A 72,089-nucleotide genomic window follows, 5' to 3' on the forward strand; every position below is an offset into this window, starting at 1 on the left:
CAACTTGAGGTATACAAGTCACCTTAGTCATAGAGGCTTATACTTTGACATTTTAAGCAAGCATCTTATTAAGGTATAGACCCGGGATGATTGGGTATAAGTCAAAGTGCTCGAAAGTGTTTGGATAGCCCATAGAGGATTCACCACTCCTTGAGAGGAGACGTATACCCTGAGGCCACTCGTTAGGATTATTACTCAAAGTTTTTAGCCAAAGCATCACATGTTAAGAGTATAAGAATTTTAGCACATGTCGGAGTAATTTGAATCCGCAGAACGAGGAAGTATTACTTGGTCTAGGTGTGACATAGTCATCCTAGTTGGAACTGACACATAGACCATGTTCTGAACTAAGTGGGTATATGACGAGTGAAAGGAACATGACATGTTTTACTGTAGCTACTGAAGGGTTTGGAAGTGGTTCCAAGATCAACCTATGATTTTTTGGTTAATTGGGGATTATGATGTACTAATAGGTGCCACTCATGATTGTTCCATAATTAATAATTAATTATGGGCGGCCAGCATAACCAGGAATCTATAAGGTCACACGCACTATGAGTTTATCTAAGAGACATAAAACGAGTTTGAGAATTGGATTCTCAGATCGAGAGAGATTAAGTCTGGTTGGACCAGACAAAGGGCAAATATGGCATCAAAATGGTGCAACAGAAGCGCGGTTGACTCACGTCTTTGAAGATGAATTGGACTCTCTTTGGTTTAATTTTGAATCAAATTAGTTTGGTTTAATTAAAAGGGGTTCTTGATTTTGAACCAAGATAGTTTGGTCTTGAACCAAACCTAAGGCTATTGGTATGGATTGCGGATTAAAGGATATGGATTTGGATTTGGATTTGGATTTGATCCAAACCCAATAAGATATATATATATATATATATATATATACACACACACACATACAGAAACTCTCTCCTGCAGTGCGTTTGCTGCGGTTTAGTGCAGTGCAGGTGAGTTGGATTCCACGACATCGTGAGAATAAGCTTCAAAGCCTTAAAAAAAATGCCCCCGCTTTCTCTTCTCCTTCCTGCCTCTATGCCAACCATAGTGCCGCTCTCCCGAGAATCCCTAGTTGCAATCAGCCAGCCGCACCTCCTTCTCTCGTCACCTCTCTCGCCGCAGTTCCTCGCCGCGGCTCAGTTCCTCTCCGTCGCCTCCCTCTAGCTGCGATCAGCCAACTACACCTCCCCCTCTTACGCACGAACGTCGCGACCTCCTTCTCTCATCGCCTCTCTCGCGGTAGCTCAGTTCCCCTTCTTCTCTCTCCCCATGTCTCGATTCCTGGCTGCCACGAAGCCTCACAGGCACACCCTTCCCTCCTTGATTGGTTGTCGGTACTTTGTTTGCTCTGATTCTGTGTTCATCGATATGAAAATTAGGGTTTAGTACCAACAAGTTGTTTTTGACACTTGTTCCTGATTCTTGGTTGTAGTTGTTTACCTTAGAAATTGTTCATGATTCTTGGTTGTAGTTGTTTACTAGTTAATCTTCTAGTTAAAAATTGGAGCAGGTGATTGGAATAGTTAATTGGAACAATTGTTTACCTTAGTTGTTATCTAATCTCCATTTTCAAATAACATCATGCGCTAGGATGTTATAATTATCTATGGATGGTATTCATCTATTTTCTTTTTTTGTATATTTGATTGATTTAGTGCATTTCTTGTATTGAGGTGTTTGTTATTTGGTTTAGTGCTTTCTAGTCTAGTTTGTTCATCTAACTTCAATTGCCAAGTGCTAATCCTCCTTTTGCAATTTGGCTTAGGAGTTGTCTTTCGATGAAGGTTGGTAATTCTTAATTCTTCGACTAATAAACATTTAGGAATAACTTTTAAATGATGCAGTGTGCGCCAATCAGAATCAGATTTACTTGGTCTTTCATGATTGAAACTTCCTGAAATTATTCTACCATTTTCATTTTGTAGATATACAGTCAGGGGCAAAGAAATATTGCCCCAAATAAAAATAGGAGATATTATCAAATCAACTAAGTTGGCATCACAACTCTGCATATGGCAGCACTAAATGGGCAAGCAGAGACCGCGCATTTACTACTAGACTTGGGTGCTAGTGTTTCTGAAGTCACTGAAAGATAGGTCAACAATTGATCTTATTGGTGATGTCAAATCTGGAGACATTTTCAACTATGCTATAATGGGATACTGATTTTATTCTTATTTAAGGCATAATTGTATTTTACTTGGTGTAAGAAAGATGTACAATGTTGGCATGTTTGACTTATTCTTTATTACTTGCAGGAGACTTGTCGAATGGATTCAATGCGCCATCTGTATTTACCTTTTGCGATAGCTCTTGTTTAGTTGAAAAGATTACTCCAACCGAGAAATGATATGCTATGGGAATGAAAGGCATGCAAGGAGTGAGTCATCCCATTCCTACGTGGAAAAAAAACGCGAACCAAACCCTGCGTAGCTCCTCCTTACGTAGGGCCTGAAATATTAGTCCCTGCGTAGAGCCTGAAATATCAATCCCTGCTTAGGGCCCCTACGTATGGCCTGATATATTAGGCCCTATGTGCATAGGGCCTGATATATCAAGCCCTACGTGCATAGGGCATGATATATCAGACCCTACGTGCATAAGGTCTGAAATATCAGGCCCTACGTGCGGAAGGCGTGATATTTCAGTCAGGCCCTACACAGGGCCTGAAATATCAGGCCTTACATGCACAGGCATGATATTTCAGGCCCTACGCGGGGAGGAGCTACGCAAGGTTCAGAAATTAAACCTACACAGGTAGGGTTCACAATAAAATGGTGGTTCTTGGTGTTGTTGTAAATTTAATAGATCTCAAACCATGAATTACATAGTATATAGTCGGGAAAAAAGATCTCAAATGTTACAGGATTCACTTAAATACCAACAATTTCATTTCCTTCCATACCAAAACAAAATTAGCCAACTCCATGATAATTGACTACAAATAAGAATTTGACTAAATAGCATAACAATAATCAAGATGTTTCAGCTCAGATAAATTTTATCTTTAACACAAACAACATCATTATCATACCACAATTACAACACAAACATTATTCAATAGTGATTAACGTTTCCAACACCAACTAACAAATTAATTTTGGTCCAGAATTACAAACATTTAGCATGTTATATTACACCACCAACATTACTTAACACTAACTAACAAGATGAACTAACAACACAATCAAGATTACAGCTAAGAGAATCAAGTTCACCATCACTGATATCCAAATGAATTTTGATACATGATTATTCCCGGATTATGTCCATGAGAAGTATTGTGTTCACTTTCAATATTGTCAGATGAACTAGTATCGGCGTCACCCACTTTTTCCATCCATGTTGCCCACATCTGTAATACTGTCTTTTAAGATTCTTGGTTGATCTAGAAACATAAATCATTGTTCTTTATCCGCAGCCCCTACATGTTACAGCTTGAAATCTCGTATTGTCAATACTGTTATAACTTGATGATGTCATAAAATAGTAACCTAACAATCAAATTTTCATTACTTAGATTTAAAAAAATACAACATTCTACAAAAGGAATACTGAAAGTAAATGAAAATGACACAAAATTAAGAAACATAACAATGATTTCACACTAGCAAGCCTTCCAATAGTCACTCTAACTATTATTTCCATAGAAGTCCAAAAAACATGCTAAATTACTTTTTCTCAGAGACAATATATGCAACGAATGTAAACACCACAATCAGCAACGTATCCATAAGTCCTGCATATAATGTTGCCATCTGAATTCCTAGTGCATGTTTGATTGTTAATTTGTGTTTTTTATAGAAAGTTTCAATAGGAATATGATGCAATCAAACTATCAGAGATAGGAGGGGACAAAAAATGATACCCTACTCTCCTCTTCTATGTCTCTTCATAAAATAGATACAGCATCAAGTCATAGATATGATATAGATACATTAAGCACGACCCATAAGACTCATATAATATACCTATCCTCACCATTTATTTCCTAATTAAATTAAGAATTCAAATGAAATTTTTAATCCATAAAAAACCTAGGTCACATGATTACCAATCACCGACATTAACTTGAAGTTCACATTAGCAATCCTAAATATTTAATTTGAACTAGGCATCACGCGAAGAAAAAAAGTCAACTATATACTTTAAAATCTTACAAACAATCGGTTGTGATGAATTACAATTTTCTACCTTAGAAACAACATGTCACAAATCGCTGCATGAGTTATCTTAGAGTTAGGAGAAAACAATAGGATTTTTCATCTTCCATTCAAGTTTTCCATTTCTTAGATGAAATTAGACGATAGATCCCATGAGTCTTTTCTTTTTAAAAAAAAAAAAATTAGTAGATACCAATTGCTACTTTTGGATGTTGGGCACACATATATCTTGTCCTAACAGAACATCAGCTAAGTTAAACATGGACTTGAATATACACGAAATTTCTCAAGTTATACACCTTGCATTGTTTCTATAGGACTTTCAACTTAGAATTTTCTTATTATTTCAATTTCCAGAGCACATTCTCATATAAATAAGGATATATCAATATTGGAGCAGAAAAATATAGTACTATTCAAGAAAAAAAGATAGTCATAAAGTTCGACAATTTAGTAAGAGAAATCATAAATTATAATGTATAATTTAATTTTTATATCGATGAATACAAAATCACAGCAAACAAAAGTACCGGTAATCGATTAAGGAGGGAAGGGCGCACCTATGAGGCTTCGTGGCGGCTAGGAACTGAGGCGCGGGGAGAGAGAAGGAGGGGAACTGAGCTGCGGCGAGAGAGGTGATGAGAGAAGGAGGTCACGACGTTCGTATGCGAGAGAGGGAGGTGCAGTTGGCTGATCGCGGCTAGAGGGAGGTGACGGAGAGGAACTCAGTCGCAGTAAGGAACTGCGGCGAGAGAGGCGATGAGAGAAGGAAGTGCGGCTGGCTGATTGCGGCTAGGGATCTTCGGGAGAGCGACGCTAGGGTTGACGTAGAGACAGGAAGGAGAGAGAAAGTGGGAGCATTTTTTTAAGTCTTTGAAACTTATTCTCATGATGTTGTGGAATCCAACTCACATGCACCGCACCAAACCGCAACAAACACATTGCAGGAGAGCGTTTCTATATATATATATATATATAAACCGAGAGTTTTTCTTTCTTCTCCTCATTCTCTCTCGGTTTTCTCTCTCCTCTTGCATAGCCGACCAAGAGAGAATTCTCGCCCTTCTTCGTGTGTGCCGACGCCAACGAGAAGCGCTGCCCAAGAAGAATCCGCCGTGGGTGGACGCCAACGCCGTCGACCAAGAAGTTGCTCCCTTCGGTGAGTACTCTAATGTAAACAGTTGGTTCCCAATTGCTTTGCTCTATATGCTACCGGGTGTTGAGTTGCCAGCGTATCAAGCAACACGCTTTGCTGTAAGTAACATGTTGCTTTGAGTCAACATGAGAAGCAATTCATGTTGCTTTGTTGTCAACATGAGAAGCAACTCACGTTGGAAATGGCCGTGCGTTTGTGAGTTGATCTCACATGAACGGCAACTCAAGCAATATATGTTCAAAATAGGGAGCTTTCCGATCTCCGAACAGTGCCAACAAAAGTTGTTGTTACTGGTTGATTTATGCCGCTTGGTTGTAATTATTGTCGGGTATAACTCAGACTGTGATCATTCTCTCGGATCAAATCGTTTCCCACCTTTGGCTAGTACAGAAGCGGAGATACGATTTGGACTTCAGAAGTCGTCTCGAAGATAGCTCGGCGTGGATACAAGTAGAGACGAGATTTTAAAATGTCGCTTGGTTGATCTCCTTCCCACTTCGGATCATCGGATAGAATCTTCTACACATCATTCGATAGGTATACCTAGCGTAAATTTACTTTCCATAAAATTTTTATTATGTGATTATGTCTGACATGTTATATCTTTGTATGCATGTGGTGTGTGTAATGTAATAATTAGGAATTATTATTATTTTTATTTTCCTCTACACATGTTTACGAAACGTGTTCTAGCACCTTGAGGAAGTATAGAGTTAAGCTCAACCCTAGCAAATGATTATTTGGGGACAGAAGCGGGTGGTTCCTCGGCTACATTGTGACCCAGTGGGGGATTGAAATTAACTCCAGCAAGATGAAAGCGCTCTAAGACATGCCCCCGTCATGTAATTTAAAGGGGGTTCAATGGCTGACCGAAAGAATTATAGCCTTATCAAAAAAAAAAGGTAGATCCGCTATCTTATATAGCGGATACCCTAGTGACGACCCCATGGATATGGAGGGAGGCTCATGCAGGTACACAGGCCATAGACGCATAGCGGGGTAAACCCCAGTCATTAGTTCCTGAGAATCGACCCTTGGCCATTACGCCAGAGATACCATGCGCCCACCGTCTGCGCTATGCCTTGGGATCCATCTCAAAGTCGTCCGATTGGAGCCTTCCGTTTTTCAAAATTTTGCATGGAGCCATCAAGTTTCAATGGGACACTGAATGTGACAAGGCACTGGAGAAACTCAAAAATTATTTTTCTTCTTTACCTGTACTTGCAACGCCCATCATCGACGAATCGCTCTGGATCTACTTGTCTTCTACAGAGCGGGTAGTCGGATCGGTGTTGGTGCCACAGGACGACAATGAACAACAGCACGTTTACTTCTTGAGTCATTTATTGAAAGATGTTGAATGTCGTTATACCTGTCTCGAGAAGTTGGCGTACGAACTAGTTTTGGTCGCTCGGAGGTCAAGTCCTTATTTTCTATCGCATCTTATAATTATGTTAACTAACAGTATGATAGCCCGAGTTCTCCTCAACCCAGAGGTGTCAAGACGGCTAATCAAGTGGACCACGGAGTTAAGTGAATTTGATATATAATACTAACCCAGATCGGCCATCAAAGCATAAGTCTTAGTCGATTTTGTGACAGAAATACAGAATCCCGAGCCAAAGGAAACCTGGAAAGTCTATGTGGATGGATTATCTACTCGGTTGGGCAGTGAAGTGGGGATCTTCTTAATATCGCCGCTCAAATATAAAATACAATTATTAGTTCGGCTAGATTATAGGGCTACCAATAATGAAGCAGAGTATGAAACTTTGATCGCTAGTTTGCAGGCAGCCAAGCACGTGAGAACCGCATAAGTTTTTATTTATTTGAATTCACAACTGGCGGCCCAACAACTCTCAAACAATTTTGAAATAAATAATGCTAGGTTGAAATTATATGTTGAGGCTTTTGAAAGATTAAAGGTAGGATTCCAAGAAATAACAGTGCAAAAAATCTCTCAAGTGGACAATCAATATGCAGACAAGATGACCAAGTTAACTAGTTCTTTAAGTCTGTTAGCACTATACAAGCCAATCTAGCAAACATTATTAGTGGCTCATATTGAAAGACTAGTTGAAGAAGCATTGCTGAGTGATTGGAGAACGCTAATGACAGAGTTTCTCTGATTAGGAACCATACCCGTCGACCGAGAGCAAGCTTGCTTAATAAAGAAGAGAGTCGGTCGGTTCACATTAATCGGAGATCATCTATACAAGACAACCTTTTCAAGGCCCCTTGCTTAAATACATCAGGGCAGAGGGCATTAAATACATTTTACAAGAAGTGCAACAAGATTCATGTGGAAGTCACCCGTGCAGCTGATCGCTCGCCTGGAAAATCCTACTCGCTAGATTTTTTTGCCTACTCTGTAGACAGAAGCAGCCCGGATCTTTGCTACTTGCCTGCCATGCCAGAGACACGAAAATATACTGCACTGCCCCACAAAAGAATTGAAGACATCGATTATTTCATGTCCGTTAGACCAATGGGGTATGAATATCGTAAGACCTTTCCCCATGGCGACTGGTCAGAGAAAATTCTTACTCATGGCGGTAGAGTACTACTTCTCTAAATGTGTGGAAGACAAGACGCTTGCCAAAATAACGAAATATATGATATTAAATTTCTATAGTAAAATATTGTATGCCAGTTTGACATCCCTCACAAGCTTTTTCTAATAATGAGAGACAATTTCAAAGGCGGATGATTAAAGAGTGATGTGTAAGCTAAGGCATCCTACAACTCTTCACTTATATGCCTTATCCTCAAAGCAACTACCAAGCGGAAGTTACCAATAGAGAAATTATCAGAGGACTCAAGACTCAGCTCGACCACCTTAGAGAAAGCTAGGTCGATGAGCTACCAAGTGTGTTATGGGCTTATCACACCATACCTTGAGAAGCCATCGGCTTGATCCCGTTCCACTTAGTGTATGGGGAAGAAGCTATGGTGCCGATCAAGGTCAGCGTTGACTCCGATTGGAGATAATTATATGATGAGGAAGAATTCTGATTGGACTTAGTAGAAGAAATCCTATTAGACTTAGTAGAAGAAATCATAGATAAAGCAGTTGCTTGGATGATGGCATACTGACAAAGGATGATAAAGTAGAATTATAACAAGAGGGTTATCCCAAGATCTTTTCAAGTCAGTAACCTAGTGTTAGAGTGTATACTAAAAGCCTAGCTTTTTGTATAAACATTTATTTAGAAATAAGAATCATATTGGTCAATTATTTACATTTATATATACTAAGTGTAGACGTTCAATTAATTTATATTGTAGATAACACGGTGTGTGGTGTCACACACAGGAGATCATGTTATCAGTTCTTTATAAATTATAAACAGTAGCTCACGACTTAGATGGAAAGAAATAAACCATTGAAATAGTCGTAGTGTAATTAGGTATTAGTTTGTCTTGACTAATAAATTACACTAGTACACTCTAAGTGTATTGAGCAAGACCATTTAAGGAAAGTTCTTTTTATACTGACTTAATAAAAGAACAAGTCCTTAGTTATTATGGAAGTGTGTGCTCTTAATCCTAATATAATAACAAGCACATATATTTAATATTTATTTCTTTAACTTATCAAATGGTGAGATTTAGCTTGATAAATCAACAAGTCCGATAAGTTGGGAAATGATATTACTTATAGTGTGTGTTGTTGATTATAGAAGGAAACTGTGTCATAGTAATCTAGGTTGATAATGTCCCCAAGAGGAACTCATAAGATTTGTCATGTTAAACCCTGTAGGTGGACTTAGTCTGACATGACGATAAGGTTGAGTGGTACTACTCTTGAACTGAGATATTAATTAAAATGAGTTGTCAGTAACTCAATTAATTAGTAGACATCCGACATCTTAAACACAGGGAGACTAACACACTCATAATAAGTAGGAGCCCAAAATGTAATTTGGGACTGGTGCGGTAGTTCAATAATAATTCTTTAGTGGTATGAATTATTATTGATAAAGTTAAGTTGTGTGTTCGGGGTGAACACGGAAAGCTTAATTTCATCGGGAGACCAAAACCAATTCTTCCTCTCGGTCCCTATCATAGCTTCTTGTATATAGAGAATTATATCCACCTATACCCACCTTTCTACCCACCTTAAGGTGGTCGGTCAAGCTAGCTTGGAGTCCAAGCTAGGGTCGACCCAAGCTAATGGTGGAGCCAATTATAAGTGGTCGACCAAAGCTTGGGTCCCAAGCTTAGGTGGCCAGCCACTAGATAATAAAAAAGGATTTTTATTAAAATTATTTCTTATGTGGATATCATGGTTTTAAAAGAGAGTTTAAAATTTAAATCATCCCTTTTATAACTTTCTACAAAAGATTAAGAAAAGATTTAAAATCTTTCCTTATTTATAGATTAAAAGGTGGATTTTAATTTTAAGAAAAATTTCCTTTTTTAACCATGTTCATGATTTAAAAGAGAGTTTAAAAAATTAAATATTTCTTTTATAAGTTTCTACAAAAGATTAAGAAAAGATTTGATATCTTTCCTTATTTGTAGATTGAAAGGAGATTTTAATTTTTAGAGATAACTTTCCTTTTTGGAAATCATCCACATGTTTAAAAGAAAGATTTTAATTTATAAAGTTTCCTTTTTACAAACCAAAGGGAAAAATTATTGGAGAAATTTTTTATAAATTTCTGAAAATAAATTAGGAAGTTTTTATTCTTGTGAATAAAAATTAAAAAAAAAAACTTCCTTGATGGAGAATAAAAGTGGTCGGCCATGATATTTAAGAAAAGAAAATTTGTTTTTTAAATTAATTAATTTATCTTTTCATGGCAAAAGAATTAAGGAAGTTTTTATTTAAATTTCCTTATTTGCCAAGACCAAGGATTATAAAAGAGGGGGTAGAGGTGCCTTCATGGGTAACGACTCTATTCTATTCTTCCTCTCTTTTCCTCCTTGGTGGCCGGCTCTAGCTTCTCCCTCTTCTCTTCTTCTTATGGTCGGCGGCAACTTCTCTAGGAGCTTGGTTGGTGGCCGGATTTTACTTGAGGAAGAAGAAGAAGAAGAAGGATTTGTTTCCTAACATCCCTTGGAGATTGGTTGGTGGTCTAAGTTCTTCATCCTTTGAAGAAAAGAAGGTGGCCAAAACTTGGAAGAAAGGTGAAGGCTTGGGTGGTTCTCATCTCGGTAGATCGTTGCCCACACAACGTCCGGGATAAGAAGAGGAATACGGTAGAAGATCAAGAGGTTATTTGCTTACAAAGAAAGGTATAACTAGTAATTGTTTTCCGCATCATACTAGTTTTCTTTGTATAGTTATTTTTGGAAATACCAAACACAAGAGGCATATGATTCTAGAGGTTTCGGATTTGTTTCAAATTTGTGTTTCTTTTGTTTTATTTTTCAAATTTGTAATTCGATTGTTCTTTTTGGTTAACCTAGAGTTATTTAAGGAAATTAAATATTAACTTTCCTTAAAAGGTTTTGTCGAGGCGGTGGTGGTTGCTCCCATATCCAAGAAGGCCATGTGCCTCGCCATGCAGTCTTGGAAGCCAATTTTGGAAATTAATACTTAATGAAATTAATAACATAGGTGGATTTGGATCAATAGTGTTAAGTTCCGCTTGCGATCCAAATCTAAACCATTAAGAACAGATAAGTTAAATTTGGAATCAATGATGTTAAGTTCCGTCTACGATTTCTAATTTAACTTCTAAAGAACACAATAGGTTATTTAAGGAAATGTTCGACACTTATACAAAATTTTTGTATAGTGGAACCGGTACGATTTTCCTAGGACTAACTAACAATTGGTATCAGAGCTAGAGTTTGCCTCTGTGTGTTTGGTTTTCAAATAGATTATGCACATGTCATACATAATTTAGGAAGGATAATAGTAGGATGTGCTCACTTTGTGGTTGTAGGCTCCAACTATTATAACATATAGATATTGTGTGTGATTGGACCCTTGGACATGTCAAGGGCATTATTTTGTGTGTGCATGATTGTATATATCAAATACAGCAGGAGCTGTATTAGTTTTAGAATTTTATTTTTTTTGTTCTATTTAGAATACATGTACATTCCTTTATGGAATATAGGATCGATATATGTAAAATTCTATTTTTGTCGCGGATCATATCCTTGCGAAGCGTGGTGCTTTTGGAGGACTAGAGGCGCAGCAAAAAAGGAAGCTCGATGGACCCGATAACATGGACCCGGTGGCAGTGGCTAAAGATGGCAGTAGCTAGGGTTGGAGCACATGGAGGACAGTGATAGAAGAAGCCATAATAGTTGGAAAATTAATTTCCATATTTATTACTTTTATTTACTGTGATGTGTGTGTGCATGTGATGTATGCTAGCATAGGTTAAAATTCCTCACCTTAAATAACTAAGTGGGAGAGGGATTAGTATATAAATCTCACGGTCTCCATTACTAGTTTGTAAGTGATGCAACAAGCTTGCGTGTTGGCTCTGAGTGCCTCCCTCCACAACGGATGAGTTTGCTTGTGGATCACTAGATCAAACTTCCTTTATGGATGGTTATAGGAAATTATTTAGGATGTGTGTGATCTTCTCCAACTGAAGGGGCACAATTCTATTTAATGGACTAAGTATCAAGTAATGGTATACACTTAGACACATTTAATAGTATCCTCCCCAACGGAATCACTGCTATTACTTGTGTGACCAAAGGGAAATCAACTATTAATTTGTCATAAAACTAGGGTGACAAGATAATAAAATTAATGGGTTAAAACCTCTCTTACAAATGATTGATTTTGTATACGTCCACACTAATGTGGCATACAAAATTAAAGGTGTTTGAGATAATTTTATTTGTCATAAAGTTAGGTTGAAAAGATAGTTAATGGGTAAAACCCTCCTCTTACAAATGTTGATTTTGTATACGTCCACACTAACGTGGCATGCAAAATTCACGGTGTTTTGAGGTGTTGGTAAATTTAAATAGTATTGTTTGAGGAATCAATATTATTTTAAATTTAGAGTCTTGATTAAATATTTGATCAAAGACATACCAACTATTAATTTTAGTTGTCGTAGGTTGACAAGATAATAGAAATTAATGGATAAAATCTCCTTTTAGAATTTGTATACGTCCACACTATCGTGGCATACAAAATTCACGGGGATTTTGAGATGTTGGTCTTGACCAAATATTTTTGTGATTCTTAGGTTTTCAAATGTTAGTCAATCTCCTAGTTGTTATACTATAGAATAGACTTAGTTGTCCCAATTATAATGATTGAAATAAGACTTGGACATTAAGGTAGACTGTCCTCTCAGAACTGAGAACAATAACGGTGTATTTTATTAGTTGTTGAAACATATTTAGTGGTGTTATCTACCGGTACATGGTGTGTAGATACAGGAACCACTGATTATGTCTGCAATTCATTGCAGGAGTTCCAGGAAACCCGACAACTATATAAATCACCGTCCACATGGGCACTGCTGTAAAAGTAGCAGCTATTGCAGTGGGAGATGTTTATCCTCTGATAGGAATAAAATATGGATTTTCAGAAATTATCTTTACGTACTAAGTTTAGAAAGAACCTGATTTCAGTTTCTAAACTATTAAAGAATAGATATTGTGTCTATTTTGATAATAAAGTTGTTATCGAGAAAATAGGAAAGATATCTGTTCTGGTACGTTGGTAAGTTGATAAAAAAATTTTTTAGACTCTGTATAGGTGTCTTATAATTTAAGATATGTGTTGGCATCTTATTAATTAGATAACTTGTTGTTAGAATTGTATCCCTCTATAAATATTTTAAAATATATATAGAAAATACGGGCAACTTCAAGTAAATGTTGATTTTTTTTCCAACTAATTCATTTTGTTGAGGAGTAACTTGACAAGTAGATTGGTGTTCAATGCCTTTCCTTTTTTAAACGGTCCCAAAACATTTGTTAACGTATTTAGTACCATTATCAGTTCGAAGAATGCTTATTTTGATTTGAAACTTATTTTCAACCATAGTATGGAAATCTTTGAATAATTTTTCAACTTCAGATTTTTCACTTATCAAATAAATCCAACAAAGTCAAGTATGATCACCAATAAAAGTGACAAACTATTTTTTTCCAGTTGAAATAGTAATTTTTAGGGACCCCAAACATCACTTTGAATCGGATAAATTGGTCTTGATGCATGATAAGGCCTTGACTTATATGAAACTCGATGACTTTTTTGATAAATGACAAACATCACAATTAAAGGAATTGCAAACCAACTTCTTAAATAATTTAGGAAACAAATGTTTTAAATACGGAAAACTTGGATGTCCTAGTCTATGATACCAAAGTGTAATTTTTCACAAATAGAGGTAGAATTAGAACTACCAGTCCCCTTTTTGCCCAACTTGATATTCTGACGACTTTCCTCGTGCTATACTTTAGAAAATACCTTTCCAATGGATGGAAGGGGTTGTTTGCAAATATTCTACCCCTTCATCAAAGACAACATTCAATCCTACCAAAACTTTATAAATCCTATTATTCTTCACCATTTTCCAATGATGAATATAATCTTCAATGCTTTTCCATTCATAATCATCAATAAACAGATCCAAGTCTTGCCATAGGTCTTTTAGGATATTGAAGTATCTCATCACACTATCTTCCTTTGCCAAATCTTTCTAAGATGCAATTGCAACTCATAAACTTGTGATTGATTGCCAAGATCTGAATACATCTGACATATATTATCCCAAAGCTTTTTAGCAGTGAAGTAATGTATGTAGTTGACACTAGTATCTTCCTCCATAGAATTAACCAATCAAGTCATTACCTTACCACCATGAAATTCTCTACATCCCACGTTGCAAAGGCCGAACTTATTTTTGTAGGTGCTTTGGTTTCACCAGTGAGATATCCAATATTTCCCCTCCCTTGAATGGATATCCTAACTGATTGAGACCACCTCAAAAAATTATCTTCATTGAGTCGGATTGTGGTGATTTGAACATGATGAGACTTAACATAGGAATTCTTGATTTCAGTGGTTTTAGAAGTCATAATAAGAGAAGAACCGAGAATTTCAAGCATGGTGAAAGAAAGAAAATAAATTGACTGCTAGGATTTTAAAAGAAGATGGGAAGTAGCTCTGATACTAAAAAGATTATTGTATCTTTTTATTTATTCAAATTATTTTATATGTCTTGCATTTAAAGATATACAAAGGAACTAAAAAAGAAAATAGAAAATTACAATTAATAAACTTATCTAAAAGCTATTCGTACCATTAATATTCCAAGATTATATCAATATCTTGACTACTGATTAATTTTATTTTCAACCCTTTCCAACAATGTTGGATGTCTTCCATTGCTAATATCTAGAAGTTGATTTATATATAAATTTACACATTCAAAATTAAAAAATTTGATTATTATATAATTTTTAGACATGGCAAATAAAATTTCAATATTTTTTTATAATTAGAAAAACGTATTTTGATAAGACTTCAACTGTAAGTTGATTTATAGATTCAAAATTAGAGGTTTTTTTTAATAAAAGATGATTAATGGGATTTCCCCTTAAGAATGACCATTTAGGAAATTGCCATAGTCAAGAAAAAAAAACAATAATATTTGTATAAAATTGTCATATTTTATTTATTTATAATATTTAATATTTCTTTAGCCCCAAACAATTGTACTCTCTTTAAAAAGGCGGTAGACTTACCCGAAACCGCTGCGCTGGTTCAACCGAGTTTCGACATCGTTTTCTATTCCACGCTGCTCCTCCTCCTCCTGGACCTCCACCGCGGACCCTGTCCCCATCGTTCCCTCCCCCCGTTGCCTCTCATGTGGTTTCCCCGGAGATGCTTCGCTTTCAATGATTTCTCTTCCGCTGGAGCCGGCTTCCGGCATTGACGCCAGTTCGTCTTCAATTGATCCGTCTCAGGGCTTAATCTTGAAGTTATCATCTGCATCTTTTGGGGCCCTTCTTGCCTTGGCGGTTGAATTCTTGTCTATTAGTCGCATCGGCGACCATGGAAGGAAGGAGAGGGGAAAGAGGGTGTTTGTGGAGTGTGGCGGTGCTCGTGGTGTTGCTTGGTCTGGTTAGACCCTTGATGGCTCTGAGGCCTCTGAAACAAAGGGATTTTGTGTCTGATGGAGATTGGGGCGAAGAGGTTTGTTTTTTTTATTTCCCTTTTTCTCGACTTTTTTTTTCTTTTTTAATTTTTTGCTTGGCGTTGGAACTTTAAATTGGGTTTTGTGTGCGGGATAACGGGAGGAGAAGGTCTTTTGAATGGGGAGCTGAGACTTGTGTCGAAATGCCGTGGCTTGAAGGTGGATTAGTAGTCAAGCCATTACGTGATAATGGAGCAATTATGCTGATATTTTTTGTTTGTTTTGTACTAGAATATAGAAAGTCACATAAAAGGTAGTCAAATCAATTGGTCAAAGATTTTCCCTATTTGTGATAGTAAAAGTTCATATTTGCATTGTGTGTTTATATGATCTGGCCTGAAGTGACAGGCAAAACATCAATTATTGACAAGAATGTTGTTATTATATTCGTGAGATAAAAGTTGAGTGGTTAAAATTAAAGGTTTTTGGAATAAGTATCGCCACTTAAGGTTAAAAGATGATTTATAAGATCGCAATACGAAGAACCATTCACTTTAGTTTGAATCTTGGGTGGTTAGGAAGTGACAATGTAGAGAGTACTAAATCAAGAGAGGGATTTGATGCCCAAGCCCATCTCATATTTCTAAATGAAAGATACACAATTACAAATTTGGGTAACTATCTTTTAATGGCATACCTTTGCAGACGTGTGAATGACAATAATGTTTCTAAGGTTCTCCATAAGCTCAGTCATGTCCATGAGCCTTCTAGATAACATCATGACATGCATCATTGCATCCGAATGGCTTTCACAAGGAACATCTTGGAATTAGGTCACTTCACTTACTGCAAACTTAATGTCTATCCTTGATGAGGAACTCTTAGTCAATAAATTGATATGTGAGTCTTCTGAATCATTTTTGAACAAGCACTTAATGTACTTCTGTGTTCTGCATACTTGGTTTTGTTGACATTCCTATTTTATTATCATTTGGATTAACATTTAACCTTTTTATATTTATGATTTTTCAATATAGCAGCTTTTCCTTAAGAGAGATGACAGCTACAGTCCGTTTTCTCAGTGGAATATTACAGGGACATATACAGGTTAGTTCATGTTCTTAGTTTTCACTCTGTAGTTTCTTTCTGATTGGGCGTCTTAAGGAGAAGTACCAAATCATATTGAAATATCAAATTTTATTTCTCAGTAGAGTATTCAGCTCAACATCTTCAATTGTCATTTTTCTGCTGAATTCTCTTATTTGGATTAATTTAATGGTAAATATTTAATAGTATAAATAATCAGAATATGTGATTTTTCTTTATTTATCTTGTTTCCTCTCTGGTGATATAGCTTTCAATGATGGATAAAATTCATGTAGTTGACTCCTACTAATTGAGACAATCACGGCATGTCATTTTTTTTTCTCTAGATGACGATGCTGATGATGTCATTTTTTTTCTCTAGAACTACTAATGTTTTGAGTTTGCATTCCTTCTCCATTTCTTAGGGCGGCTTTCCTACTTCTTTTTTTTTTTTTTTTAACAAGAATATGGTGGTCTATAGTTTATTACTCATAATAGTTTTCACTATGTAACTTGTGTGTGAAGAAGGCTAAGATGTGGTTTTTTTAGAAGAGTGAAGGTATAGATTAAGTACACGCATAATAAAATATGGACTTAGAATTATCTTTTAGTCTGTGTTTGCTAGCTGGTCATACCTTCATCATGGTTTAAAGGTTCTTTCTATGTCGGTCTTCGGGCGAAACATGTCATTCCACTTGCTGATTGACACACAAAACAATCTGACATTCATGAATTGTCAGCACCTTCGCACGCATGACATGTGACTCCTCTACTCCCTCTTCTCCTCCTTTGAACACTGACTTCAACTCATTGTCTTCCTCCTTCTCCATGCATGCACCTTTGAAACGTTCCTTGTTATGTGAATATTGTCGGCATCGCGTTGCAATCTATGGAATTGCTACCTCACTAGCACGTGTGTTGGCTCCTCTTCCGCCCTCCATGCGCCAACTCTGCGTTGAAATCATGCAAAACTCTAGCTGGACATGATAAGAGAGTAACCATAGGCAATTTTGTAGTATATGCTTTAATTGAACAAATAATGCAAGACAATCCTTACTGAAATATGTTGCACCAGACTAAATATTTCATTCTTGTGACGTGTTTAACTTTTTGGGATGCAGGACACTGGAGCTTTTTAGATGTAACAAATGGTTCTTCTAGGTTCCTAGATTTTGGGAAATCTAGCGGTGTATCAGTTCTAGAGTTGGTGACTACTCAAACCAAGATTCGTGGAGTACACAATGTTCAGGTGTGAAAGAAGTTCCTTCTCCAAGCCTGCATAAATTACAATCAATTTTTTTCTTCATTAATAAAGTTTTTTATTTTAATTTCTGTACAATATTAACATTTTCAATCAAATATTAGATTCCAAGTAAATTTATATGCATTTCTCAAGCTCATTTTACTTTTTGTTGAAGTGCTCAGTGTTATTTCATGCATATGGTTTTACTATTTGTCCAGTAGATTTAAAGTGAAAATTTCAACACAATGGATACATGGATTTAGAGAACAACCTGGAACAAATTCTACAGATATTACTATTTTTTTTAATATTCTGAGGAATAGGGCTGCATAGAGAAGGAAGCGATACTGTTTTGGTTATTTTCAAAGAATTGATTTCAAGACAATAAATCAGAGTACTTACCATGGAAAACCATTTTACCGATTATGAGATCGTGTTGTTGTTCAAAAAGAAAAATCCACTTCTCATTTTGTTTTACTTTACGTGGTACACACTACACAATGTATTAGCACTCGAGAGAAGTTTTAACAGATGATGAAATAATGGGAAATAAAGAAAAGATGATTTGATTATGTTGAAAGATAACCCACAAATTCTATAGTCAGCTATATAATTATACAAGTTGAATAAGTACAATTTAATGTTGTTGAATGTGATTTAGAGCTACAAATTATTATAATGCAATCCAGAAATCAAATTACATTATCTAGTAATCTACTTTTGAACAACCAACCATCCCTACTGTGCATAACTTATCCATTGACGATGTAGAATCTACATGTAATTCATCAAATCATGGATTAAAATCTTGTGCTATACCGGGTGAAATTTTTCGTTTTGTCTGCCGACCGACACGCCCGATAGGCTTTGCGTGAGCCTGACCACGACACTAAAGCGACGTGCACGGAGGTCAGATATGCTTGTGAGACATGGGGGAAGTCGTGATCCGCTTGCATGATGTCGGGGAAGTTGCGATTCGCCTACGCAACTCAAGGGAGGTCGCGATTCGCCTGCGCGATGCTGGGGAGGTTTAATTTATTAAATTTATTAAACTTATATTAATAATTTTAATTAACTCCTTGTTATAGTAGGAATAATCTTAATAGGCTTAATTAAACCCTAATAAAAATATCTTATTAATTATATATTTTATTAATTTTAATTCTAAAAATATATAATAACATTTTTATTTATTTATTTACTTAACATATGGGGGTGCCGCGTAGACCCGACCCCAGTTCGGAATTGAGGATTCGACGGTTCCTGGGGTCGACCCTTAACCTTAACTGTCCAAGACGGTTATGGTTTGGAATCCTTGGTTCACGGTTCACCATAATTTGCCACTGTTCACGGTTCGCCACAATTCAAGATTATTATATTAAAAAAATTAAAATTATAAAAAATAAAGACAGCCGGGTGCACGAAGCTCCCGCCATGCGGGGTCCTGGGGAAGGATCCATTGTATGTAGCCTTACCCTGCTTTTTGCAAGAGGCTGTTTCCAGGATTCGAACCCGTGACCTTTTGGTCACATGGCAACAACTTTACCGTTGCGCCAAGGCTCCCAAAAAATTAAAATTGTAAATTTATAAAAAAAGGCTTGCACTTATTTAAGTTGTCTACGTATCCCGGGTATAGGGAATCAAAGCCCATATAGTTTTCTTACCTTTTTACCCTTTTACGTTTTTACTCTTTTTACCTTATGAAGTCGTGTTGTTACTCAGTTCCATTTTCACTTCCGGTAGTATTTGTTCCTTTGGTATCAAATTCTTCGACTTTGTTATCTGAAAGTTACATTCCTTGGATTATGTTTTTGGCTCTTGTCTAATCGTCAGGTAATGCTTGGGCTTCCAATGAGTCGGGAGATAAAGTCGATCATTGTTCATCCAATATGTTACCGCTGACACTGAACGTCTGTTTCACAGCAATTGACACTGAACATGCTAAAATTTCTTTGGCGATCATGGAGAGGACGGGAAAATTTTGAGGCTTATGTGACCTTCATTTCATCAAAATCTACTTCGTTATCTGTTCCATTAAAATCAAAAGAAGTCATAAAATAATTCTTAACTTCTTGTGTGGAACTTGAGGATTCTCGTGGACGTTTAATCCATTCTTTTAATAAAATTTATATTTTTGTAAGTTTTAAATTACGACTAGTATTTTGTGTTTTAAAAATATTATGTTTTATTCCAGATTTTATACCATATTCTTTATAAATATCATATAAGTAATTTCTAATATTATAATATTATTTGGATTAGGAGAAGAAGAATTTTTAAATAGAATTAAAGCGTCATAATACAAATCTAACATTTTTTGTAAAACTTCTAATTTATATCTAGGGTCTAAAGCAAATGCAACTAAATAAATTTTAGGAATATGAAAAAAATATTTTTCACATTTTTTTTTTCATTACTAATACACAAGAAGATAAAAATTCATTTGTACTATTTTCATTTAAAACTAATACTATATTAGAAAAATTTCCTTGAAGTAGGATAATAAAAATTAGAAAGTTATTCAGTTACATCATTAAATACTTTTAAAATTTCACAAATACTACCACAAATATTACATTGTTGTGAAAATAAATATATATTAGCATTATTAATATTTTGTGCAAAAAATAAACATAATAATTCTCTATATTGAAATGAATCTTGTAATAATTAGTATGTTGAATTTCAACGTGTTGGTACATCACGTGGATATTTTTTAGGTCTTATTTCATTATTTTTATAAAATTTATCTTATTTTTTCATTATAGATGAATACGATCATAAATAGGAAATAACATTTCTAATTTGTTCAATATGATTTGTTAAAGTTCTTAATGCATATTCAATACATAAATTTAAAATATGACAAACACACCGAATATGAATAAATAAATCACCAATAATAGGTTGACATATAAATTTTAGTTCTTCGATACTAGCAATATTATAACTAGCATTATCAAAAGATATTGAAAATATTTTGAATTAATCCATATTTTTTTAAAATTAAATATAATAATTGTGAGATGTTGTGCGCCATGCTATTTACAAAAACTCAATAAGCTAACAATCTTTTTTGGATATTCCAGGAGTTATCGATCCAATGACAAGTCACACCCATATATGAATGTGTCTGCTAATGATCACTCCAAATATCGGAACATAAAGAAACTTTAGCTTTTTACCGAACCACGTAGGCGAGTCTCTGAAATTACCAAATCGCATAGGGTAGCTTTAAAATTATCAAATCATGTATCCATTTCTCGTTTTACCCCATTAACTTGACTGATTTTTTTGATCAATCGAATCGATTTTGCAACGTCAAATTTTGAGCAAATCAGTAAATCAGTCGACTGATTTTTTTTTTTTTTTTTTATCAAAGTCAATTTTAGGTAAAATCGGTTGATGGACCAAACGATTTCAGATTGACATGAAACTAATTCTTATATGTTTGACTACCTCTTCTAATTATATTCATGCCTTCAAACGTCAATTAACCCAATATATTAAGAGTAGTGATTTTTTGAACACGAATGTGTTTGAAAAATTCAATTTGTGTTCAAAAATCATTGTTCTCAGTATATTGAGTCAAATTGACATTTGAGGTCATGAATATAATCAGGAGAGAGGCAAAATCGACCGATGGACCAAATGACCTTGGATTGACTGGAAACTAGTCCTATGTGTTCGTCTACCTCTCCTGATTATATTTATGCACTCAAATGTCAATTTGACTCAATATATTGAGAGCAATAATTTTTTAAACACGTATTGAATTTTTCAAACGCATTCGTATTCAAAAAATCACTATTCTTAATGTATTGAGTCAAATTGACGTTTGAGGGCATGAATATAATCAAGAGAGGTAGCTGAATACATAGGAACTAATTTCATGTCAATCCGAGGTAATTTGATCCATCAATCAGTTTTGGGCAAAATCGACTGATGGACCAAATAACCTCGGCTTGACATGAAACTAGTTCTTATGCGTTCGTTTATCTCTCCTGATTATATCCATACCCTCAGATACCAATTTGACTTAATATATTGAGAGCAATGATTTTTTGAACAAGAATTGCATTTTTCAAACATATTCATGTTTAAAAAATCACTGCTCTTAATATATTTAGTCAAATTGACGTTTGAGGGCATAAATATAATCAAGAGAAATAGCTGAAAATATAAAAATTAGTTTTATGTCAATCCGAGATCATTTGGTCTATCAACCGATTTTACCTAAAATCGACTTTGATAAAAAAAAGTAAATTAGTCAACTGATTTAAAAAAATTAGTCGACTGGTTTGTTCAAAATTTTGACGTTTTAGCATAGAGCAAAATCGATTCAATTGATAAAAAAATCAGTATAAGGGTAAAATGGGAATTGAGTACGTGATTTGGTAATTTTGAAACAACCCTACGCAATTTGGTAATTTCGGAAACTTACCTACATGGTTCTGAAGAAACTTTATTATTTAATTTACTAAATTCTTCAATTATTTTTTTTTCTTTTGTTTTACTATTTTTTTTTAATTTTACGAATAATTGTAGTTCTAAAAACACGTTTAGTAGATGAATTAAGAGATTCTTTACAAAAATCTTCAAAAGTGCATTTATATCTAAAACTAAATGAAAGATATTCTATGAAAACAAATCCAGCTAATGATTCTTTTAATTTATTATCAGAATATAAAAATAAACTAGAATCACTACTTCCACTAGTGGAAAATCTATATAATTGTGCTTGAGGATGGTTCATTCCATATTCTGTCGGTTGCTTTACTTCTACATGTCGTTTCAACGACCCACCGTTGGTTTGGAATTTGTAGGAAGTATTGCAGTGCTTATATTTTGCATGCAATTCTCCCGACGGAAGAGTGACCTTATCAAAATGTTTAGTTAAAATAGATGATTTTAAAGGAGGAACTTCCTGAATCTTAGAAGTAATTGTATCGATACTTCCTTGTGTTTTGAGTGTCGCAGTCGGATTCGGAATTTGCTCGGTCTCATCATCGGTGGATTGAATGTTTAGATTCGCTATTTCCTTGCCCCTCCGAGATCGAGATGATGAAGATGAACCTCTTCTCGCTTGGAGTCGGAACTCGGAAGAGGAAGTTGTGTAGAATTGGAGTCAAAAGCGTGTAGAGATTACGGAATTGAGAATAGAATAAATAGAGAAGATGTGAGTTAAAATAATGAAATGAGGTATATATTTATAGAGTTTGGAAAGTAACGAACAATAAATCGTAGTTATTGATAAAAAAATGGTCAAATGATCTTAACTGTTGAAAAAAATAAAAAAACCCTCTTTTTCATCCTAATGGCCAGAATTGGCAGTTCCAACAGTCATAAACGATCAAATACAAAAAGAAAAAAAATACGATTGAACCAGTAGTTAACCACCGATTGACGATTTTTGGAGAGGTGGAACTGTAACTTGCTTGACACTTGATCAAGCTGATTACAGTTTTTGAACCAGAACTGGGTCAACGGGTACTCGGTCCATTGACCGGGTCCCGGTCCGTCGATCGGGTCCCGGTCTGTTGTCAATGTTTTGATCTCCAATTGGTTTAGCCAAGACAAACTAGTTTTCTAGTTCAACCCAATTTAATATCTTTAGGAATAGGTTGGATATGAGAACAACGAATTTTGTAGTTTATTTTTAAGGCAACACAATATAATCAATTAAAAGAAATGATAAGCGAAGAGATTCCTTCTGTGTCCATTGACCGGGTCCTGGTCCGTTGTCGATGTTTTGATCTCCAATTGGTTTAACCAAGACAAACTAGTTTTTGAGTTCAACCCAACTTAATATCTTTAGGAATAGGTTGGATACGAGAACAACGAATTTTGTAGTTTATTTTTAAGGCAACACAATATAATCAATTAAAAGAAATGATAAGCAAAGAGATTCCTTTTGTGAAAAAATGAATGTTGTGTGCTGGTTGACTTTACTATAAATCAGGTTGTACATGGACCCAATTCGTTGACATTTTGTCAGAAAGTTTTGAGATCTAAGCAGCTATATCAAATAGGGAACTTTGTATTCATTAATAGCTGTAGTATAATCAAAGTTAATCTTGTTCTGGTGTTGGATTTCAGTGGCCAGCCATAACAAAGTTGATTTGATGCTGATTGGTGCAGTGTGTGTCAGTACTGGATAGAAGAAGACATAAGAGGAATGACTTACGTGCTGTCATCTGTTATGACCCATAAACCTTAAGCCATTATTTTCAAAGTAGATGGTACCGACCCTGCCCCCATCCTGAGCTCACACACCAAATCTTCTTTGGTGCTTGCTCATTTGGATTGTTGTCCATCAAATGCCTTCCAACATGGTTCCAACTATGGTTCCGATCTATGTATGCTTCAGTGGGCTTTTGATGCAAACTTGTGTAAAATCTTGTCTTGTCCATATTGGTCCAGTGTTGTAAATGGCGGCAGGAGGTGGCGGGGCAGTCAGTGACCACCTACCGCCTCAGGCAGTTGAATATTTTTTTACTTTTTTATACATAATATTATAAATAATTATTATTCTTTATTATATTTACTTTTAATCAAATATATTAACTAAAAATTAAATATTTAATCTAAATATTTTAAAATAAAAAATACAATTATATATATATATATAGGATAATTTTATTAGGTTTTAATTAAGTCTATTTAAATTATCCCAATCGTAGGAGTTGATTAAAATTATTAATATAAAGTAGTTTAATTAAACCTTAACTTACAACTTACTCGTGTAAGCGACGAGTTTGACACGTCGTCTGGACCGCGCGACGAGTTCGGACGCATCACTAGCCTGAGCAACGTGTCAAGGCCTATCATTGGGCCCGAGCGACGATTTTGGGCCTGTCGCCAAGCTCAGGCGACATGTCCGGGCTTTCACGACGCGTCCGGACGCGTTGCAAGGCCCAGACACCTCACGCGACGCATCCGAACTCATCGTTAGGTCCAAGCCATGCATTCGGACGTGTCACGGTGGCAAAATGATAGCAGCGGCGACTTGAGGCATTGTGGTGTTGGTGGCGGAAGAAGGTGAGTTATCGCCTAAAGCACTGCCTCAGCCTAAGGCGGTGCGGTTAATTCCCGCCTCTCGCCTAGGCGGTGCCTAGGCGACCACCTCGACTGCCATTTAGAACAACTGTATTGGTCAAATTGAAATTGGATTTAAAACCTTGGAAAGATCTATGGTTTGAAATCTCATACCGTGCCGGGCAAAACGGTCAAACGTATTGTTCCAATAAGTTACCGAAACTCAACTATTCGGCATAGATAAGTTCTCCTTTTCTCCTTCCCCCTTCAACCTCCAATTCACCACTGACACCATGCATTAGAATATCGACATGATACTAAAACAATATCATTCCTGTCAAATATTAAAACTTTGGTACGGCTTGAGATTTTGAACCTTGGTATGAATGAATAAATCACTTGGTCCCAATAAGAGAATAAAGAGGATGAATGTGGTGAGTTAAGAAAATGATGATTATGTGAAAAGTTTTGGGCATATAATTAATTTCATCGATATATAATATTACTAATATTGTGTAACAAATTTTGAAGCCTTTTTATATGCATTGCTTGTTTTGCCTGCTGATCAGTCTGATAAATTAAGTTTTTTTTTTTTTTTTTTTGCGTTCTGTCATCTATTTTGCAGTAGGAATAAACTATGATTTTACAGATTGCAGACAATTTTTTAGTTGTATTTTTATGATAATTTGATACAATTAATATTAGATGATTTCTTAATAATATTTAAGGACTGCTTTTGCATCTGTATTTTGCATGCCTTGTGTGCTGATTCTACTACATGAGGAAGCAGTGTGGTGATTCTACCACTTATCGCCTCCATACTATGTGGTAATTCTACCACTTTCAGCTTCCATATGTTTATGAAATTTTGATTACTGTGCACCTTACATGTGGTAGTGGTAAAAAAAGAGGACATTTAAAATTAGAAAATTGGTTGAGAAGATCTTTTTGGTTAGGATAAAGTCTGAGACTTGACAGTTCCAGAACTATTGTTGCTTTAGAAACCTGGTGTAAAATTTAGAAAATCGACTTTTTTTGGAGAATAATTTTGACCATTTTGTAATAGCTTAGTCTTATTTTGTAGTTCTACTTAACAATCACATTATTGCTGTAGAAACCTGGTGTAAAATTTAGAAAATGGACTTTTTTGGGGAGAATGATTTTGATCATTTTTTAACAACTTATTCTTATTTTGTAGATAGAATTAAATTATTGCAAGCAATAGCAAATATCAATTATCTGATTACAAGCCTGCAATAAGTCTGTGTATTTCTAAAGCTGTGCTATTAGTTAAGCTTGAGGAATTATTTCCACTGTCACTGTTTTAGTGCATAAGTCTGCGAGGAAGTTCAAACTTCAAATTGATATGTTACCACTTGATGCTATTTGCTGACTTATTTCAGATTCTTAATAAATATTGACAACTTATGTCTGGACAGGGATCCATTACTTTCCATGATGTTTTTGACAATGAACATGATCATGAAATTGCTCAAATGAGACTAGAAGGAGTGTATATTTGGCCTTTCCAAAAACTTCGGATGGTAGCAAACAGGTAACAATTCTTACTAGCTCCCTTACTTTATTTATCCAAGCATGTTATTTTTCTTTGTATATTTTAATGTCATTCAATATATTGGTTTATTTATGATGATAATTGATCTGTATGTGTGACAGGGATTAGGATAATAGAAAAATATGTATATTCACAATTGTTGTTGTTATTGTCTATTTTATTTACTGATTTTACTTTTATAGAAATAACTGAACAGTCTTCTGTGATGAAAATTTGTTAAAACATGTGTTTCTGGAACTGTTATGTTTCAGTATCTTTGTCCTCATGCGCACTTGTTTCTAAGGTTGTAACCTCACCTTGGGTGGTTTCACTTTCAGGCATTTTTTCTCAAACTCAGGATAATGCACTATCAATACTAGAAAGAAAAAAAGAGAGCAAAAACAAATATGATAAAAGATAGTGCTTGACACTGCATGAGTTACAAACTCTGTCAAAAGTGTTGGAATTTGGTTCTTTCCCTTGTTATCATGTATGAAGTGATAACAATCTGCTAGCATTTATAAGAATTATGTTCATGACTTCATGGTAACGACTAGCCAACATAGTGTTAATTTGCCTTTAGCATTGATGGAGGTTTAAATTTTCATTTTGTGTTGGTGTTTCATTGGCTGGTCTAAATGAGATGATACTAGCGACTACCACCATAATGCATTGGCACGACGTGGTGCCTCTTGTCACTGATTAAGATGAGAGGGAGAGAGTGGAAGAAGAGGGGGAATATAACAAGAAGAAGCAGAGGAGAAAGAAGAGATTGCAATTTATGACTCTATTATGTCTAGAGAAGGTCACTTGACTGACCTTCCAGCTTCTTTTGTTGCTTTCTTGATCCCACTGAGATCCAAACTCTTGGGTCCTTTTCTGGTGCAGCAATGGTGTGTTTGACTGGTGCAGTTGTCTCAATGCTGGTTTTGGTCTGATGTGCTAATGGGATGGTACTTGCTATCCGAGCATTTTCAAACCATCTCATGCAAACTGATTAGAGTGCCACTAAATGGCACAGGCTTCCACTTGAGTCAATGTGTAAATGCTATGGAGATACAGAAAGATGTTTGCATTTAGAGAAATCCAAAACATACCAGTGCCGCATTTCCTTATGTGTATTACCTCTGCTGACATTACCAGATTTCATATATAGTTCCATGGATATATGATTAACTGTCTTAAATTTTGTTAAGGATATCAAGAATAACTTCTTTTATTTATTCATATCTCTAATCTTTTCTGTGGTTAACATGGAATATGATTAATATTGAGTTGTTTGAACTTTACCACTTGTTGATTCTTGGATTCAAGGGTTGTCAAACTTGCCAATGAAAATAAACTTTCTAAAACCTTAAAATTTGATTCACAAATGAGATTAGTGCTGCCAACCAAAAGATACATGATGTGATTTTTTTTCTCAACTTGTCATTTTGTGATTCGCGAGCAGCAATTATTCAACAGACTTATGTCTGTGTATGCATAATTCAGTTATATTAAGTTAGATACATACCCTGCCAAGTTGTTCCAGGCTTTAACTTCCTGTTTTCTTCTGTATGTTTCATGGATTATCATGGTAACATATGTGTATGTTAGTTAATTCATATTTGTTTTTATTCCCATTCCTGTGTGAATGTAAGTGATGATCACTGTTTTACCTTATCCAATTGTAGTGTTCTGAATGATGAGCCACTTCAACAAGAGTATTTCTCCAATCCTTATCATTTGGTAAGTGGTTAGAAATGTAAATAGGTAACCTTGGTCTGACTTCTTTTAATTAAGTTGTTTTGTATTCCTTAAATTGATTTCTATATTTCCATTTGTATATTCCATGCTTTATCAAAGACTGATTTCCTCTTGTCAATGGCCTAATTGTATTCAAGGTAAAAAATTCCTTCCATGAAAAGTATGAAACTACCAATCTAACATTCTTTATGTCGATGTAAATTATGACCTCTTTTCATGATGTTTAATGGAGTGATGATATACATAACTTGGAGACCTGAGATATGTTTCTTAGTTCTTACTCAAGACTCTATTTAGAATTGTAATACTGGCCTTTCAATCAAAAATTGCTGCAAGTGTTGGCATCCCTCATATACCTGTAGGTTTCTCTTTCGGATTACGTGTCTAATGTATATTAGAAATTTAGAAAAGTTTATCTGGCAGACACTTGTTTAGGAGTTTAGGTGGGTAGTTTTCAAATTAGTAATTATCTTATCAGGAATGTAGGATGATTCTGGTGGAAATTTGATTTAATTTGTATATTTCTTGATTGCGATTTGGATTATTTCCCATTGTGATTGAGCCATTTTAGGTATAAGATTATTCTTTCCTAGAATATTAGTTTCAGTGCTTTGATTGTAGTGTTTAAAAGATTACATAATTTTGATTTATTTCATATAATAATTTACATTAATCTAATTTATGTGCAATTATTGCATAATTTTAATTTATTTACAGTTATGATAATTATGTAATTGCCATAATTCATGTGATTATGACAATTTCATTATTTTCTAGCATTAATTGATAGATTCAGTTTTAAGTTTAGGCAAGTTAAATTAATTAGAGATTAAAGAAAGCTTCACTTAACATAATTTAAAAGGTCTAAATAACCATGATTAAGCATTTTGGCAAGCGATTGGTCCTAAAAAGTTTATGGGCCACATCTCTCATTGGATGGGTTGTTACAATTATTAGACCTCGTTGAAATCCTAAGCATGATGAGATGATTGGACTTCATATGTTGCCGATTGATTGAATAACTCAGTTTCTAGCTGGACTTTCTGCCTTAATTGGGCATCAAATCTTAAATGGGGAGAGTTGGACACCTTATTTTAATTTGACATGGAGAGTTGTGATCTAATGGAGTTTTATAGGCTGATAGTGGTTTGACATGTGTCTGACAAGTTAATGGATAACTCTCTTTTACGGTCTCTTTGGGAGGAGGTGAGGGAAGGGTAAGTAAAGGGAAGCTAACTTTTAACCTTGTTTGGGAAGGAGGGTGAGGGAGGGGGTGAGGGGAGGGAATGGGGAACTTTTACCCTCCTTTATCCCTCAAATGGCTTATTTCCTTACACCAGGATTCGGAGTGTAAGGAAGTTACCCTCCCTTCCCTTTCCTTCCCTTCGCTTTCCATCAATGAACCTCCCCTCACCATCCAAATAGAGGGTTAGAGAAGTACATGTAAACCTATATATCCCAATAACAACAAGACGTGAAAATCCTATAGAAAAAAGTAAGGTGATTCTTTTAATCATATTACTTGCATTCTTGGTAGTGGGAGTATACAACACGCTTCTCATATTATTTTTTTTCTTTTGTATCTGTTTTTTGAGTTTTTCTTCAACTTCTAAACATCGTTGCATTTTAATGAGGTGTAGTCTTGCATGCTTCCCGGTAGCATATGTACGCTCTGCAGGCAAGGTAAAAATAATTCTCCGTAGAAAAGAAAATAATTCTACAACCAGAACAGATTTTTTTCAAACTCTGTATTTTTAGGATTACCTTGCTAAGTATTATAATATTTGTTATCATATTATCTCTATATATTAGGTAATATATATAGGTCAATTAGGCAAATTTGTCAATTAACCTAATTATAATTTTCTAAGATAGATTTTAGTTTATATATAAATATGTCTACTCTTCAATAAAATATAGACACTTATTCTCTCAATTAACATGGTATCAAAGCCATTAGAAATTTAAAATTAGAGTTATCTTTTGCTATTCTCCTTTTTAACGCCGCCGCTCTCTATTCGTGTATAGCCTTCCTCTAGTAGCACTTCGCACTCGTGTGTTCTCAACCACGACTTCGTCCCACTGCCTTCCTCCAGCAGCGCGCGTGTGACTCTGAGGTCCTCCAGTAGGGCATACCTTCCTCCAGCACGCGCGTCCTCACGGTTCCTCACTGGCACAGCTCCGAAGGAGCCTTCCGAGGCACACAATAGTGCGAGACATTTTCCACCCTTGCGATCTAGGTTAGCCCCTTCATCTCTTCCCTCAGATCGCGATTTGCACATAGATCTAACTCAATATCGTGGATTAGGGTTTGTGAACAAGGCGAGCATAACATCCCTTTGCTTCTCAAACCCTAGTTTTGGTTTTAGATTGGGTGCTTCGACGCCCAACTCCAGCTTCAATTTGTTTTCGTTACATTGTGGTTGTTTGCTTTGCCAGCCCGTGTGGGACCTCTGTGCAGCCAATGCCTGTCACGGCCCAGGTAGTCTCTGCCAGAAGAAATTTCGGCAGCATCTCCTCTATACGGGTGACAATCTGAATCATTACTACATACAAAATATACATCAGCCACACACGACTGGAATATATACACAACCACGCAGTTTATATCATCAGCCCACTCGGCTGGAACAAAATAAACACAACCACGCAGTTATATATTTATTTAACAACCACTCGGCTGTACTAAAAACCAACACAGCGGAAAAATGATAAAGAAAAACCATACAAACTAAAAACAACAACTGCTAGCCGGCTAGGTTTTACACAACAACTATAACAACACAAAACACAATAACAACACTAAATACCAAATACACGGAAAGCGTAAACAAAACTCGATGCGGTCTTCGGATGTGACGTAGGAACCGGCAGACAGGATACTCCAAGCGACTCCAAAAATCTACCTGCTACCTGAAATAGAAATAGCTCAACGGTGTGAGTTCAAAGAACTCAGCGGATATCAAGCTGACATGCTTAGTAAGATATAACTAACAGAAATAATCATGTAGTACAGTTTCTGAACAAGGTAGGAAATGCAGACTGCAAAGGCTGAAGAAACTGTACTCACCAGGGCTTCTTATCCGAAACATACGATCGTCAGACCCAATACCTCATGTCTCCTGGATGCATGTCAATCATATGCAACCACCAAAATGCAGCAAACAAAGTGCAACAATCACAAACCATAAATGCAATCAATGCATATGATGCAAAAATGACATGTGTCACCCCTGACGCCAGTCAACCATCTCACACGCGATGGTGAGACCGAGTGGGTAGAGCTATGACAGCCGTGCACTCTGCCATCACTGCTCCTGAGTGACCGAGTGGATAGGATACTGTCGGAGTACACCTATCCTCTTACCCCAAACAGAGTGGGGGAGCTCAATGTTCTCATCTCCATGAGTCAGACCAGAGGAGGGATCCTTGCCCGCTGCACACTGCAGTCATCGCTACCTATGAGCGGACCAGCGGAGCTCTGACAAAGCAAACTGCAACACACACCTGCCTGAAATACCACTAACCCATGAGTGGTTGTGTGTGCGCAGGTCATGTAACTGATGATGTGCTCAACAATAACGGAGCCGACAATCACACAGCATACAATCATGCAAGATGATGCATCATATATACTCAAACAGGAAAATAACAGGCAACAAACATAGGTATCACAGATCTGATGATGTGCTCCACATAATATATAGCAAACAGGAAAATAAATCAAACCATGACCTAGGTATCACAGATCTAAGTACACATAACAAAATTCAGAAAACTAGTCCTATACTCAATGAAGCCTAGTATGTCACTTACTCTAGGAACTAATGTACACATGGAAATAGTCAAGAGATATAAACATGGATACATAACAGGCAACAAACAGAACAAATTATAGGTATCGAATAGTGACATACCAAGGGCAAATCTAAGCATGATCATTGCTACTAGCTATAAATTACTATGCATATCAAAGTGACAATAGCATAAAAGATAAGTCAAGAGATACTCGCCTCCAAAAAGAAGATCGTATCAACCCATCCGACGTCGAGACGCTCGTCTCGAATCAGAGTACTGCATCAATCAATACATTTATTTTATTTAGCTAAATTCATATGAATTAAACAGCTAAATAAAATACCCAAACCTAATTAGGGAAAGCCCTAATCGATCGTAGACATTAACCCTAACTATATTTAATCCACGGGTCAACTAGGGTTAGCTCTATTATCCCTAACCATCCACTGTTCAATTTGATAAAGATCTATACATAATCATCTTAATACAAACTAACCAACTTGTACAATTCGTTACCACTAATGCAATCCAATGTAAGAATGGAATCAGCTCTAAAACTCACCTGAGTTGAATGCCTCAACCGATAACTCACTGTCGGAGAAGATATGCTGTTGGAGCAAAGTAGCTGGCCCTAGGAGAAGTTGCTGCCAGAGACAACTACCCCAATTAGCACAACCAGTGTTCTAAAACGCGGGCTAGGCGGCCGCCTAGTCGCTGTGCGGCAGCAAGCCGCGCCGGAAAACCCCCAGGCGGGTGACCTCGGCGGCCCAGCCGCCTAGGCGGCTCTCGGCGGCCCTAGGCGGGCCTCGGCGGGCCTCGGCGGGCCTCGTCGGGCCTCCGCGACACGTTATTTAGGTTTCACTGTTTTGGTATTTTGTTCGAAATTTCCTGTTTACGCCTTCGTCGTCTCTCAGCGCCGCTTCGTCTTCTCATCGTTGCTGCGTAGCTGCATCGTTGCGTCGAAGGCTTCGTCGCTCCGGTAAGTTTTTACGTTTTTAAGTTTTTACGTTTAGACTTGATACATCAACAAAAGAACAGTGTTGAGTCATCATCGCGGCACGTCTCCGGCGACGCCGGACGCGTCCGCAGCCGCCGGACGCGTCGTAGGACGCGTCCGACAGCATCGCGTGATGCTTCCAGCGGCGCTGGAAGCTTTCCGCGACGCTTCCGGCGCCGCTGGAAGCAACGGCGGACTTCGCCGGACGCGCCGGACACGTCCAGCGGAGCTTCCGGCGGCGCCGGAGGCCTCCCGCGAGGCGCCGGTGGTGTCTGCGCTGTCTCGCGACAGTGTCGCGTCGCGAGACGGCGTTTTTTGTTTTTTTTTTTTAATTTAATAAATTCAAACAATTCCTTTAAAATTTAAATATATTTAAAATTTATTTTTTTAATAAATTTTATTAATTTATATAAAACAAATTTAAATATATAAAATTCCATTATTAATTTTATAATTTATTATTTATATAATCACTAATCAGATTTTAATATATAAATAATATATTTAACTTTTTTAATAAATAATATTAAATATTAATTTATATATTAACAGATTTAAAAATTATAATAAATATTATCATTTATCAGATATTCAGATTTAAATAATAAAAAATATTTAAATTTTTAAAAAATATAATACATATTATTAATTTATATAAATCATATTTATAAATTTTATATATTATTAATTTATATTAATCGAATTTATAAATATTAAAATTATATTAAAATTATAATAAATATTATTAATTTATATAAATCAGTTTTAAAAATATGAAAATTAAATTAAAATTTTAAAAATTCCAATAAATAATAAATATTATTAATTTATAATTATATTATATATAACAGTATAAAACAGATTTAAAAATATAAAAAAAATATATTTAAAATTTAATTTATTTAAACACATATCTAATAAATTTTATTAATTAGATTAAGATATATAAAAAAATATTCTCAGACTGGTTAATGACTTAATGTTATTAAAATATTTTGTATTGTATGCCTGTATCTATATAGTATAATTAAATATTTAAATTTTATTATCATGTTATGTCTTGTTAGTTATTAATATATATAATTTTTTCAGATTATATCTGTTATCAATGGCAAGTAATCCATCTTCGACAGCATCTGTCACTCAACCCGAATCCGGGATTCTTAGAAGAAAGTCAAATGACATCGGATGGGAGTTTGGGATATTGATTGATCCTAAGAACCTCGACAAAATTAAATGTAAGTTATGTGGAAAAGCAATGTCAGGGGGAGTGTATAGGATAAAGGAGCACATTGGAAATATACCTGGAAATGTATCTGGTTGTCGAAAAGCATCTCAAGAAGACAAAAATAAGTGCAAACAGGCTATTTTAGAAGGGAGGAACAGAAAGAAGAACAAAATAATAGAAGAACAAAGTTGTAGAGCAGAGGTGGCTATTTCCGTAGATGAAGAAGAAGGTCTTGAAATTGAAGGGATGGATGGAGTTAAAAAACCTCTTCCACTTGGCCCCATGGATAGATATGCATCGGCAATTGCTCCAGAAAATGCAGGCTCCAGTGGAAGTACTTCGCCAAAAAAATATAAATGAGGCTCTTTTCAAAGAGAGAACTCAACAAGTTCAACAATATGTTGGGAGATGGGTTTATGAAAATGGAATCTCATTCAATGCTGTTGATAATGATAGCTTCAAGCAACTAATGGAGGCAGTGGGTCAATTTGGACCAGGATTTAAGCCTCCAACTCAATATCAACTTAGGGAGCCACTATTGAAAGCCGAAATTGAAAGAACAAAACAATTGCTGAAGAAACATGAAGAAGAATGGGCAAAGAATGGGTGCTCAATTATGACAGATGCATGGAGTGATAGAAAAAGAAGCATCTTAAATTTATGTGTTAATTGCAAGGAGGGTACTACATTTTTAGAGTCTAAGGAGTCTTCAGAGGAGGCGCATACAGCTGAACTTATTTTTGAGTATGTTGACAAGTGTGTTGAACAAGTAGGAGCTCAGAATATTGTTCAGATTGTAACAGACAATGCCACCAACAATATGGTTGCAGCTAAATTGATGAGAGAAAAACGACCCGGGATCTTTTGGAGTTCATGTGCAACTCACACTATTAATCTCATGCTTGAAAGTATTGACAAACTTCCACGATATAAAAAGGTGATTGAGCAATCCAAGGCTTTTACCATTTTCATCTATGCTCACCATAAGACTTTATCATTGATGAGAAGTTTCACGAAGAAGAGAGACATAGTCTGACCAGGAGTTACCAGGTTTGCATCAAATTTCCTCACATTGCAAAGTTTGATTGAAAAAAAAGCTAGTTTAAGAGCCATGTTTACAAGTGATATGTGGGAGAAATGTAAATGGTAAAAAACAAACAAAGGAAAATTGGCTTACTCTACCGTGATGAGCATGAGTTTTTGGAATGGTGTGACACTTTGTTTGAAAATATTTGCTCCTTTGGTAAGAGTTCTTCGATTGGTAGATGGAGATAGAAAGCCATCGATGGGGTTTCTATATGGGGAGCTTCTTCAAGCTAAAGAAGATATCAAGGTGGCTCTGAATAACGTGGAATCAAATTATCAGCCTATCATAGTCATTATTGAGTCAAAAATGAAGGATAAACTTGATACATCATTGCATACCACTGCTTTTTTGTTGAATCCTTATTTTTACTACAAAGATAGTTCTATTGCTCTTTATGAGGAGGTCATGACGGGGATTTTTGAATGCATGGAAACTTTGCATGCCAATGAGTTAGATCTACAAGATACAATTATTAACAAGGAATTTCCAAAATATAGAAATAAGACTGGGTTGTTTGGAAAAACATTGGCAGCAAAAGCATGTGAAAAAAATGATGATACATTTGATCCATGGGCATGGTGGAGTACATACGGTGCTCACACACCTAACTTGCTAAGGGTGGCATTGAGGATACTTTCATTAACTACAAGTTCATCTAGGTGTGAAAGAAATTGGAGTACATTTGAAGGAGTAAGTTTTAAACTTTCACTCTTTAATTAAATTAGTTATAATTTTTAATGTCTATATTCATGGTACTAACTATAATATTTACTTTCTCTTTTTTTAGATTCATACAAAGAAAAAAAAATAGCTAGTATTTGTCCAATTTAATGCTAGATTGTTGAACAAACAAAAAAGAAAAAAAGAAAGGAATGTCACAAGGTTGGATTGTGGATAGCGGGGAAGATGATGAAGTTGAACTAGGTTCCGGGCTCACTTGGCAAATGGTTGATGAAGCAAGTGGAGCGGATGAAAATCTACAACCCGAAGAAGCTCTAGTGTGAGAGAACTTCATGAAGATGATTTTGAATCCGAAGAAGAGGAGGATCACAATAATGATATTGAGTTTGTGTCCGATGAAGAACAAGTTATTGAAAATTATGGAGAAGAGGTAAAATAAATATGAGATATTATTAGTTGTGTAATTTTGAACTCATTTTGTTAAGACATGATTTACGTTATTTAACAATTATATTTTGCTTAGTGGTTACTGATTCACAATGCATTGTAATCTTGAATTGAACTATTGCTACTATTTTCCAATGTTCTACTGTTTGCTATATGATTATGATAACTTACTGCATGTTCTATTGTTTAACTGTTTTTTTTAACTCATATTTACTAAGTCTAGTATATTTCCTTTGCACAAAACTATTAATTTTCTTTTATAGTTTTTCATTTTTTGGTATTGGAAAGTATGTATTTATTTTAGCATACATAGTTAGATCTCCATTGCTATGAAATTATTTAAGACAACATTTAGATTTGTATGACATTATCCACAGTCCACATGAAACAAGGAATACCGAGGAATCCGCCTAGCGCCGCCTAGTCCCCGCCTAGGCGGCCTAGGCGCTAGGCGCTGGTTCGCCGCCCGACTAGCGTCTAGCGAATTTTAGAACCTTGAGCACAACATCCCATATCAAAATCAAAACCTAGACATATATAAAACCACCAAAAGCCCAAAATACCTTATCCTACCTTAGTGTCGGTCGTCCCCTCCCAACAGAACCACAACCAACGGCTGTTGGGTTTTGAGAAGAGGAATCCGACAGTGGAATTCTAGGGCACGGAAAGAACACTATGAGCTTGGATCCCTGCTCCTGGCCGAAGCCCTAATTGTGCATAGAATGGCGCCTCAGACTGGGAAGATGAGCTCTCGATCGGCGGTGGATCGGAAACTAGGGCAAAGGAGGCGGTCGACACTAGGGCAAGGGGAAAAAGACGACCGATGCTAGGGCTGAGGAGGAGGAAACGAGTGGAGACCTTACTGGTGGTAGCCTCGCCCCCTTGCGCTAGCTCCTTCCTCTCCAGCAATGCTGCCGCCGAGCTGTGGTGGTGGCGATCGACGGTGCGCAAGTGCCGGCGATGGAGAGACAATAGGGGTCGGCAGCGCTAGCTCAACGAAGAAGAAGAGAAGATCGGGCGACGATGAGTTGAGGAGGAAGAATTGGGGCGGCGTGGGGCTCGGGAGAGAAGAAGATCGCGGGATGAAGAGGAGAAGAGAAGAGGCAGCGACGAGGGAAGAAAATAAGGCACGGGAGAAAATTAAAAGGAAAATAAATTAATTTAGGAAACTTAGATTTTAGTTTAATCAAACCCTAAGTACTTTCCTAAATCAACTCCTACTTTTGAGTATTTCTAAACAGGCTTTTCCCTAGCCCAATAATTTATCTCCTTAACGTACGCCATACGAGCTCCGAAAAATTCTCAGAAAATTTTTAAAAATTTCTAAAAGTTCCGTTAAGGTTAACCGTCTCTTAAACCTTATTATTTTATTATCCTTTTGTTCGATATTTTACAATGCCTGTTCTAGCTCCATCCTTTATTTCTCCAGTTTTTGTGTTATCTTGTGGTCTGAGCAACATCTTATTTCATTTTCAGTGTTATCTCTGTTTGCTTTGGTTTGCCAGCCGTAGCCACATCTTGGTCTTCCTTCGGCCTTAGCTCCTTCCTTTGGCTCTTATTTCACAAACTTTGGGATAAAATCTTATGGCTGAAAATAAGTCTTCTATTGTGACGGATGTTGTGCCATTGATATCTAAAATCGCGGACTATAAGCTAAATGGTTCGAACTATTTGGATTGGAATAAGACTGTTCGTCTTTATCTACGAAGTATTGACAAAGATGGTCATTTGACTGATGACCCTCCTTAAGATGATTCAAAGCAGACATGGCTTAGAGAGGATGCTCGCTTGTTCCTTCAGATTCGGAATTGTATTGATAGTGAGGTAATTGGTTTAATTAATCACTGTGAAGTTGTTAAAGAACTAATAAATTACTTAGAATTTCTATACTGGAAAAGGGAATCTCTCTTGCATGTATGAAGTTTGCAAAACATTTTACCATGTGGAAAAATAAGATCAACCTCTGATTAATTATTTTATGGCATTCAAGAAGACATATGAGGAACTTAATATGTTGTTGCCCTTTAGCCCTGATGTGAAGGTTCAACAACACCAATGAGAGTAGATGACTATCATGAGCTTCCTCGCTAGCCTATCTCTTGACTTTGAGTCTGCTAAGTCACAGTTCCCTCTGGATCTGAGGTCTCCTCTTACATGATGTATTTAGTCGTATTCTCTGTTTAGAAAATACTACATCTGTTCCGCTTAATGGTGCTTTGGTAAGTCGCAAGACAAATTATGAGTTTGGAAGATCAATTAGTCACAATGGAAACAAAGGAGGTAGCTCACAAGACTTTGGAACTTGAACATCGAATTCGGATGGTATTATGTTCAACTACCGTCATAAGCCAGGCCATACGAAGTTTGAATGTAGAAAACTTCAGTATAAAAATTAACAAAAACACTTGACCCATATTGCATCCACTAATGATGCCTCTGATAAAATGACCCTTATCTCTATAGATAAATTTGCCAAATTCTCAAAATATTAGGAATCACTCAAGCTTTCATCTCCCTCTATTACTGCTGTCGTTGATTCAGGTAAATAAAATGTATGTCTTCTTTTCTCATCCTCCAAATGGGCCAATGATTTTGGTGCCACAGATCATATGACAAGTAATTTCTAGTATTTTTCGTACTTTTCAATCCAAAACTAACACGTCTACGGTTACTTTAGTTGATGGTTCTCTATCTTGTGTTCGTGGGTCTGGCACAATTAATCTTACTCCTTTTCTTCCTCTATCCTTTGTCTTACATTTACCAAATTTGTCCTTTAATTTGCTCTCTGTCAGTCAACTAACTCGTAATCTCAATTATTGCATCTCATTTTTTTTTGATCATTACTTATTTTAGGATCTTTTGACGAAGAAGATTATTGGTAAAGGACATGAGGCTAGAAGCCTCTATATTCTTGATACATCGCTCCCAAATTCTTTTGCTTGCTTGAGTGTCACTTCTCCTTTTGCGGCTCATTGTAGGTTGGGACATCCATCTCTTCCTTTACTCAAAAAGCTTTGTCCATAATATGGTAAGGTATCTTCATTAGAGTCATGTCAGTTTGCAAAACATCACCATCTTAGTTCGAGTCCTAGAATAAATAAACGAACTATTCTTTTTGAATTAGTTCATTCTGATATTTAGGATCCTTCTATTTTGTCTAAAACTGGTTTTAGGTATTTTGTTACTTTTGTCGATGATTATTTCCGTGTAACTTGGTTAAATTTAATGAAAAATTGTTTTGAGTTGTTTTCTTTGTTTTGTATCTTTGCGAAGTGATAATTCCAAGGAATATACATCTGGTTCATTCGAGTCTTATATGAGTCAGAATGACATGCTTCATGAAACCTCGTGTTGATACTCTATCCCAAAATGGTGTGGCTAAATGTAACAACAGACATCTTCTTGAAATTGCATGAGCCCTCGGTTAATATTTTCTCATTAACCGCATGCCATTCTCTGTTATTCATGGTGAAATCCCTTACAAAATCCTTTTTCCCAATAATTCGTTTCATATTAACCCTAGGATATTTGGTAGCACTTGTTTTGTTTGAGACATCAACTTGATATCAAGAATGGCTTTCTTCATGGAGCAACCTCCTGGGTTTTTTGCTAGGGGGAGTTAGGGCGAGTTTGTCGTCTTCGGAAAGCTTTGTATGGTTTGAAACAAAGTCCATGCTTGGTTTGGAAAATTTAGTTTCTAACCATTCTGTGTTCTATAACAATTTAGTTAGGATATTGTTATTACTGGAAGTGATACTATGAGAATCTCATATCTTAAATATTTCATTCATACTCAATTTCATTCATACTCAATTTCATTCAAAAGACCTAGGGGTACTGAAGTATTTCTTAGGTGTTAAGGTTATGAAAGGTAAAAAAGGTATATTCCTATCTCAGAGAAAATATGCTCTTGACGTATTAACTGAGATCTTGTAGTGCTCCAATGATTGAGAACACGCATCTCACAGGAGAAGGTGAACTATTTGAACATCTTGAGAGATATCGAAGATTGGTTGGAAAGTTGAATTATCTGACCGTAACTCGTCCGGATATTACATATTCGGTTAGTGTTGATAGTCAATTTATGTCATCTCCAACCATTCATCATTGGACAGTGTTAGAACAAATTCTATATTACCTGAAGGGAGCACTCGGACGAGGTATCATATATAGAAATCATGGGCACACTCATATTGAATGTTTTTCGGATGTAGATTGTGCAAGTTCCAAAATGGATAGAAAATCTACTTCAGGTTATTGTATTTTTTTTTTGGGAGGAAATTTAATCTCATGGAAGAGTAAGAGGTAAAACGTTTTACGATCTAGTGCAGAGTTAGGATACAGGGCTATGACATAGTTTGTGTGTGAGATAATGCGGATATATCAGTGCCGATAAAATTGTGGTATGATAACCAAGCTTCTCTTCATATTGTATCGAATTCTGTGTATCATGAGCGAACTAAGCACATTGAAATTGATTGTCACTTTATTCATGAGAAAATTCAACAAAATTTGATTTCTACAGGATATGTGAAGACTGAAGAACAACTCGGAGACATCTTCGCAAAAGCTTTAAGTGGGGTTTGGGTTGATTATCTTTGTAACAAGTTGGGTATGATTAATATCTATGCTGCAACTTGAGGGGAGTATTATATATAATAGTTACCATATTTGTATCTAGGGGTGCCAATTTTTTACCCGACATGAAAACATGACCCTAATCGAACACGAAAGAATCAGGTTAGGGTCAGATAGTTTTGGGTTCGGGTCAAAATCGAGTCGATCCAATTAACTCGATTAATAAGCAGGTCAGTTTCAGATCAACCTGAAGCGACTCAATTACAATCCATAAACCGGTTTGTAAATAATTATAAATTTAAACCCATATTGCAAATTTTAAAAAGTTAAAAACCCTACCCCTATATATAGTATTTTACTAATTTTCACATCAAGTCCTTAGGAAATTGGAACTCCTCATCTTCCAATCGGCGGCCGATGCTCCTCCAGTGGGAATTCGGGTCAGGTTTGGGTTTAGGTCAGGTTGGGTTCGAGTCAAATGGGTCAAACGGGTCGGTTTGGATCAACTGCAAATAAACATATCAGGTTCAGGTTGAATAATTCGACTCGAGTTAATAATCAGGTGGGTTCAGGTTGTCGTTCGCCAACCTGCTAATCCGAATCCGCCAACCCGAATCTGGACTAAATTGCCACCCCTATTTGTATACAATATTTGTTACCATATTATCTCTATATATTAGGTAATATATATAGGTCAATTAGGTAAATTTGTCAATTAGCCTAATTATAGTATTCTAAGATAGATTCTAATTTGTATATAAATATGTCTACTTTTTAATAAAGTATAGATATTTTTTCTCTCAATTAACACTAATCTTTATTAAACAATGAGTTAATCAACTTCACCTTTAAAATTTGATCACATTATCCACTCTCAGTCTGCTACAGTGGATTTCTGCACATTTCGAAATAATTAATTGGATTATTTTTCTGGGTAAATCTTAGCATTGTAGTTGTAGCAATTCTTTTAATATTTATCTTTTTTCTGTATGATCAATGTTTTTCTTTTTGTCGCTTTATGCTGTCTGGAAAAGGAAAAATGTGACTATTCCATGAGATGATGACTTCTAGCCCACAACATAGGAGCGTGGAAATGAAACGTAGATTATAATTATTGTATACTTTCTTGCTGAAAGTATGGAAATCGAATTAAATTTAATGTGTTTTCTTGCATCACTGAATATTGTTGATAGTTGTATATGTCAGTTATCTGAGATAAAAACTGGACTATTTATTGTTTTTTTCCTAACAGATTAGACTTTTCTCCTCCCAAGTTCTTCAAGAATCAATTCAAGATCGACTACCAAGAAAAAAATGTAGGACCTTCTTTCCTGTTTGGATTCTAATTTTGGATTCATGTTTCTTTCTCACTCTGTTAATGTATATTGTCAGCTGTGACTTACGACATCGATAAACATTGCCACATAGAGATTGCTGCTCAAGTTTTGCGAGTTCCATCTAGACAAAATGGTACTTGACTTCGTAGATTTCTTCTTACTAGCAATTATATAGTAGCTGATGACGTCTTGCCTAATTATTTCCTGTGAAGTTAATATTCCAGATTTATTTGTGAGCATAAAGTTATTTTCTAATGCTTATCCACTAAATTATAATTCATATGTTTTAGTACCTCTTTTGTCTTTGGAATGGATGAAGCATACTGTGCAGAGCATACTTAGAAGTGGAGAGTTAACCATAAGGGAAATTAAAAATTGTTAGGAATCCGAATCATTCATGAAAAAAATGCTCTTGGTAATCAGGAAGTCACCTAATGATTTCAGTTGAATTTTTCTATGCAACCTTGATTGAGCAAAATCACTTGAAACATTTCAAGCAGCATGCACTAACAGAGAATATGGGCATTGTCTAATAATTAGTGGTTGGGTCATTTTAAATTTTTTATTTTGCTTATTTGCTAGATTATATCATCCTAAGGACTCTCAATCCAATAATAAACAGTGTCTTCAAATTTTTGAAGTAGACTAACTGTTTCCATGTCCTTTAAGAAACTCCCTTTGATGTACTAAAAGAAAATTGAGGCATGGTATTCTCATCATAACCAATTTATGATTTTCAAGAAACTACAGTTTCTATGTCCTTCTGAAGCATGTGCTTCTCCCAGTCATTGCCACTGCAACTAGGACTCTACCTCCTACTATATTAGTTGAATGACAATGCTTTCTTTTCTCTTATCATCCAATAATACTAAAGAGGTATACCAGCTTCCATTTTCTAATATATCTTTTTATTAATAGATGGAAATCATGAGCTTTACCATTTAGAGGGGTTAATGGAGGGTCCAGCAATCGATAGCGATGGAGAGTGCTTTTCCTCAATCTCGTTGAATGCAACTTCTTTGAATACTGAAGCCTATTACAACAAAGCAGTTAACTATACATTGATGGTCACTTTTGTATCCTTCATCAAATAGTGACTCGCATCTTTTAAATCTTCTGTTGCACTGTTTGGAATCCTTCATTTGTTATTATAGATATCGTTTCTTCAAGTTCTTCTGTTGATTAGACAAATGGAACATAGCAATACTCAATCTGTGAGTAATTTGTTTTGTCCATATTTTGTAGCTGTCTTATTGCAACTAAAGATATAGGAACTACAATTCATATAATCGTGTGTTTTTATTCTAGTTATTTTGGTTTCTTCTACTTGATAGGGTGCTGCTAAGGTTTCTATTCTGATGATTGGTCAACAAGCTCTTATGGATGCATATGTGTGCCTCTTGAATTTGACTTCTGGAATTTTAGTAGGTATGTAGATCTTCTTATTATTTGGTTTTTCATTTATTATTTGGAAGAACAAGGGGCAGCACTTCTGTGGCACAGTTCTCATGCTTCAAGTTAGATTGAATCATGACCGGCACCATTCTCTGTAATTCTTTAAAAACCCTATGCTGTTAATTTCTTTTTCCATCTGACATCGATGAGGTTGAGGGGAAGAGCCGCTAAGCCTTAGTTGATTTTTTCACTTGCTTAGGGTAGTCTTACCTCAAAAAACTAAAGATGTAATGGCCTATTTGTTGACTTATTGTTAAACAACCCTTATGGTTAAGCCAAACTAAGTTGAATCGCACAGCAATTGATCGCACAATAGGAGAATAGGTAAATGACACATAAGAAAAGAGTCGGATGAATTTATGTCTTAATGGTCTTTTAGATGTTATAGTTTTCTTGTTTACTGGTCTTGAATGCTAAGGGACCCCCCATCTACTGGGAAGCATTTTAAGATCCACATGGAATTGAGTGTCATTCACAGTCTGATACAACAAACTCTTATCAGCGGTGTCCATGTATTGGTCCCATGCTAGAATAGAAAGACAATGTTTTCTCATGAACACATAAGACTTGCTTATTTTTGAAATTTAGATGATACTTGCTTAGCTGGATGGGTAGTGGATGCTTATTAATTATTTGAATAGTTGATGACTTCGGAACAGAGTAGTAGAGGATTAATTATCCGCCCATTATGTTCTCAGTTAGTTGATATTTATGGTTTTCTCATTACTCTCTTCCTTCCACCAATAGCATGCCTGAATTTTCTGAAGCTATTACTATAATGCCACAGACTGATTTGGGAAACTGTGTTGATTTTTGATTGCAGAGTCCCTATTCAATGCTTTTGCAACAGCAGCTTTCTTCAAGTTTGTTGTTTTTTCAATTTTCGAGATGAGATATCTTCTTTCTATATGGAAAGCAAGAAGACCTTTGCAAAATGGTGAAAGCTGGGAAACTATGAGGCGCGAATTATCTGTTCTGTATAGCTGTTTCTGTGAGTAGTTATTCCTGCTAAAGAAACTATACTTCAGATTTCATTGTGTTCACAAGATGCTTGCCTATAAAGGCATATCAATTAATTTCTCCTCTTGTTGTACGCACTAAAATTTGTTAGGATTAATTTAATCAGCATGTACTACTGTTTCACCTCATATTAATTTCTCTCTTGTACATACAGAAGATTGTTGGAGAAATAATTTAATTAGCATGTACTAAGGTTTCACCTCATCTTATTATAGAAAAATTTGATCTGTAACTCATTGGGAATGCCTGCAATCACTTGAGTTGAAATTAAACGTTTCTTGTACTAATCAGCAATGAGATTCCACCCATGTGTTTATAATACCCAAGCCTGATATATCAGAAACATGTTATAACTAGGGAAATAAGAAACTATGGAACATAACAAACTTTGTCTAAGATTAACTGTGTGTGAAGAACCTTTTCATTTAACAGAGATATGTGATCCATCAATTATGGAAGATAGGAGGCACAAAACAAAGATGAATAATGTAGAACAACTCATGGTAGCCTGCCATATAAGAAAACACACCCAAATCAATCCATCATGGAGCCTTGGACTTTACCCTAAAACAAACCAGAAGTGAAGCAGCTAATGGAATTACTGTAGTAAAAGCTTAAACTATTTAAATAGGTTAACTAACAGTAATAGTAGAAAATGCAGGAGCATAATTAGGATGATGAAATCAATAGGGTGTATAAACAGTCTTTCAATACAAGTTTGCTATGATGGATGGTTGGTGATGTCAAAGTGAACCCATGATGGAGATGAACTATGACAACACCCACAACCTCCAAGACCTCATCCACTAGCATGAACAATAATTTCAGATGGAGTTGTGGAGGCTGTAGCTGCATGAACAATACAATCACAAAATTCAAAGCTTTCGTTGGAGAAAGATGGTATTATGCCATCTGCACATAGGCATCACTGAGATTCATCACAATTAATAAAAAAATTTTGCCACATGAAATTCTTCATTCTTGCAGCCTAGAACTTTGACACTAGGTCAGATGACTTTTGTGGCTATTAGTTTTTGATGCAAGGAATTGCTGGTACAGCAGTGGCAGTCAATGGAGGTGAATTAGCTTCAGTTGGAGTCCAAGCTAAAAGTAGGATTTTCTTGTACTGATCAGTATTGAGATAATGTATATATAATATCTGAAACTCAAAATTTGTTAAAAACTAATACTGTAGGGACTAAACTCATTTATTCCGATTGTCTTTCAAAATTATTCAGACTACTCAATTTGAACTTCATGGAAATATTATGACACTAATTACTTCCTCCTGGATGGCACCTGAACAATTATTGTGATATTTTAGATAGATTGATTACTTAAATGATACAATAGTGTATGACATATGCATTTCTTGTACGTACACCTGGGCTAACCTTGTTGCTACAAGAGTGGCTTAACTTATTTTTTTCTCAATCTAGTGTATTTTTAATATGAAGATGCCAATTACTTGGTTTTGACACAAATTCAAAAGTTTGTGTCTTTATTCTTAAACTAAAATTTTAGCTGCATTCTTTTAGTTAATTACATTTTGTAATTTTGATCCCTAGGTTTTCCATTGTTCCAGATATTTTCTATTTACTCAACTTAACTTTTGTATCTTACTAAATCGAGTTATGCTACTTTGCAGATGGGATTTTGTTAGGTGGTATCCTGCTAATATATCATCTACAGAATTTCTTGCGCTCTGTTATTTTCATTATGTACTCATTTTGGATACCCCAGATAGTGACTAATGCCATTTGGGATACAAGAAAACCCCTGCACCCGTATTATATAATCGGGATGTCTGTTAGTCGCCTCGCCATACCATTTTACATATTTGGCTGTCCAAGCAACTTTTTGCGTATAGAAGTGGATAACTATTGGTGCATATATTTGGGAGTATTTATGGGATTGCAAGTAATGGTTCTCTTACTTCAGCATTATCTTGGATCCCGATGGTTCATTCCTCATCAGGTTTGAGTTCTTTATTCATATAGTCAGGAAACCATGGTAACACATTTTTTTTCCTGCAACAATAGTGTAGATATTCTGACAATTTGAATTTGTCTATTCCTGTCCAAAGAAATCCCAATATCATGTTCGATACTATTAGCCAGTTGAAATCAGTCAGTATAATCTGGAACCTCCTGGAATCAGCACTGACTGTCTTCTTGCTCATCTCTAAATGTAATCTAAAAAGCTTTTCTTATCCTGTCTTTTTGCTGATTTTGCTCTAGCGCTTGGGGAATGAGTAAGTTACATGCCTCGTGCATAATTTGATGTTTGGATATTCTCCTAGAGTTCAAGGATTTGAGAATGACATAAACTAGTATGCCTAGAATTCATGTTGGATGATGGCACAAATACAACTATCTTAATCTTCATAAGAACATTATGAGCCTCAAGATGGGTGGTTACATATCTCAGGTTTTAACGGTTGTGGTTATTGGCAGATGCTTCCTGAAAAGTACTGCTATTACCGGAAGTTTGAAAGTTATGCATCTCAAGCAGCAGATTGTGTCATTTGCATGGCTACCATTGACTTTTCGGAAAACTCAAATCGCTATATGGTAAAATAAGTCTTCCAACAAGAATTTAGCTTTGTGCATCATTCTTATCTACTCCCTTGCTGATCGAGAATATATATCAATCATGTTTTGGGCATGCAGGTGACACCTTGTGATCATTGCTTCCACTCTGAATGCTTACAGAGATGGATGGATATTAAGATGGAATGCCCGACATGCAGGCGTGCTCTTTCCCCAGCATAGATCACCGTGACCTTGCTCTTTATCATATGGTTGCTTTGTACAGGCAGTGAACAAGCCAGGTTTCGTTGTTCTAAACATTAGACCGGAAAATTTCACTATTGCTTGAAAGAAAACAGCTTGTAACTCTCAAGTCTTGAATTATATTGCAGACTGACTCTTTCTTAATGTACTATAATTTCACACGTCACACCAAAATAATAACTGTACATATTCTTGTATTTAACAATTACAAATTGGTGAGAAAAGCTTGGCCGAGTAAAGGAAAACACTGAAAATATAATATTCGTAATTGTAATGGAGAAGATAGCTATCTAGGAAGTGGTTTTGGTTACCTAAATAATGCCTCAATTTGCTCATGAATTGCTTGTGGCAGTAGGCTTCTTCACCTGCTTTCGGGTGGAGGCCTCTTGTCTATTAACATGAGCGTGGGTTGGCGTGTCCTCTTAGAATGGTCTAATGGTTAGTGCACGAGGTATTGTTATCATGAGGTTTAAGGTTCAAATTTTAGTATAGTCAAGATAAATGTCTCTTTCATGCGTCAATCATTGTTCTAAAAGCTAGTAATCATTTGTGATTTATCTCTTTTGTGTTGGTAATGAGTTAGTGGGGGCGTTGGGGGCAATTGCAATTGTCTTTTGCCACCATGAGTATGTGTTGACGTGATTTCGGGTGAGGCATCCTTGTCTATTAACATGACCATGGATAAGGGTGGATAAGGGTTTACTTTAATATATTTTAGAGTTAATTTTTAGTAAGTATAAAATATTTTATTGGGTGCTTCACCTTTTCATATAAAAGGTCAATGCGTTAGGGTAAAATGTCCTCGTATGATTTATTTATTTATATTTTATCATGAAGCTGGTGAAACTTATTGATTGGGGTGAATGATATCACTTTTACTTTAATGATTGAAATTATATGATCTAGGTATAACTGAGTTGATATTTAGGTAGTAGATTATCATATGAGAATAGAGATTGAATAACCTCCCTATGTAAAGGGCTGCTGCACTAGGATAAAATATCTTCCATGATTTATCTGTTTATATCTTGTCGTGAGGTTGATGATACTAAGTGCTTGGGGTGAGTGATATTATTTTTACTCCAATGATTGAAATTATATGGCCTGGGCAAAATCGAGTTGGTGGTACGTAGGTGGTAGATTATCATATGAGAGCAGGGATTGAATTCTTAATAACAATTTCTTGAGGAATAAAATTCCTCCCATCTGAAGAGGTCACTTAGTCACACTGTGATTTACTCTTTTTGTCTCACTGTGTGGTCAATGGTAAGGGACACTTGTGGTGAGCGAGTTATCTTTTATCACATGTGATTGAAGTTATATGTTTCCATGGATATAGTTGAGTTGATATTTATATGATTGATTGCTATATGAGAGCATAGCTCCAATTCTTGAGGAAATAATTTTTTAAGAAATAAAATCTCTATCATCTAGATAGACCGTTCAATTATCATGATTTAATCCCATAAATTTTTCTTCTGTTATATAATCTGCAAATCAACAGTGAAAAACCCGCCACACGAACATAATCTTTGTTTTTACTGCAATTTATTCATGTGTACCAAACACAAATCTCCAACATAAAATCTTTTCCCAGTAACTTTGTTACCCACGTCACATGTCGTTTATGACTAGCTAGCTCCTCATATGGATTCTCGTCATGATCTCAGGACTTCTTCCACCCCAACAAGGATTATTACAAACTTGATGAAAAATGCTCCCGGTGCAACGGTAAGATATTTTCTTAATTTCTTAAGTATTTAATGATTGAATTTTAATTTTGATAAATTATCAGATGAATTTTTTTTCATGAACGGTTGATCTAAAAACGTTGGATTGATGGGTCATTTTCTATGAGTATTTTCTAATTTATCCTGGTAACATATATAAAACTTTTGTAGGACGGAGTCAGAGATCTGCATGATTAATCGGCGTAAAATAGATATCTCATACCAGCTAAAAAACAAGACAAAAAAAAAAAAAAATCTATCATTAAGAAAGTTTTGATGAAATACCTTGCCTATCATAATCATTATAGGCCTGAATTCTTTGCAGTCCAATAATTTGATCATAAATATCCAGTGTCCTATGAATTGACTTATCCTATACCGCTTTAATTTGTCTAAAGTTAGCTCTATAGCTACACATGACAACTACTTGTGCTGTGACCTCACTAACTCTCAACCTCATCACTCATTTTAAAACTAAAAACTCTCATGTAATCAATTAGGGGTCTAAAGCAAATTCATGATACACACTCACACGATTCAATCTCATCGCATGATCGATCAATATGCATTTCATATCTTTCGCAACCTTGTAGACAATTGCTTAAATCGCTTAAAGTTTTAATTTGTTGCCTTCAATATATATAATCTTGGCATAGCAATAGCCATGTACTTAACTCGGAGACCGATCGAGGTTAATTATATATTGAAGTGGGTGGCTCATATATAGCCAGCCACTCAACGACCCTCAACTTGCACCTCTCCAACTGTACGTACATGCCTTTACTAAATATTAAGCTCCCAATTATCATATCAATTCCCACACGCAAAGCTAGCTAGCTGTGTAACAAATGCCCTAATAAAACAGTAGTTGTAAGCATGCATAGCAGCATAGATGCCATTGACATCCATAAAGGCTGTGGCCATATCCTAACCAATCCATCAATCACGTTCCTCGACTTTGGCTGTGTGCATGAGCAGCTCATCAACTCGAATATTAGTTTTTACAGAGGAATCCTACCATTTTCAATTGCCAAAATCATACATGTAGATGCTCGCTACTAAATCATAAGAAATCAATCAAGAACTTCAAGGTTTGTGTATCTATAAATTCTTCATTTTAAAATTCAGACGTAAATAAAATAAAGAGACGTACGTTCTTTAATTCGTATAATTAATTATGTATGAATTAGCGTTCTATGTCTAAACACTCATAAATACATATGTTGGAGCAAGCACATGTGGGTTTGTCTAAGGTGGAAGGTAAGGAATAGAATGGAATGGTTGATGGAAGAGATTCCTGCCAGCTAAAAAGAGAGGAGGAAGAATGATGGAGTTTCCTTGTCCATCACTTCACAGCTTCAGCTGCACTTTGACACTAAAGGGCAGAGGCGTGTGGTGTAGTGTTAGAGTACTCAGAAGAATAATAAAAGAATCAAAATTTAAATATTAAATGGAATGAACATCTTAATGGTCAGTAGGAAAAACCATCTACTTTTAAAAAATAATTGAGTAAAATTTAGGCATCTGAATTATCAGAAGTTTGTGGGGTGGGTGCTGGGTGGGTTATGCCAACTGACTAGCTCAATTTAGTTTGATTCTTGTTTAAAAATTATGCAAAAAAAAAAAAATTATAAAAAAAATCAAATGTATGAGGATTATGGGCGCAGAAGGAGATGCTTATCAGAAATTTCTAAAAGTGAATTGAATCGAGCTGCATGCTGGCTCATTTTAAGCAATTTTATCGACTAATGGTAGTTCATTTTCTTTGTGAATTATATGTTGTGGGTGTTACTAATATATTAGTTAAACCATCCATTGCCTATGGAAGTGTAAAAGTAGTTAGAAGAGACATAGTTGAATTGGTATTTAAGTAGTAGACTTGAGTTATTGGATAAGAATTTAAGTCGTGAATGCAGCAAATAACCTTTTTATTTAGGGGCCGCGCTTAGTACCTAATTTATCTCTCTTCATTTTAACTATGGATTTGATGATGAGAGACACTTAGCGTGAGTATCATTAAGAGTGTCAAAAATAAATCTGGCTTGCCAACCCGACTTGAGTCAATTTAAAAATATTAAATTAGAGTTGGAGGTTTTTGGATTCAAGTTGGATTCAGTTCTTGGATTGTGTTAGGATCAGGTTGGGTTCAGGTTGATCTGAATTTAGAATTTAATTTTTTTTTGTTGAGATTAAATCAAATTTTATTTTAAAAATTAACATGATAATACATAATAGTAGAAGGTTAGTATGATAATGATAAAATATTAAACTAAAATTAAAAAAATAGTAAAAAAATTTTAATTGGGTTGGTCGGATTATTTGAGTTGGTCGGATTGTCCGAATTCGAGTTCAGATTTAGAATTTCATATTGTATTCAAGTTCGAGTTAGATTTGAATTGAGATTTTTTTTTGTAATATCTTGTTTCGACTTGATCTGATTGAACAGATTCAATCTATTCGAATTGATATTCGTAAGTATTATCGTGTAAAAGTAAGTAGAAGCGAAAGAGTGCTACATTGTCACTTGGGCATCTATAATTTGATCCCTAACTACAATATATTTATAGAGATTTTTTTTTAAATGAGATGCGTAATCACGTAATACTGAATTTCTAGACCGTTGGTAATGAATACTTTTTAATTTATTTTTACGATTTATAAAATTTTTTTATAGGAGTAAATCAGCCACCTCATGGTCACTATTATCTGATTCATTATTTTATTTTTAATGCAAAAGTAAGAAGAAGAAAAAAATTAACAACCTTTAACTGCCTCGACTATCAATGTGATGAAAATAGGACAAATTATTAGTTGGCGAAAGCCATTGCCATTATAGTTTACCTCGTGCCCCCTTCAAAGCCTATAAATAAATAAAGACTTTATACAATTCTCTCACTTTAGCTTAAGTTTTTGTCAAAAAAAATTCTTCAACTAATAATATATATATATTTTTATAATATTTTACCAAGTCAATATATACCTTATTGTACACAATTAAGTTTTGTTTAAAATATACACCTTTTCAATATTTCATATATCTTTATGAACCAAAATATATAATTATATATATATATATATATATATATTATTTATTAACTTTTTATTTTTTATATACTCGAATTCAAATAATTCAATATATTATAATATTTTGTGTCTATATAAACACTTTTGGGCTTCTCTGCTTTCTATTCCTTTCCGAACTCCACAAAAGGATCGGAACATGTGCCACTCCAAGATTAGATCATCCGATGCCGCATCGCCGGCGATCGACGGCAGGCAAGTTCTTCAGCCGCCCTCCAACCGCATCTCTCCTCTGGAATCTCCCCGCCCGGTCAAGCACACTCTGCAGAAATCGACTTCTCTCCCCACCTCATTCGCCAACACTGCAGCCGCCGGAGTCTTTTCCATTGACCACCCATCACCGCCGATACCGTCTACGAAGATTACGGAAACGTCCCTTCTCAAGCGGAGGGGCGAGCCCATCGGCCTCGACTCTAGCACCGAGAAGCTCCGCACGCCGAAGGCCTCGACCTGGTCACCTCCGGCGGCGGCGAGGAAGGAGAAGAAGAACAAGAAGCCAGAGAAGGTGAGTGGAGAAATCCGGTTGGCGGACTTCTCTTCGGGACTGCTGCGCAACAGGGTTGCCGGAAGTGTCGCCGCTGCGCAGAGGGAGCACGCCGCGCTCGTGCAAGCCCAGAGGAAGCTTCGGATCGCCCACTACGGGAGGACTCCGGCCAAGATCGAGGAGTTGGCGGGTTCTATTGAGTGTCCCGGCATTGCCATGAGCGCCTCCCAAGAAGAGAAGAAGTGCAGCTTCATAACACCGAGTTCAGGTACCAAAAGAGGGCTTTTACAAATTACAATAAACTCAAAGAAAAATTAGGGCAAATTACTAATTGTTCCATCCTCTTACTGATGTATACACAGATCCTGTGTATGTTGCTTATCATGATGAGGAATGGGGAGTTCCAGTTCATGATGACAGGTGATTACTTCCACAAATTTCTTCATCTTATCTGCACAAATTTCAACTAAATTTACATGTTGACAAGATTCAGATGGATAAACTTGCAGGATGTTGTTTGAGTTGCTTGTTCTAACAGGAGCTCAAGTGGGGATGGACTGGACTACTATACTGAAGAAGAGGAATGAATTCAGGTTAGATGAATGCTAGAAACAGTTTGTATTCAGAGGAAAGTACTTGTCTCAAACAATTTAGAATCTTGAAAGAAATGTTGTGTGGCAGGGTGGCATTTGCTGAATTTGATGCAGAGTCTGTCTCCAAGTTCACAGAGAAGCAGATGGTTTCCATCAGTGTGGAACTGAAGCTGGATTTAGGAAGAGTTAGAGGAATTATTGAAAATTCTAAGAGAATTTTAGAGGTATATATATAAACATTTCTTCATGGTAGAGTTTCTGTGCTACATCCAGCTTTCCTTTCTTCTTCTCTTCCAGATATTATGTGTTAGAAAGTATATGCATGAGAAAAATATGATATCATGTCTGAAGTCAACTATATCATAATCATGAATTGATAGCTGAATGAAGAGATAGCTTTAGTTTTTCTCACCCTAACTCCATTAAAAGCTGAAAAGGAGAGCTAACTTTAATCATGCAACACATTTGATTGGAATGGGGCAGGTCAAGAGAAACTTTGGCTCCTTGGATAAGTATCTGTGGGTCTTCGTCAACCACAAGCCCATCTCAACAAACTACAAGTCCTGCAGAAAAATCCCAGTCAAGACCTCCAAGTCGGAATCCATCAGCAAGGACATGGTTCGCCGTGGCTTCCGCTTCGTCGGCTCGACAATTGTTCATTCCTTCATGCAGGCTGCTGGCCTGACCAACGACCACACCATCTCCTGCCCTCGCCACCTCCATTGCTCTCGTTTTGCCAACTGATCCATAAGTATACTCTAATTTAGTTGATCATATCTGTCACATCCTCTAGATATATTTGTGAGGAGAATGCTAAAGGTTGTGTGTAGATAGATAGGCATATGGGTGTGTGGTTTGTGGAGTGATAGGAATTAATGCATGAGCCAATTGCTTCTTGTGAAGGAGGAGCATGGCATGTGAAGGTGGCAAGCAGATGCAAGTGTAGTTGTTATAATGGATAATTTCTTTTTTCCATGTGATACATGATCACTGCATGCCTCACTATTCCATGATTTCTCATCCTCCTCTTCAGCAAAACTAGTCCATGTCTTAACCCTAAATGTGTTGCTGAATTAGGACCTTGTAAAAGTTTACAATTGCAAATTGAGTAGTGCATTGAAGATAGTAGTAGGTCATACAGTGATGTGCATGTGGCTATGTACTTTGCGTGAGGAATAGTGTATAGTGTTTCTTTCATTCATTCTTTCTTTTTCTTTCTATCTTGGTGCCATATGCATGTGCAAGAGAATCTTATTAACGTGGGGCTCCTTTTATTTTAGCATACCTTTTCTATTTTGTTTGTTAGACTGAGTATACAATACAATGTGCTAATGTTAATTGGATGATAAAGAGATGACTGTTGCTGTACCAGCTACAAAAGTGCTAAGAAAATTTGATGGCAACAGGCAGGCACATGGTGCATATATAAAGAGGTGCATTTCATTAATAATATGTTGCATTTAATTTTTGTATCACATGATTTTTTTTTGTTTTTTTTTTTGGTGTAGTTGACATCATGTACCTAACTTACCCCAACTAATTTTGAGATGATCTATCCGATTCTATGAAAATTTTTCATCGATTATCAAAATAAATTAGGAAGCACTCGAAGCGGACAATCCATCATCCAACATTTTTAGGTCAATTATATGAATTTTTTTCTCCCAAGCAATCATCATTCTCTATGACGATGTAAACAAAAGGTTAGGGAAGAGCAAATTATTAAAAGCTTTAGTTGAAGCCTTAAACCTTTTGCCAAACATTGAAATCTTTTGAGGACTTTGATTACAAGAGATTCAGGACTATTTTTTTTTTCTGAAGTCTTATGCCCAAAAGCTCTCAAAGAGTTTTTATAAAAGGCTCCAACGACTCAATTCTAATGCCTATAGTCAATCACCATTCCAAACTATAGTGGTTGGATGTCAATAGCTCTGTATCCATGAGCAAAAACTTTATGTTCACTCAAAAATCATATCCAATGAACTTTCACTTGTCTTACAATTGCCCTAAACCTATGCAAACGCTGTGGACTGAGTTTGTCAAAAACTAAGACTTGTAAGACCTGTTGGTACTGGGGACGTGGGATTTCTATTATTTAGGCAAAGAAAGAGAGCATCCATAATTGCAGGGATTTAGTTTATGAACTAGCAAGGACTTTCGGATTTCGTAGATGTGATTGCTCTTCCCTCCAACATTCTCTCCTCTCCGAATTCCTCTATTATAATTCCTATCAGAGCATTAAGGATTATACCGTAGTTGTCGAATTTCATCGTCGCTGGGATTGGACGCGGAGGTGACGGGACGGATGAGTCCTCACAAACCCTAGCTGGCATGTCCCTGTGCTCCCGAGGTCAGCGAGAGCGTACTGTGTGGGCAGGGAAATCGTGATAACGTCATAATTCCTACCGGAGCCAGGCTCGTGTCATGGAGGTATGTCGACGACGGAGCCGGCGAAGGCATCCCGACTGGCCGGCGATGCGTCAGTGGTCGGGGCGTGCTGAAAAGCGCTAAAAATCGCCTCTCGCAGTGGCCGACGATGCGTCAGTGGCTGGGGCGCGATCCGTCAGAGGCCGCCGGCGATGTGTCAGTGGCCGACGAAGGCATCCACGGCTGGCCGTCGTAGCCGACAACCGCATCTGTCGCGGTTGATGTGGTAGAGGCGGCGGAGATCGTGGCGAAGAAAGCAGCTAAAAAAACGTGAATATAGTGTTTGAGAAAAAGTTTAATTTTTATAAATCAAACAAAAACGAAAGAAAATATTCTATCGTGAATGAGAGAAATAAAAACAACAACAAAAATTCTAGTTAAATTTTTTTTTCTCTCCTGAAACAGAGAAAGAAAAATTAAGTTGAGTTTTTTTTCCTTAAATTTTTATCTGTCTGATTTCAAACTAAATTAGTTGGAATCAGTTTAACACAAATTACACTCCGGGCTAGTTTAAATTATTAGTTAATTTAATTAGATTAGATTAGTTAATCAAGTAAGATTTAATGATCATTAGTTAATTTAATCAGATCATTTTAATTCAATTAGATTTAGTCTTCTTTAAATTATTAGTTAGTTGGTTGGTTTAATCGAACCAGTTTGATCCAAATTAGAATCAATTTAGGTTGATTTGATTAATTAGGTTTAGATTAGATATGATCAAATGATCAAATTTATTCTATTGGATCAAATTTGATCAAATATATTAGATTTGTTCTAATAGGTCAGATTTAATCCAATAGGTATTGGTTTGATCAATAAGTCTGAGATTGACTTAAATAGACTTAGATTAAATAATAATAAAATATAGGTACAGAAGATCCTTGTCTAATTAAATTAGTTCTAACGGGGACAATGGATCAAGCTTAGGATTTGGATTCCCAATCGACTGGTTCAATAGGTCAGTCGACTTAGACTCTTGAAAATCGAGAAGATTTATTTTTCTTGATTAATAATGTTGGTTCTATGCTTATATAAATTGAATTAAACTGGTTTTGTATTGGTTAGTTAGTTTTATACTGATTTATTTAATTTCAATTTATAGATGACACAGAAGATTACCACCTTGACTCGTCGCGAAGTGTGACGGAACCAGCTGAGGAAGGAAATTCAGGAGATAGAGTATAATTTTGTTTATGGAGTCGGTGACACATTGGACGACTTGATAAATTATTCTAGAAACTCGAGTGGGAAGAGTTTCAAGTCTTGGACAATTACAAGATCTAGGCTTTGATGCGTTCATTGCTGGTGTATCCCAAGGTGGTAGCAGACTATGTATGGGGGCACCATGAAGGACGTGTCACATATTCAGAGTTATGTGAGGAATTGCTTCACTATATACATGAAGAGGATTTTGAAAAGTCCGAAGAGGACCCTAAAGAGTTTGAGGAAGATCTAGAAGAGAATTCGATTGCCAATCCATTGAAAAATCTTGAAGTTGTCCTACCTGAGATTGCCCTAAATGATTCTGTTGGCGCAGCGGGGTGGCAAGAGGGGATGAATTGCCTATATAACAAAAAAAATTAACCTTTCCCGATCTTTCAACTTAGATTAGTAGCACAATTATAACAAAAGAAAATGAGCAACTAAAAATAAAAGAGACTAAGAAATTTCTTAATTACAACATAGGGTAATCCAAGGAAAAAAAAGTACTAAAAAGTTGCATTCGTTAAAAGCGGAGAAGTCTCTTATACTCTTTGAATGCTCAGAAATAAGCTACGAAACGAATACAGGAGTTGTTGATTATTTCCTAAGTTCAGGGGGTCTTTTTATAGTTCCTAAAAAAACTCTATCCGTACCTTGAAGACGCCTCCAAGACACCTTCCATCAGATAAGTTTTATCCACTGCGGATAAAACTCTATCTGCGTCTAACGACTATCAGAACACTCCTTCAAAGACTAGAAGGGGCCTTCGTACTGTTCATCTAAGGCGCCTTCCAACCATGGAAGACGCCTTCCACAGGGCAACTCAGCTCAAAGATGATCTCTTCGAGTAGTTCTTCACGTAGGTGATTCTCCGGCTAACTGGAGTTGAGCTCACCTGAACCCAATTTCGACCTTCTCCTTCAGCAGACTTCGTTCCTAGCTTCTCGTTCCTTGAATGTCGTGCACACCCTTCTCATCCGCTGGTGTACTCTTCCGCAGCATCTCGTCTTTCGAATATACCAAGTCCGTCGACTCCCTTCCCGTGTCATCATTCTCGCTAGCTGCGTCTTCCGCTTGACTTCTTGTGTTCCTAAGCTCCTACACACTTAGACATAAGGATCAAACATAACAGGGCCTACCTGAACTTGGTTGACCATATCAAAACTACCCTGTGGTACTAACAGATTCCAAGTTGAAAGGGATTATATTGGTCACTACACTAGTATCTGTCCTAATGGGAGTGGTGTTAGCCTATCTAGTTTATTAGAGTTCTGTTGTTGTTACTGTCGTTATGTACGAATGATAATAAATCCGTTTAGTTTATGTAAGTGGTTGTGTGAGTTTGTTATATATTAACAATATGCAGCATGTTTATGATGATATGTTCATTCGTATGTTTATTATGTCAATTATTCTACATGATAAATGATCAATACAGATACTCTTTGATTAGTTCATTATGAATATAATTATAAATGATTAGTTTATTTAATTAAAAAAAGGTAAACAATGATGAAGTTCATTAGATGGCATGTATGTAATATAATTTATCAATGTCGGTCAGATTAAAAGATACAAATGATGAGTGAAAATATAGTTATCACTTAATTTTATAAACTAAATCATATTTATATTGAGTTGATAAGATATTACATACATACAATACACACTGAATATCTAAATAATTTATTTATTTATGGTAGATTATGACAACTAAGAACATTATAACTAAACTCAACAAGGGAGAAAACTTAATGGGGAAAACTATAAAATTTGGCACATTAGGATACAGTATATACTTGAGGAACAAGAAGTTTTGGAAGTTATAAATCAAGTTATGGTAGAACTTGTATATGGTCCCACTATACAAAACAGACGAGATCTTGATGCCTATAAGACGTGAAAGAAAAAAGACTCCACTGTAAAGGGCATATTGATTAGTTCAATGGTAGATGACTTAATTTTTGAGTATGAGTTGTATCTTAAGGCTCATACAGTCTGGGTAGCCTTTAAGGATAAATACAATGACGTAAGTCTGAGCAAGCTTTGATAGCTGACGATCAAGTTTGACAGCTATAAGAAATATCTAAATATTTCAATGGTTCAACACCTCAAGGAGATGTCGAATATAATTCGAGAGCTTAAAACTACTGGTCATGAGTTGACTGATGAACAATAGGTTCAAGCAGTTATTCATTCCCTTCCAGATTCTTATGAAATCATGAATTAGGCTCTAACTTAAAGTGAGAATATTAAGACTTTCACTGATGTCTCACACCATGTAGAATTGGAGGTAGAGAGAATAGAATCCGTAAGGATTTTTAGACTGGCGTATGTGGTTGTCGGTTCTGTTGGGTCATCTAGATCCAAGAAAAAGAAATGGTTCAAGAAGGGGAAGGGAAAGAAGAAAGGAGCTGCTACTATGGGACAGGGCTCAATCAAGAAGAAAGGAAAGAACACTAGAGTGAAAATTAAAAGTAAGTTGACTTGCTTTAATTGCGGCAAGAAGGGTCAGTTTTCCCGAGAGTGCACTAAATCGAAAAAGGTAAATCCAAGTGTGTCTTCTTTTCCTGATCATTTTATTACTAGTTCAGTGTTATTAGCTGAGTTTTATCATATGTGGATTATACAGTCGGGAGCAACCAACCCTATAGTTTGGGAGCAAGTTACATTTGTAGAGTATCGTCGGATACCAGTTATCAACAAATGGATCTATGTAGGAAATAATGCAAGAGTTGAAGTCAAAGGAGTTAGCACTGCAAACTCAACGTCCATGGTGATAGTATTTTGTTTCTACATGATATCCTATATACTCCTGAAATTCGACAGAATCTTGCTTCCATTACATGTCAATTTAGGGTATTATATTAATTTTTACAGCCGGTATATTAAACTTAAGATTGACTCAGTATCAATCCGATATAGATTTTAACAAATGATTTATGGTTCTTAATGTAGAACTAGATGCCAATTGTACAATTGAAGGTTGTTTTTCGAACATTGCTTTAACTAGTGATGCAGGTATAACTGATAGGTTTGACATGCTAGATTAAGATACATAGGACAAGAACGTATGAATTGGTTAGCTAGAGAGGGTCTATTGGGCACTCGGGCTAAGATTCACTTGTCTATATGTGAGTATTGTCTTGTTGAAAAAATAACTAGGAAATCATTTAGTAAGACTATTAGATCTGGATCACCATTGCAATTAATTTATTCGGATATGTGTGGTCCAATAAATGTGAAGGTTAGACATGGAGTTTAATATTTCATTACATTTATAGATGATTTCTCTGATTTTGGTTATGTGTATTTGATTTCTTATAAATATGAAACATTAAATTGCTTCATTCGTTATATGAACGAAGTTGAATATCAAATGAAATGAAAGGTTAAGACTTTACGCACAGACTATGGAGGGAAATATTTTTTTGATATGTTCAAAACAATATGTAATGATAGAGGGATTATAAAATAGCTAACAATCCCTGGAAAACCATAGTAAAATGGGGCACCTGAAAAAAGAAATAAGACATTTCTTAAAATGGTTAGGTCTATGATGACATAGGCTAATTTGCTGATCTCCTACTGGGGAGATACATTATTAACTGTGGCCTATATATTTAACAAAGTACATTCAAAGTCAATTCCATCTATCCTATATGAATGTTGGACAGGTAGAAAATCATATTTGACTTTATTAACTGCTTATTTATTTACTTGTTGCATATTTTTAACTTAACTTTGAACCTTGGTTGCCAAACATCAAAAAAGGAGAGATTATTGGTGCAAGCTGCACCAGAATCAAACCTGAGTTTTGATGTTGTCAAAAGTTCAAGTTAAGTCTTGTTGTGATCTAATAAATTGACTAAGTGTGCAGGATGTTTACTCAACCGAGAAAGCCCTAGCTGGAGGCTAGGCAGAGAAATCTTAGCAGATCGTGAAACCCAGGTGCAAATCCAAGCAGGTCAAGGGGACCCAATGCTTGGTGGTATGATCGAGAGGTCTGGAGGGCTGAAGATCGAAGGAAAAGTCCTGGGGAGCCGATCAAGGCTGAGTGAAAAGTGCAAACTAGATCTGGAGGATCAAAGTTTGGCAGGTGGGTTGAGGTAAACAAACTGGAGGAGCGACTGTGAGGTCGAGTTCCAGAAGGGAACAACCCTAGGTCGCTGATCCAATTGAAGAAATCGGGAAGGTTTCCAAGTTGAGATCAAGAACAGTTCTACTGTTCTTTTATTACTCATTCATTATTATGCTGTGTGCTAACATCTATGTTGCAGGAAGTTTTTGTTCTAACACTGTGTTGCAGGTCAGACTGGATCGGTCGACCGAACCAGCGGTTTAGTCGACCGAACAAAGCATAACAGACAAAATCAGAAAGCAAACAACTCAGACTATATCAAAGTCAAAGTCCGATCAAAGCTTGATCGGTCGACCGAACAGTAAGATCGGTCGACCGATCCCTGGTGACTCAGCACGGACCAAGTTAACAAACATCGATCAACATAAAAGGGAAAAGGCTGATCGGTCGACCAAACCGGATGACCGACCGACCGATCCAATCAAAATTAATTGCAGCATTAATGAGGATCTCGGCAGATTTCGACGAACAGGGAAATAGACTGTTTGGTCGACCGAAAAATGGGTTCGGTCAACCGAACCATTCATGAGCACTTACTGCGACAGATCGAGCCAGTTGCAGTCTTCAGCAAGGAAGGAATGGAGCTGGTTCGGTTGATCGAAAAGAGGGATCGGTCGATCGAACCTCCAGTACTCTTATAAATTGAGGCTCAAAGTCAGAGGAAAAAGAATAACTTTCTAATCAATTATGGTGCTCTTCTGCAAGCTGCTCACGCCTACGATTTCAGCAAGCAACTTCATTCGTGCCAACCAAGCTTCGTCTTTCAAATCTTATTGTCGGTATAATTATGTTATTGCACTTAATTTACATAAGATAGTAGGTGTGTTACTATCTTAACATTCTTATATCTGTACGATTCACTTCTTTCCGAGGACTTCGGAAAGAAGGTCTTTAGTGCTTTTCCCATCGGTGCGGTCAAGGACTGCGGGCATTCGAGTAAGAGTCGAGCTATACTCCGAACGAAGTAAAATACTTTGTCTCCTTTTTATTTCCGCTGCACGACTTTGATTTGAAAGAAAAGAATAGTTTTAAAAAGCACGATATTCACCCACCCTCTATCGCTCCAAATGATCTACCACTTTTTCCCCAGAAGAACAGTGTATGAAGAAGAAAGAAAGGAGAGAGCGTACTTGCACAAGGGAGACGACCTCCCTTTTTATATGACAGTGAGTACCTCTTGGAGCCTGACTAGTGTCAGAGAATGTTGGGTGTCAGGACTGGCCAGATGATGGAGGACACGTGACATCCTCCTATAGACTAAAGGAAGGTTCCATTCGTAGGTGGCTGCAAACCGTTGGAATATTCCCTGACATTCAACAGTTATTCTCTGATAGACGGTTACAATTCTTTGACCTCGTTGTCATGTAGCGCCTTCTGTCCCGACCGGGCATGAATAGGGCAGCCCGGGATAACCGATCGAGTATAATGCTCGGCCTAAACCTTGGGGGCAGGAAGCTGTGGAGAGATCATCCAAGAGCTGACCGGGAGTTAGCTGTCTGGGAGTTTAGCTTATTGATAGCATTAGACCTGAGTACAACCAGGATAGGAGAGCCCAACCCGTTAACTCCAGGTCAGGTATCATCCCGACTGTTTACCCAGGTGTCTCAGATCCGGAGTTCCGGTCTGTGCGAACCCGACCAGGAATTAAGTTGTTGACGTCGTCACCTGATCCTACTCCCTCTTTCCCTTCTTGTTGATTGCCTGTTAGTGTTAGCCCTAGTACCAATTATGAGATGATTGTAAAAGGCTCATTTTGTATCATATATCATTATTAATAAAAGGCAAAGTTGGTTATTTTATTTATTTCAATTTAGTGTCAATTGAATAAGTATAATAATGTCCTTGGGTAGTAGGTTCTTATCCACAGTATATCAATTGGTTGAATTGATAGTGAGATATTATAGAGAACACTACTCTTAACTATTCCTAGTCGAGCATTAATATACAAGGACAATATTAATGCGTTGAGACTAGTATGTAGGTCAACGGATGACTTGATCTCACAAGTCATGGATATGAGATATCAGGTTGACACATGGGTATATATTAGAGAATATATACTGAATGACCCGCCATGAGAATGTTTCATGGATCATTATATGAGTGTCATAAACATTCTCATGTGACTATTGGTATAAATAATCCTTAGACCTGAAGTCGCTACGGTTCCCTACATAAGGAGTTGTGTACTTTGGTATCGGCAAACGTCACCTGTAACAAGGTGGACAATAAAGTCGATCACTGGGTATGCAATGAATTATGCGGAGAGATGTGAGTGATGTAGATGAGATCTATCCCTTCCTTATGACGGAGGCGATATCTGTGGGCCCCTTGATTAGTAGGATACAAGAAAGCATGACCATGCACAAATGAGTTAATATGAGATATTGAGCTTATTTGATTCAGTGTGTCTACTTAGAGATCAAGAAACACAAAGGTTGATAAGAGGATGACATAGTCTATGCCTCATTGATTAACCTAGATATCAAGGATAGAGGGACAAAGTCATATAAGATAATAGCCACAGATAGGTTAGGTCGGATCTTGACATTCTCGTCACTTGGGTAGCAATGATGCCTTGCTAGATGTCACTCATTGCTTATGTATCTAAATATTGATTTGGGTACATTGCCAATATTACGAGAACCTATTGGGTCACACACAAAAAATAAGTAGATTTGAAGATGGGTTCATATGATGAATCATTGGATTAAGTCTAATCCGAATTGGACTTATTGAGTTGGACTCAATTGGATCTAATTGTTGGATTAAGTCCAATTCAAATTAGACTCAAGGAGTCAATTTGAATTAATGAAATATTGATTCATTGATTTGAATTGCATGAGGATTAATTGAGTAAGACTCGATTGAATTAGACTTGAGTTAGACTCAAGTGAATTAGACTTGAGTTAGACTCAAGTGAAGAGACTTGAGTTAGACTCAAGTGAGATTTAATGAAGATCATTATTGAATTTTGAAATTCAATTATTCATTTCATTCAATTTTTGAAATTGAATTTGTTACACTCATTTGAAATGAGGAGTTGTAAATGCTCATTAAGGCTATTAATGCTAATTAAATATTTTCATTGGATGAAAATACTTAAGCTTTTTACTCTTCATTTTTAATTAATTCTCTTCATTCTCCTTGCTCCTCTCCTCTTGGCCGAAATCCACTTTCATGGTTGCTAGCACAACCTTTCTCCTTTTGTGAGTTTATGAGACAAATGAGCGCTTGTTCGTGTGGATACCGTAGAGGTGCGAACGCGAGATCGTGCTATGATCCGAGCTGTCGAGAGTCCGTGAGCATGCTACAAAGGTATAATCTCATGCTATGTTAGAAAACTTAGTATATGTAGGAATTTCTCTTTCCCTTCGCATGAATCTTCTGGAGGAAATATGTTTTTCCGCTGCGCGTTTGCGTGTTTAGCAACATATTTCCTTACATTGCCCCCGTCCCCTTGACTTCTGACTGCCACGTTTCCTTAACTTTTGACTGCCCAACCTTATCGGACCCCACCGTTATGCACCGTATCAGACGATATTATTCTCAATCAAGCACCAAAGATGAGCAACGAATTAGATGAAGACCATAGCAAGCGAACGGTATGGACAATAGCAGATGATAAGTTCCTTGCAGCAGCCTACACAATTATGAGTGAAGATTCAGTAGTTGGTAATACCCAGAAGAGTGAGTCATTTTGGAAATGAGTTATGATATACTACAATACCAATTGAGATAAGGGAGCTAAAAAGAGAACTGCGGAGAAAGCAAAATCACATTGGGTTTCGTTGAAAAAGATCGTAAATAGATACAATGGAATCTATAATAAATGGTATAATGATCGACCAAGCGGATTGAGTGACGAGGATTTGATGGTGCGAGCTCATGAAGAATACAAGAGTACTTTTAAAATTACTTTCCAATATGAGCATGTGTGGAGAATCGTGAAAGATAGTTTAATGTATTCTCCTCAATCCTCATAGCGACGGGATATAAAGAAAGTAAGAACATCAGAATCATCAGGTGCACATACTGACTCTTCTAATCCTAACACAACTGTTGATATAGATGATAGAGAAATCCAATCTCGCCCGAACAGAAGGTAGCAAAGAGGAAAGACAAAGAAAGAGTAGGCCTAATTGATGAATTGAATCATGCTATGCAATAATCAATGCCACATTTAGAAGAGTATAATAACAATAAGAAAGTGGACCAACTCATCCAAGCACATCAACTCCTCGTAATGGATACACGAGGTATGACAGATGAACAACCTTAAAATCATCTAGCGATATGTGAATAGCTGAAGAAAAAATTGAACATGTAGTTAATTTCTATGGTTTATTTTATCTACTCCATGTTTATTTTATTAATTACAGTTTATCGCTATGTGTTTTATTAATTTAATATGGTTTGTATATCTGTATTTTAATTTTAAATTTATAAAATATTTGTATTCATGTGAAGTAGTGTTTTTCTTAAATTTAAATGTCTTTTATTATATTTTTCTTAAAATTAAATGTAAGTTAATTAAATGGACATGAGTCATATAAATATTTTATTGATGAGATACTTATTGTGAAATTAGGGATATTTAAAAGTGAATATTTGATGAATGAGACCTATAAATATTCGATTGATGAAATATTTTATTATGAAATTTAAGATATTTAAATAATAAAATATTTAAAGAATCATATAAAAATGGAGATCACGAATATTTTTAAAAAATATCTCTAATCATCATGATGCTTTAAAAAAAAGATTGGCACGCCTTGCCACTTGACTTGCAAACAAGCATGATGGATCACATGGGCCACTTGTCCCAATTAATGAAAAGGGCCATCTTTCACTATGCTTGAGTAGCAGATCAAGATAGCGGATCTATCTTTTTGAGTAGTAAAGATTCATAAGATTTTGGGATCGAAACTTGACGTGATCGAATATAACTTTCTCCATGTATTGACCATTTGTATTAATGACTAGTAGTCATCCGTGATTTACCTTCTCCGTATTGACCTATGGACGAATTGACGGAGGTATTAGGGATGAGCAAATCACCTTTTACCACTTGAGTAGCAGAGATTTCGATGAATTTGCAGGTAAATTGCTTCTCGCGCACAGCACCCCTTATCTTCCCTTTAAAATGACTTTTATATATCTCTTGTTTTTAATTACTTGTATTTTTTTAATTTTTATTTAATTTTTTTAATAATTCTGTTTATTATTATTTTATTATTTTATATAATTTTTAATGTAGTAAAAAAAATGTTCGTTTCTTTAAATTATCTTTTTAATTTCACACTTTCCTATTATTTATATATATTTTTTTATGTATTTCTTGTTTTTTCAATTTTATGTATTTTATTAGTTTTTTTAAAATACATAAAATTTTATCTTCCTAATCAATAGATGATGGCATAGATAAATACGCTCTCTCTTAATATTCCCATCAATCCATCTTTAAATTAATATCATGAAAATAAATCATGAATAATTATTAACCTTTAGATTAAGGACTAAGAGCATCCACATCAGTTTCTCTATTACTATATTTAAAATTTAGGATAAATGACTCATTTTATTAAATTTAGATAATCATTTTTTATTACACACTACATCAAATACACTAAAATTTTCATCATCCTTATTTTTTTTATTATTATTTTTCTCTTTCTTCTATTTTTTATTATTATATTTATGGAAAGAGTGGGAGAAGAGAGATTGAGTGGGAAGAGAGAGATTAAAAAGAAATATTATTTTATTTTTAGATAGAAATTTTATTTCTTAAATTTAGAGAATCATTATTCATCAAATCTAAATTTAGAAAATGGATAGAGTAACTGATACAGAGAGTTTTTAGTTACCCTATTTAAAATTTAAAGTAAAATCTTTGGATAAGATAGCTGATGTGGATATTCTAATATATAAGAGAGATATTTATCTCATTTATATCAATATTTAAATTCTAAATTTCATTTTGGTAACACTTTAATAAGCAGATCATGCCTCAAAAAAGATGAAATCACTTGTCATCCGTGTTCCCGTTGCATCTGACCTCATATTATCATGAGAAAATTAAATCATGATAATCGAGAGGACAAATCAGTGAGGAAATGAATTGTACATAATCCGGAGATTTTAATCAGCAGATCATGATTTACAGACAGAGGAGGGAATTGATTTTGATTAATTAATTAATATATTGTCCACAATCAGTGGAGCTTGCATCCCACTTTGATGAGCCGTCGCTCCTGAAAAAACTCGGCCATGACAGCGCATCCAATCGAGCAGCGTGGCAGCATTTTCATAATTTATTACTGAACAACGTAAGGACGTCTCTAAAATTTTAAATATAATCTGAATCTTCTGGATTATAACTTTTGATCTATTCTTAGATTGGAGTCCTTTATAGATGAGATGAGATTTTATAAATCCCATCTGAATAATAGATGAGATTCATAAAATTTCACCTATGAGTAAATTGATTCAGATCATATTTTTTGATTTAAAAAGTTCATGCTCCTTTAAATGAATTTTTTTTTTCAAAATCTCAATATGACACATCGATAATATGAGAGTTTATTAAAATATTTCTAATGGTTAAAATTTTAAATGATTTTTTTTCAAGATTTCAATATGCCACGTCAATAATATAAAAGTTTATTAAAATATCTTGAATGATTAAATTTTTAAATGACTTCATACATATCATATTAAATTCGAAACAAAAGAATAAATGTATATTTTTATTATGACTCTTAAATTATAAATCTCAAACTGAAGATTTTCTATTCAATTTTTTTTAGTTTACAAACGTCTTAGAAAAAAATAAAAAAAAATTTACAAACGTCTTAGAAAAAATACATAAACCTTGCATTGAACATGCCCATGATCGCGATCTGCTTCGAGTAGGCCCGCACAATATAACTAACTGCATGCGACTCCCGAAGAAATTGCTGCAATTTGATTTGATCCTTCCATTCGATGCTCGAAGGGGGGCTTAATTTTCTTCGGGGTAGGGACCGAGGGAGATCATAGAAAGCTACGGCTTCTAGCATCGGATGAAAGGATCAAATTGCCTTATGCCAACAACTTTTTCTGGCGCACAACCGGCCGGCAGGCATGGACGCGAATTTAGCCTGTACGTACCTACTCGATCGGAGAAGATCAGCATGACCAGCAATGAGTTCGTGGAGATGCTGCTGCTCGGCTCCGCTTCGCTTCTATGGCCGAGTTCTCCTGGTAAAATTGGAAAAGAAGAGGCATATATAGAACAGAGATGCAAGGAAGAGTACTTAGTCATGGAAGTGGGCAGCTCCAGCATTATATATAATACGATTCTCGAAAATCTGCTCCCTCTTCCTCTCCTTGTCCATGCCCTCCGCATGCGTATGAATTTAGAGAATCAATCCTTTAGGCTTTAGCAAATTCCTCTTTCGAGATCTCATGCCGCAAATTCGCCGAAACCTCTCTCCAACAACAAACGTCAGTTAAATAAACTCCGAAGTCGTCGCCCTTCGGTTTGCCTGAGGCCGAGCTCATCCTCGATCTCCATCAAAACGCTCGACAAGTGATTGACATCTTCGCGATCGGATTGAGGACTGCGATAGGCTCAACTTCCATCTCTGCCTCGCTGCCGTGGAAGAAGGGGAGGGGAGGGGAGGGGATCGAGGCGACTTGAGAATACTTTGTACTCTACAGCTGCTGCCAGCTACTTTGAGAATATTTTATACAATTTTTTTTTTTTAAATAATCGAGGTGTATGAGAGTATTTTATACAGGTAAATACATAAGTGGATATATCCAACAAGGTACGAAATTAATTAGGATTAAGTAGGCGAATAATCAAGCATAAAATTAGGAGAAGAATAATGTCGTTTATTAACAATGGTAAAATAATTAAAATTTCTTAATTCTATTAGTTGTTAAAAAGTCCGTGCTTAGTAGACACTTTTTATACATTTTTTCATAGAAGTTCAGGCATAGTTGCCACTTTTGAAACCCTTTATATGAGGTCGTTTATTCCTTCTATTAGGACAGTAAATAAGTCAAGTTATCTTAAATTTTAAGATGTGTAAATTTATTTAATAAGATAATTGCCCAGCTTAAAATGAGTTAAATTTTTAAAATAATTATTTAAATTTAGTTTGATTTATTTTTTAATAAGTTTTAGGTTGACTTGAGCTTGGTTTATTTAGATCTTATTGAACTTTCAATTTAAGTTTGGTTTGAACTTGATTCGTTTAAATATTATCAAACTTTCAATTCAAATTTGTTTCAAACTTTTAGTTATTTGGTTTATTATTAAGTTTGATAATTTAAATTTATTTGTTTATTTTAAAAGTTTTTTTTATTTATTTAGCATGTTGATAAAATTTTTATTAATAAATATAATTCACGAATGTTAACAAGTTGAACACATATATGTTTAAGTTTATTTATATATTTAGTTTAACGAGTTGTTCAATCTTGTTTATTTAATCGATCTTGTGTGTATTGAACGAACATAAACAAGTTCTTATCAAGTCAAACTCTAAACTTGTTTATGAACGTTCAACTCATTTACGGTCCTTACCTTCGATATTAATTCACCTTTCCTGAAAAGATAAAACACGTCTTTAAGATTGTTCTAATTTAGTAAGATGAGTATATTAGGACCTTTGGCAGCCGACTAGAGGGGGTGAATAGCCTCTGCACAAAATAAAATAAAACCTTCCTCAACTTATAATTTAAACAAACACTTGTATAAAAATAATAAAGAAACAAAAAAGACAGAGGCACAGAATTTTTTACTTAGTTACAACAGGGGAGGTTGTTAATCCAAGGAAGTAGAGCGCACTAATATCTCCTTCAGGCGGAGAAGCCTTGTTACAGCAATGATCGCACAAAAATAGAAAGCTAAATGGAAAATGGAAGTATACAAGTGTTATTGCAAGAATGCTTGTTGTATTTAGCTTCTTAGACCAAGGCTATATTTATAGCCTTGTTCGGGGTACCTAGAGGGGGGGGTAAAATTTTATCCCTTCGCAACGGATCATGGTCAAACGTGATCCAGATAAAACTTCGTTCCAGGCACCTGGAGTCCGGGTGCTCGAACCAAGAAAGTCAACAATGTTGACTTTTTCCAATCCGGGCCTTCTACTCCGGTTCCGCTCGCTTGAGTGATTTCGACCATCGGAAATAGGGCTCACCCGAACCCAACTTCCGACCTTCTTCTCGAGCAAGCTTCCGCTCCGATTTCTCGTCCCTTGGAAATGTTGCACGCCTCCTTCTCGTATGCTCGCGTACTCTTCCGCAATACCTCATCCCTCAGACGCACCGAGTCCATCGGCTCCCTCCCGTGTCATCCTTCTCGCTAGCTGCGTCTTTTGCTCGACTTCCTGTGCTCCTAAGTTCCTGCACACTTAGACACATGGTTAAATACAATAGGATCTAACTTAACTTATTTGATCACATCAAAATAACCTTGGGGTACCAACAATCACTACAACAAAAACCCTCATAGACATCGGTTTTCCACCGGTGTCTATTACATTTTCGACCGATGTCTATGAAGGCGATGTAAAAGATCTGCCATTTTAGACATCGGGTTAAAACCGGTGTAGTAGCACTTAACGACATCGGGTGTAAAACCGATGTAATATTATATGTTAATAACACCATTTTTGGCAGCGGTATACGACCGATGTAATATTAGTTAATGACACCGGTTTTGCAACAGTGGAAAATCGATGTAATATCAGTATTGTTTAACGATACAGATTCGATTTTTGAAATAGTGAAAACCCGATATTATACAAACAAGTCAATATCCATGTAACCAACACATAAATATTATACACATCAAGTCCGTATCCACATAAATATTATACACATCAAGTCCGTACCCACCAATTGACTAGTTGAGGTACCAATTAGCCTACTACTTAAGTAAGAAGCCCTTTTATTCAACTGTTCGACATCCATCTCTTTGCTTGATTTCTTCTACCTCATGGAGGCCACCTTCTTTATCCTTTCCTTTACGTCAACTACAGATGCATCTGCCAGTTCAGCTTCAATGTCTCCTTTCTCCTGATTCTGATCATGCTCCTCCTGTTCCTTTGATGATTTTTCTTTCTTGGATTTCTTCTTCTTTAAGATTCTGTTCTCTGAAGGAGCACCAATACTTTCTTTCTTCTCCCCTTCACTACTTTGCTCCAATTGCTTCTTGTCTGCATAACAAGGATAAACAAATTCAACACACATTAAACAGTCGCTTCATATGTATGAAGCAACTCAAGTGAATTAAAATTCACTATCTATCAAAAATAAACTAATTAAAATTTGCAATGTCCATTTCCTATAGAAGTGCATCTAGCTCTGCCATTTCCTTTTTCTTAAGCTCCTTCTTTGACAGTTGCCTTTCAGCATCTTTGGGTGGTGCTGAAACAGGAGCAGGTTTCTCAATGGTTGGTTCTTTCCTAACAGCCTCTGGTTCATTTTCAGGTTCCTCAACATCATCATCATCACCTATGTCAAGACCATCATCCTCACTTTCACTTTCCTAAACACAAGAAAAAAGAGAGTACTTGTTATAAATAAAATAAACTTAGAGAGTACTTGTTATAAATAAAATAAACTTAAATATCTGATATAAACAAACATGTAAGAAAAGAACAGACTCTCACATGTGAGAGTAAAGCAAATAGTAGATAAGCATAATCACTAGCAAGCAACAGAATTAGCTAATAGGAAGAGAAGATTTTTATTTAAACAGATAACCTCAGAAACTCAAAAAGATTCTACTTGTATTGACATAATAAATTTCAATAACCTCAGACAATCACCATTAAAATAATATTACAATAGAGGAGAATATTAAATTAAGAATTACTAATATCACCTTTTAGAGCAATGTTGAAACACCATCTTCTTCAA

At 35.9% G+C, this 72,089-nt stretch overlaps 2 protein-coding genes across 3 annotated transcripts; both read left to right on the forward strand.

The window, feature by feature from the left end:
* Positions 1–15,021: 15,021 nt before the first annotated feature.
* Positions 15,022–47,681, forward strand: LOC121967318 (transmembrane E3 ubiquitin-protein ligase FLY2-like). 2 transcript variants are annotated; one of them, XM_042517464.1, is made up of 14 exons: positions 15,022–15,475; positions 16,454–16,523; positions 17,624–17,751; positions 26,223–26,338; positions 28,012–28,066; positions 42,153–42,216; positions 42,293–42,370; positions 43,156–43,313; positions 43,392–43,451; positions 43,572–43,665; positions 44,516–44,683; positions 46,361–46,689; positions 47,169–47,285; positions 47,385–47,681. In XM_042517464.1, the coding sequence occupies exons 1-14, from the start codon at positions 15,335–15,337 to the stop codon at positions 47,484–47,486; spliced, it is 1,680 nt and encodes a 559-aa protein (XP_042373398.1). In that variant the 5' UTR covers positions 15,022–15,334; the 3' UTR covers positions 47,487–47,681. The 2 variants fall into 2 exon arrangements, with proteins under 2 accessions (XP_042373398.1, XP_042373399.1); XM_042517465.1 differs by having other exon boundaries at positions 16,457–16,523.
* A 4,708-nt stretch (positions 47,682–52,389) lies between these two features.
* On the forward strand, positions 52,390–54,596 carry LOC121967319. The gene is made up of 5 exons (XM_042517466.1): positions 52,390–53,070; positions 53,165–53,222; positions 53,312–53,395; positions 53,484–53,619; positions 53,879–54,596. Exons 1-5 carry the CDS (start codon positions 52,458–52,460, stop codon positions 54,137–54,139), a joined length of 1,152 nt encoding a protein of 383 aa, XP_042373400.1. The 5' UTR covers positions 52,390–52,457; the 3' UTR covers positions 54,140–54,596.
* Positions 54,597–72,089: the final 17,493 nt, after the last annotated feature.

The sequence above is a fragment of the Zingiber officinale genome, chromosome 3B (genome assembly GCF_018446385.1).
Source record: "Zingiber officinale cultivar Zhangliang chromosome 3B, Zo_v1.1, whole genome shotgun sequence".
Classification (NCBI taxonomy): domain Eukaryota; kingdom Viridiplantae; phylum Streptophyta; class Magnoliopsida; order Zingiberales; family Zingiberaceae; genus Zingiber; species Zingiber officinale.

Coding starts and splice junctions, on each gene's coding strand:
- LOC121967318 (XM_042517464.1), top strand. CDS start 15,335: ATGGAAGGAAGGAGAGGGGAAAGAGGGTGTTTGTGGAGTGTGGCGGTG. Junction 15,476..16,453: donor ATGGAGATTGGGGCGAAGAG/GTTTGTTTTTTT, acceptor TTTTCAATATAG/CAGCTTTTCCTTAAGAGAGA. Junction 17,752..26,222: donor GTGGAGTACACAATGTTCAG/GTGTGAAAGAAG, acceptor ATGTCTGGACAG/GGATCCATTACTTTCCATGA.
- LOC121967319 (XM_042517466.1), top strand. CDS start 52,458: ATGTGCCACTCCAAGATTAGATCATCCGATGCCGCATCGCCGGCGATC. Junction 53,223..53,311: donor GTTCCAGTTCATGATGACAG/GTGATTACTTCC, acceptor ATAAACTTGCAG/GATGTTGTTTGAGTTGCTTG. Junction 53,396..53,483: donor AAGAAGAGGAATGAATTCAG/GTTAGATGAATG, acceptor GTTGTGTGGCAG/GGTGGCATTTGCTGAATTTG.